This window comes from Mastigoproctus giganteus, chromosome 7 (genome assembly GCF_048544385.1).
Source record: "Mastigoproctus giganteus isolate SK-2022 chromosome 7, ASM4854438v1, whole genome shotgun sequence".
NCBI lineage: Eukaryota > Metazoa > Arthropoda > Arachnida > Uropygi > Thelyphonidae > Mastigoproctus > Mastigoproctus giganteus.
The window spans coordinates 6,046,346-6,118,434 of NC_143581.1; the positions used below are offsets into that span (position 1 = coordinate 6,046,346).

Consider the following 72,089-nt stretch of genomic DNA (forward strand, 5'->3'; position numbering starts at 1 on the left):
AATATCTGTAGTTCTATGCCATTTGTAAATGAAAACTATGCAGATGGAACTGAACTGTACTTTCTGACACTGATACAAGTAGTGCAAATTAAAAAAAAATATATTTGCAGAGAATGATTAAATTCTGTGAGCTACACAGTAGGCACCAAGCTGAATGACAACACCCAGATGAGAATCTGACTTAACCCTTTCCTCGAGTACATTGTACACACATTTTCAAGGTCATTTCAAATAATGTGTTAATTTATGTACAAAATGTGTCCTTAAATCTTACAGTAAGTGCTGCCATTTATAATGTGTATTTCCAAGTAAGTATAGCCATAATTTATAACAGATAATATGAAAATAGCTTTTAAACTTTGGGTATATCATAACTATCAGCAGCACCGTTATCCAACCTTCACCTACAAAAGCTGAAATTCTCAGGAATTCCTATCTAGAAGTTGATGAAATTGAATTGAGCGAGACATAAATGGATGCATATATTACGGCATCAAGAAAAAAAAATTTTTTTTTTTTTTTTTTAATTCTAATTTGATTGTTGATAGCAATTTCATTCTAATTTTAGGTAACAAGGTCAAAATAAGAAAAAAATTAATGTTTTAAAAGCATTTATATACAAATTTTTCATTTTTATAAATTTTGCAAATTATACATAATTTATTCCAAGAGCCAAACAACAGTGAAATAGCCCCAGAGCCTACACACGTTCAATAAACTCACTCCAAAGAGGGTTAAGTTGTGTCAACTGACAACTTGAAATATCAGCTCTATGTGCTAGCAGTAAATACGTGTTGGAATATAATTACTCATAACATAATGCTACAAAAATATCAATGAGGAACAAAAAAAATGCACTATAGTGAGGCCATTATTACTTGGCAGAATGGAAATGAACGTCCCTTTTCATAATAATGTGAACCACAAAGAATATTTAGAATGTTCTAGTAGTTCAATAATAAATGAAACGTAGTACATTTCCATTCCACTTATCCAAAACATCCTAGCTTTCCTATCGGTTTATGCTATATTCATTTATTTAATCTGATGCACAATTTCATCTTTATCACCAAGCAAATAAGAAATTGAGTAATGGGAGTTTGAGATTGATTTTTTTTTTTTTTTTTTTGCAATTTGGCTGAAGATCAGTTAAATATTTGTTTTTACATAACAACTTGTTCACTAGTTTTATAACACAATTTTCTAAGGTGACTCAGAGTCTCAGGTGGTTAGTAAATTAAAAATATATATATGCATAAAATAGCTTCAAATTTATATATATATATATATATGTATGTACAGGTAGATACACATTTTTACATAAAGAGTACATAATTATGAACTAATACTGGGTATAAGTTCATAATTATGTATAAACAAAGAAAAATCACTATTTTTTTCTCCCTGGGGGGAAAAAAAAAAAAAAAAAAAAAACCAGCTTTAAAAACTAAAATTTGTTTGTAATGTCCAATTTGTGACCACTTTCTTGATTTGTTTCAGTAGATTAGATAAAGGCACAGGTTTCTTCTAAACACTATCACACAGAATAAAATAGAGCAAGATATGCATTAAATTACCCTAACCCTTGCAAGGTTTAATAAATTCACAATTATTTCAGCACCATTTCTATTATCCTCTGACTATTAACAAGATCACTAGCATTTATTCCATTATCACATCTTTGTTAAACTTTATAGTTAAACCACATGCTCACTTACTCTGCTAATCTTTTACCTGAGGTGCTGAAATTCTGTTCAATATATTTCACGTAACTGCAGTGATAAAAAGAACACATCTTTTTAATTTAAGCAAACTGCTTTTTATGTGAAGAAATTATGTAATTCAGGACAAAAGTGGTGGCAAACCATCAATTATATTTTCATAAAAATTTATCAATTAACAAAATAAAAAATACATCATGAAATATTTTTGCTATGAAGCATTTTAACATGGTGATAGCACTTAATTCTTAAGAGGATGAACATACTTGAAAGTTAAATTTTATGGATTACAACATTAAAATTTAACTGTTAACTCTAACTGCTACACAAATACTATTTATGTATATCCCCCTTTAAACTCAAATTTACACAGATCAGAAGCAGTGATTAAAAATTACAAAATGCAAATAATGGAAGTCTCAGTTAGCATTGCCAAAGCTATTAACCTCCCATCACTTGCACCCTTGATTTAACAAAGATGCTTGAATGGCATCTGTGAAATATCCCTTTTGGTATTAATATAAAAAAATAAAATTTTAGCTTTTTTTACTGAACTGAAACCAGTGATGTATTAATTATTATTTCCTAAACTCAAAAAAATCAAATGAAAATAAATGAGAGAAATCAATAATAATAATAAAAGTTTTTCTTGTTACACTTTTTCTTGTTTGGCATCTGTTAAACACCAAACAAAAAAATTAAAGTCTAATAATGCACAGTATATATGAAAAGAAAGCAGAAATTACTGTAAAACCAGTGAGAGAATATCAATGGACAAAGTTACAATGGAGAATCTTTATCATTTACAAATTCTGAAGGGGAAATAGCATGGTTTGTAAAGGGAAAACATATTTATCCAATCTGGTTAGCTATCTTGACAGAGACATTCATGAGCTGGGGGTAGGAAGTGATTTCAACATTGTTTACTTGAATTTCAGCAAAGCATTTGACTCATTCCTGCATGACAGTGTAAGATATAAAAATCTTACAAGAAAATTTCTGTATGCATGGGAAACTAATTAAAAGCAAAGATTCTAGTATGACAATATGGGGTGGCAAAACCTTACAACTCACAAATATTGTTAAAGATAGTGGGTGTCCGGATCTAACTTAAGTCTACTATTGGCTCGTCGGTGATGGGAGTTTTGATATACGCTATCATCAAAGAGGTAATAAGAGTAAGTGCTGGCGAAAGTGACCGGCCAATATCAAAAAGAAAAAAATTAAGGAGAAGGGAAAAGGGGGATACTAAGGGAGCAGAGAGATAAATGCAGTTAAAGATAGCCGGTACACTTCTGACAAGAATTAAGTGGCGGGAAATTTAAAGGGAGAGGCAGTTTCGAAAGGAAGGAGGACAGACACTAAAAGGAGTTTGGATCGCGGGAGAAAGAGGGACAGCTTTAAGATTTTAATATTATTGAATAACACAAGGGGAAATTTTAGGTAGTGATAAAGAGTGGCTAGAGTCCCGAGGGAGGGCGGGTCAGCTAAGAGGGGCAGTGTGAAATTTGGAAGAACAAAAGTGAAGAGCATGCGAAGGAGAGGGGAGATGAGACAAATTTTTTCGAAGTGAGGCTGAGAAGAAGTCCCTAGGAGTGATCCATCAGAGAACCAGTTGTGGAACGATGGCTAAGTTCTAGAAAGTTTAAGTAATGTATAGTTAGGCTTCGGTGAAACAAACCTGTCCAGAATGAAGTAGAAAGGTCCGACAGTCGTCACAGAGAAATATGGTTAGGTAGAAGATGGAAAAGATAATGCTAATGGAAGAACACCGTGTCGCCAGAGATCAATAAAGTGAGGGAGAGCAACTCCCACTAATGATCTGGTACGACGAAAGATAAGAAACCCATGCAGAACCGGAGAAGCGAATAGTACTCCTGAGAGCTGACAGCAGTTCCGGAGCCGGAGAAGAGCATTACAAACCAACGGTGAATCCCGATGCTCAGCAGGAAGTCACAGCCCAAACATTGTATTAGTGGAAGGATTAAACTCTCCAGAAGTAAGTGTTTAAACAGTATGTAGCTTTAGATAATTGCAAAGGACTGCAGGGAAAATTAGGCAATTATTAGATGCGATTGTAGGGGCACATACAGTAAACTCAGTGCATGTTCTATAGATAAGCAAAGAAATACTTTAGAAATAGTTTAATGAATAATTGTTCATAGTTATGGTTCATCTACTTTACCTTAGTGAGCGCTAAGAAAGTTTTGGACGGGTTAGCCTATGGAGCAGATAGAGTTGTATGTTATCATGTATAATGTTCCTGGAGTAGAGAAGTGGCACAGTTAGCCGCTAAATGCTGAAATTTACCTGAGAGATCAAAGAAAAAAAGGGATAAAAAAAATAAAAATAAGAAAGCAATATACATTACATTAAAGGGTAGTTTGATTTGTGTTAGGGTGAGACTAGCTTAGAATAATTTGGAAATTTGGACTTTTATGCCAAGAAGAAGAATTGTATTAACGGTGAAGAGGAATGTAAGATTGTGTTGGTTAAGTATAAGAAAAAAAAAAAAAAAAGTCATTTGTAATTAAGGAAGAGTTAAGTTAAACTGACCGCAAGAGAGTGTTAGTGGTCCAGCAGTAGGAGGAAGAAGCTGTATAGGAAGTCCAAGACCTGGAACAAGGTCCATGCCATGTATTAATGTCTAGTGACTAAAGTATTATGATTTTACTAAATTTCTTTCTTTTCTTTCCTTGTAAATATGTATAATAAACTAATTGTATATAGTGTAAAGAAACTGTGTTTGTCATTCTAACACTCAGCCTGAACAAACAAAACCACTGCTATTCCCTAGAGCCAGTTTCTACTGTGAAGCACTGTAGTCAGATGCAAAGTGGGGATAAACTTAAAGGGGAAGTAAAATAGAGAGTTCAAAGGGAATACAAGAATAGAATATAATATGATAAAGATCCAGAGGGAAAAATATATATAATGGTATAGAGTGTAAAGGATAAAAAAATAATAATAAAAAAAAATAAAAAGATTATAACACAAACACGAATACAACCCCCACAACAGATTACTGTACAAGCTGGAATATGTTGGAATCACAGGGAAAAACTTTAGATGAACTGCAGGATGACTGCAAGTCAGGAGGCAGTGGGATAAGACTGATGGTTATTTTTCTGATTAGGCTAATTAAGAAGTGGAGGTACTAGGACCAATGTTTTCTGATTTTCTGAAATAACATCAATGAAAGGGTAGAGTGCATGACACCAAAAATTGCAGACATCATGATTGGTAGAGTAATTAATGATCAGTGCTAAGCAGAGCTTCTTCAGAGTGACTCAGATAGACTTAATGGATGGTTAGAAAAGTGTCAGTTACGTTTTGATGCAGCAAAATGCAAGACATTATACTTGGGTAACAGTAACCCCAAACGCTTGCTGGAATTAAATAAAAACAGATGGGGAAGAAAAGGAAGAGAATATTTATTGCAACAATAATAATAATAAGATGTACAAAATACAGTTTATGTTGCAACCTACCCGTCATGACCACAGGCCGAGATTTGGGAGTTGCAACGAAGTTGGACACAAAGTTCTCTGAACAGTGTAGATATGTGGCAAGGAAGGCCCACGGTGTCCTGTTGATTTATCAAACATTTGCTGGTAGAGATAGAGTGGTTGTAATCATATTATATAAGGCAGTTGTAAGATCACACTTAGAATACTGTGTTCAAGTATGGAGACCATATCTAAAAAAAAAAAAAAAAAAATCACCCAACTAGTTTCTTGAAAGGGTCCAAAGATGGGCAAATGTACCTTATGAGGTACATTGTTTGTATTTCCATCAGATTAATCCAGCAAAATCAAACCCACTATTGCAAGATTAGATATCTTGTCACTGGCATCTCACAGACACCATGTGTGAACAAGAGTTGCCTAGAAGGCAGATTCTTGAGAAATAATATGTTGAAAAAAAAAAATGTTGAGAAATAACAGCATTCCAAAAATTTGTAAATATGGTGCAAAACAAAGTCAATTCACAGCTAAAAGCAAATGCTTACTTTTGGGCTGAGCCGAAACAAACTTCAAAAGCTGGAACAAAACGACTTTATCAAGGTTTGTTCTATGTACATAGAGCAACCTCCATATAAGCAAAAAACAAATAAAAATGTGTACCAAGCTATAAATAAAAACAAATTATTCATGTTAACAGCCTAGAGTCCAATTAATGTGCCAAGAGAATCAAGCAATTCATTTCATGTGCCATTACTTTTACACCACTTGTACATTGACTGCTTAAGAATGCTTGCCTATATGAGTTATGGCACGGCAATTGGTATACAATTCAACACTTATATGCATCAGATAGTGAACATGTTAAATACCAAACAAAAATTTAATAACACATAATTAATAATATATTGAAATAAAAACAGAAAATACTATATAACCAGCTACAGAATATTGTGGGGAAATGTATATGAGAGGATTTTATTTTATTTTATTTTCAGATTTAAAAACATAACATGCCATGTAACAGCAGAAGATTAAAATTTTTGCTTTTAAATTTAGGGGGAAAATTTTTAAAATTACAGGAAAAAAATTAATAAAAACATTTCTTATCACATAAGGCAATGGCAGTAGCATTAATCAGTTTCCTAATATTAAAAAAAAAAAAAATTTAGTAAAGTGTACTTCACACAACATTAGCAAGTTTCAAACCACTTTCGTAAGCCAGCGACTAGATATATTGTCTTATGCTGACGATTTAAAAATACTGACCTCCATTCAAACAAAACGCAGACCCCAATATGATCATGGCAGAAATAAAAAAATGTGCTCCTTGTACCAGCAAGCTGTCTCAAATAATTTGGTCTTAATATTAACCCAGCAAGGTCTGAGTGCATGCTCTACTATTTGAAGAAAGAACCAATAACCATCTCGCCCAAAATTAGTGGAGCTTCCATCCCTGCTGTTCCATATCATTTAAATTTGGGGTTGTTTTTGACACAAAACTGAGATTTAACCATTACATCCACAAACTCAGTCATGCGGCACACCCGAAATGGAGAGTGAAACAGCACCTACATTACACTGCAAATAAGATCACAGCGACAAAATATGTTGGAAAACCATCACGCACAGAAATCTGGCCATCAGCAGCACCTACGAACACAAAACCTATCTGGGCAGTGGAATACTGGCTCTTCAAGTGGGTAACTTACAAACATAGGATACCATCCCAAGTCCATATGACTGAAATAGCTGTGGCCCTGGGAATCCCCAGGCTGCCCTCTCTCAATGATGAAAGAAGGCTGGTAATCATGGTAAAGATGTTGACTGGACTCCTCGCATCTCCTTCATTCTGGGATCTCTGTAGCTGCAGGATTCCACATGCACAGGCTCTGAGCCACCCCAACAATCTATCTGTCACACACACCTCTACTTATCAGATGGCTTCCTACCCTACCAGATGCTCGGACAAATCCAGGACACTGATGCTTACCTTAAGAAATCTGCTGTCAACCGACGCTATAGACATTGGATTCTCAGGCCCACACATCCCATGGCCTCCAACCACTCATTGTAGACCATGGGTTGCTAACTGCATCTACCAATACCTAACCCCTTAACTAAAATATGGACTGGCACCCACCAGAGGCATGGTGGCAACATCATGGGACAAAAGCATCACAAGCAACCGGAAGCAACCCCGGTTGCTTCCAGTAACGAAAAGTCAACATTGATCTGGACAGTGTGCTCATTGCCTTCTCTTCACTGCATCCAAGCCAGCATACCTTTCAATCACCACTTTGATATTCCTGTTAATTAATGAGCATAACGGGGAATGAACTAGGAGTTATGTGCATCAACTGCCACTGTTCATGCTGCTCTTTCCCACGAAGTGGGAGGCCAATAATAAGTACTTTAAACCATATAGGTATCAATGGCCATTATTAAATTTCAATGTTTTAATGTCATGTTAAGCCATTTTACTTAATGTAATTTGTTTAATGTCATTTCATGTCACCTTAATGTTTTATCTAACTAATGTATAAGTTTGTGTTAGAGCATCAGTTCTATATGTAGCCCACTACTAAGTAGTTACAGAAATGGCACCATTTAAGTATATCTCATATTGTGAATACCTTCATGAGTTACCATGATATTGCACTACCTTGAACAAGTAAGGCTTCACCAATGGAGAAGGCTACTGTTACTTATTCTCTGTGGATACCACCGACCAATAGCATAAACTTATACATTAGTTAACTTTTTCGTAACAGAGGCTATTGCCCTAAACAAATTATGTAATATATTTTATGTAACTTAATGTCATTGTAATCATGTACATCACTGTATATCATCATATATCATTTAATGTCATGTTATTTAATTCTTTAATGTCTTATGTCATCTAATCTAATTTTAATTCCTTAATGCATCTAGTTGTAATCCTCTCTGTAAGTGTCAATATAATCAATACACCCCTTATCTGTAAATTCTCTGGCTTTTTGGCCATGAAGGGACACTGCAACACTATTCAATCCTGTAATAAAGATATTCATTCTCTCTCTCTTACTAGATATAATCACTTACCCCAATATTTTGATGCTCAAAAGTGTAACAATTGCAAGTGCTTCATGATCATATTCCTTTCTCCTTCTGATATTCATAATTAAACAAATTTATGAAACATTTTCTCATTAAGCTTAAATGCTGCAATTTAGTTTTGCTTTTTTTCCCAAGGTTAAATTAAATTCCACAGTTCACAAATCTTTAATTCACAAATCTAAAATCTTTTGGCTCAAAAATGTAGCCATAAAAAAAAGAAAAGTAGATTCTGAGTTTACTTAATATCTATTTAAAGAATAATGGAAGGATATTTTTTTTTTTTTTGGAAATTGACAAGGAAAAGATGTATGCTTGATTTGAAAAGAAACAGTAGCCATTATATAGGAGTGCAACCTACAAAGACACCACGTCTTCAACAAGCTCTTAGAGAGCAAAAGAGAACGACATTAAACCAACTTCTTCCTTGTATGGAAGTCTTACCAAATCTCTAATGTGGCTCTTCAACAAAAAAATGACCGAGTAACACTGACCTAAAATAACTCCTGTGTGGTACGTGGATATATTTTTTAATATATATTTGCCATTTGCAACCTTATGCTGGCAAGTGTGGATAAAAACTGTCATGAATTCTGCATTTTGTTTTCATTGTGATATCTAATAATACCTAAAAACAACCATTGTAAAGTTAACTCAAATATATATATTTTGCAGTTAAACAAAAGCACCAGGATGTTTATTACTGGTTTGCTTTTAAAAAATTGAAGGTTTGTGGACCACTTTTGTCAAAAACTACAAAAACTGTCATATTTATTAGAAACTTTAAATAAGATTTTTATCTGGGATAACTTCAAGATCATCTCTACATCGAGGAACAAATAATGTACAGCAAGCATGTTCCCAAATATCTTGAGGATAATGTTCTCCTACTGTCCACACTCCAGTTTCTAGGTTATAGCACTCTACTACACCACTAGCACGATCAAAAGTAGTAGCACTATGAAATCCCCCTACAATGTACAACCACTTTCCAATCACAACAATACCAGCATGGTAGCGAGGAGTAGGCACCCTAGTCACAACTGTCCAACTATCTCGGCTAATATTGTAACAGTCGATAGTATCCACTAATACTCTAGAACCTGTAGCTTCATCTTCATACCAACCTCCACAAACATATAACTTGTCTTTATAGCATACTGTACAATGGTCAGCACGAGGTGCTAGCATTGGAGCTCTAGGCTCCCAGTGATCAGTCTCTGTATTGTACCTCCAAAATGAATTTAGTACAAGATCTTGATCTAGTCCACCAGATATATATAGATAATTCCTCCATGTAGCACCTGCATGCTGTGCCCGTGATCCTGGTAATGGTGCTATAGGCATCCACAGGTCTGCAACAGGGTCATATTTTTCACAGGGTGCAGTATCATCAAGCACATCAGCATCACCAGATTCTCCAGCACCTCCCACAGCAAAGAGATAACGGCCAACCACACCAAGAGAAAATCGACACCGTTCTTTTTGCATAGGTGCCATAGTTGACCAAGAGTTTGTAAGGGGATTATACATGAAGCCAAAAGGATGAACATTTTCTTGTAAACTTTGATTGAAGCAACCTCCAACTATGTAAAGTTCATTATTCAAAACTGCTGTACCAAAGTTACACTGCTCTACATGAGGGATAGATGTAAGATACCTCCATTTACCAACACTTGGCAGGTAATAAGCAATTTCATTTGTAACTCCTGCAATACCAAATCCTCCAACTTTCAAAATAGCAAGTTCCATCCCTCTAGAGTTCACTAAAGATACACCATAATGTTCTGGCCAAGCAGGATGAGTTGGTGGTAAATGCCAGATTCTACCCCATATTGGGCTGGCAGCACGAAGGCACTTTACAACTGGTGACTCTGAGAATACAGTAAGTTCTGGTGAGGGTATTTCAGAAAAATGGATGTTACGTAACAGCTGATGAGCATATTTTAACCTTTCATGGGGAGAATGTTCTACCCACTTTAATACAATTCCTAAAACTTCACTTTCAGGACAGTCTACCGGAAAATCACATTCTAGTACATGCTCAAGTTGCAAAAGAGATAAACGCTGAAATTCTGATGTGCGTGAAAAATGATGCAGGTTCCCACAAATGAACCTATAAACCTCTTTACGTAGCTGCTGAAGAGAATACATTTCTGCAATTGTTGCCACATCAATACAATTATCTAAATCAAGCTGTTCTTGTAAGTACGACGAACAAGCTTCTACAACTGCCAATAACTGAACATGATTAGCAGCCGAAAGCACATCTTGGATGTTTACAAGGCTCAGTGAAAGCCTCGAAGTGTAAGCATACTCAAGCAAGTAACGCATTCCTTCTGCAGTAACACCATTCAAACAGATTTCACTTTGTGTGCTTTCCTTCATGGCATCTGTAAACATGGCACGAAAGTAATCACTGCAGGAGGCCAAGACAACACGGTGAGCTTGGAATGCCTGGCCACCAGCAATGAGAGTAACATCTAGCAAAAGACCTTTACTTCTAAGAGTGTTCAGCCCACTTAATAATGTTCCCATGTGTGATGGTGATTCAAAGTGGACAGTAGGTGACCCTGAATTACCTGAAGTTAAGCTCCTTCTAATCTCTCTCATGATCACTGCCCAGAATGTGCAACCAGATTTATTTTGAAAGGCTGAAAAAATGCAAAAAAAGTTTTATTACCAAAATATTATCATATTTCTACCAAATCATTATATCTTTTTTCCTTTCTAGAAAAATCAGTTAATCAAAATTACTTACCAACAATAAATAAGCAAACTTTGGATTTTAAAATAACCTACCTGATCAAGTTTTGTGCAGAAAAATCATAATACAAAACTTGATCGCAATATTTTTTAATTTTATTATTCAATATAGCACTAGAATTAAAAATAAAATTTTCAGCTCCCCACTTTCAACTATTTCTTGCTGTTTATCTCGAAACACACGACAGTAAAATTCTGTAAACCAATGCACCCCTTCCCCCACCAAAACTGCCATGACCTTTAATAAATATGAAATGAATAAAGCATAATGAATAAAAAATGAATATAAATGAAAGTTAATGAATATGAAAACTACAAAAATAACATTCCAATACTCATTCATGACAAATGCATACAATTGTATGCCTTTTGGAATACTTTCTAAAAGTGACTTCAATAGCTATGGTCACCCTCTTTTTTCCTCATATGCTTGGAGCATTTTTTTTTTTTTTTTTTTTTTTGTAAAACCCCAAACACGAGAGGTATTAGAACCTATAGTACTTAGTAGCATGCATGGGTTTGAGATTGAGAAGACGAAAGAAGATATTTGTTGATATTAGACACTTGAACTTCTGTAGATTATAATTTTCAGGAAATGCATACAAAGGAAGGTTGTTCAGGAAAATGGAAGTTCAATGAATAAATGAGGAAGGAGATAAGTTAGTTCTGTGAGTTTGAATTTGGACAGTAAAAGGATGTCGACTAGTTGTGGCACATGTTCGGACTGCTTTGGAAGGGAGAGCAGGAATTATAGAAGGCAATTCAGAAGAACAGTGCCCATGGAAGTATCTATAGAAAAGGCATGCAGCAGAAACAGAACGTCTATGAGACAGAGAGTGGCGAGACTGTTAGAGATGAGTCATTAATTAACCTAACTTTGAACAGTAGAAGACAGAGAGGTTTTGGGCACCACCCCATATGCGGAAACAATATTCCATGGTAAGGAAGATTTGAGATTTGTAGAGAGTGAACAGCTGTTTGGAAGATAAGTAATGCCGAGAGTGAAAGAGAAAACCCAATTTTTTAGATGCAGAGGAAGCAATATTTGTAATGTGCTTATGCCAAGAGAGATTAGAAGTCAGGGTAATCCCCAATAAAGATATATTGGCTTGCCTAGAAATCAGAGTGTCATCACAGATAAGCATAGGAGCAGAAGAATCCTTTTTGTGAGATGTAAGACAGGATTGAGTTTTAGAAGGACTGAAATCAACTAAGTTATATTTGCTCCACTGGAGATCAGAGTTTAAGGAATTAATAGTTGATATTCAAGAAATTGAAGCTGTTTGAGCAGGGCAAGGTTTTTCAAAATGGAAGGTGCAATGCAATGTGTTATCATCAGCAAAACTATGGATAGGATGTTATTAATATACAAGAAAGAACAGAACCTTGTGGAACACCAGCATTAGTGAAGAAGTTAGAAGACAGAGAGCCATCGATCATCACCTGCAATGAGCAGTCAGAGAAAACTGGATACCCAATTACAAAAAAAAGTTGGCAAACCATAAGATGGAAGCTTATTTAGAAGACCTTTATCCAATGGTTATTTGACATTTAAAATGTTTTTTATACCTATTCACAGATAACATTGTAGTCCTAGAAGAATTAACATGATGAAATTCCACCAGTAAAATAACACTAGAGTTACACAGTTCTGATTTTTATGAGTGGGTATCTAAAAACTAAATACCCACCTAAGTTCACATTCAAATGTCTTTCAATCTTTATCCATCCCAGAGAATGAGGCAAGCAGATTTAAAAAAAGTTCCAGATAAGGAAAAATCTCTAACAAGAAATGCACAAGTACAATCTTTAAATCAGAAGCACAAAGAAAGAGGTAAATAGGACAAATGAAATAAGAGATAACTGAGGAAACAAAGCTATGAGATTGTGTTCGACAATAAGTGAAGCTCAGATGATTCCAGATGGGAATGGACTTCAGTGAGATTAGAATTTAAACTACATATATTTATATGAATTAAGAAGTTTTTGGGAAGCTTGGCCCTTCTCACAGATAGCTGCATTCATTATTCCAGCTATTCAGTGTTCATTACAATACCTGAGATAAATTTTTGGGGTTGGGGAGGGGCATGAAATATGAAATTTTAATTATGTACTGACAAGGTATAATCAACTTCTTCACAGCTCAGCAGTGCACCCCAATGTACCTGCCATTCAGTATGATTCTTTGCAGGAATCAGGAGATGACATACAAAGTAGAGGCAGCAAGGTTATTTCCTAGTAATATCATCAATAAGTTCAGTTTAGCAAAGGCTGTTTTAAAGATGTGCCTTCAAAACTAAGTTATGTTTAGGTTCAAGATTGTTACTGATATGATTAAAAATCATCCTGTGATCCAACTGTTCCCCTTAGGATGAAATGATCACTATTAACAAAATCTACAAGGTTCTGAGCACTGTCAAGGACCATATATCATTTACTGAAATTATTGTCCATATCAATCCTGACAGAAATGAAAAAAAGTTTATATCATCGCATAGCCAATGTCAGAATTCTGAAAAATTAATGTGGAGTTAAAATGGTAAAAAAGTAATACATAAGAATAAGACGATATATACCTAGTAAAAATGTTTATTCATAATAGGTGCACATTTGCTTTTCTTATTTGTTTTATTATTTTTTGCCATTTTTTCACTATTTTATTTTTGAATTTTACTATTTAGCTATTTTTGAACATTCAAACAGCCATAGCTTCATAACTCTTTATATATACTTTTGTTTTCAGGTCCTGAATCAATATTGAAAATACAGCATTGACTCAGGATTGGAGTATATATTTTGCTCCTGCATCACCAATCACACAGCACCACACATCTTAGGCTTATATACAGTGTTCTTTGTATGTTGTACCATTGCTCTATGTTATACCTAAGTCCAAGTGGGGAGAGACTGTTTAAATTATCCTTCCCTTGACTTTATTGTTCCTTTGATCTCAGATGAGAATTGAACTCAAACCTCTCTAAATAAGTCAGGAATGCAATAATGAATGGCTTTGACAAAATCATAAATACCAGTCATCCCAAGTCAATACAGGATACGATTTTTCTAGTATGTGTGTGTGTGTGTGTGTGTGTGTGTGTGTGTGTGTGTGTGTGTGTGTGTGTGTGTGTGTGTGTGTGTGTGTGTGTGTGTGTGCACATCATGCATGTGCACTTTTTTTTAATGTTCATTGATATCATTCTGAATCTTCTTTGTAAAGAAAAGCTGGACTGTTTTTTGATTTCTAATCCAATGATCTGAAGTAAGGTCATTCTCTTCAATAACAAAAGAGGCATATAAGAGTAAATAAAAAGTATTAGATTGTTGAAACAGGGCTGTGGATTAAGTGGACAGGAAATTTCACTTTGTGGCTTGCCAGTAGTGATGGTGAAATGCTTTTCCAGGTTCTAATAAGGATATTATTTGGGACTGAAAGAGATTCCTCTAATGCTGAAATCAGTTATCAGACTGTGCATTTATAGCTGGTATTAAGGATATCTAAAGGCAGATTTAAAGATATTTCTTGATATTAATTGGATAGATCCCATCCACCCCAGGTGCCTCTTTTTATGTTTAAATTCAACAATTTCTCCACCACTTTTCTCTTAGTTATCACAAAATCATTCAGCTCCCTTTTAGAAATTGATAAACTTCTGTTACCCTCACACCTAAAAATTACCTCATGTGTGAAAGTAGATGCAAAATACTTATTCAGTTTGTCTGCAACATGGAAGAATTATCAACAGTTAAATCATTTGCACCTAGTGGACCAATATGATTCATGCCCTTCCTTCTAGTGTTTACATTAAGTAAAGAAGTTTTTGCCACTACTCTTTGCCAGAGAATTCTCATAATCTGCCTTAGCTTACCTAATCTCCTTTGTGACTGATTGCAGACTAGTTTATATCTAAATGTAGGCTTCTGTATCACCTGATAATTTATATGCATTTCATGCATTTTCTTCCCTGCCACAAGTTTCATCAATTAATCTGACATTAATTTAGGCCTAGGCCTGTAACGGTATTTCTTAGTTGCTATGAAAAGCCTAGTAACTTTTATGATTACTTCCCTGAATGCTTCCCAATTTACAATTTTTTTGTTGGTAACATCACTAGACAGTCCCACTGTACAGAATACTGTAGTTGCCTTTATGAAAAAGACCTCCTTTCTTTTGACGGTAGTTACATATTTAAGTAAATCCCACATCAATATAGTGATCACTGCCACTTTGTAGGTCTTTTTATCTTCAGATTCATAATGCATGAATGGTCAACTTCTGATAATCAGATCAAGATTACTGCTTTCTTTCACTGTCTCTCTAATATGCTGGTGAATAAATACAGAAAAGCCTTGCTACCATATGAATGACATGTTAAAAATGGTGCAGAAAGTCCCATTAATCTTTGAAAAGTTAAGTTCCCCCCACATTGTAAGACAATCTGATTTGCTGGTCCACTATGTATCTGTACAGCACTCCTTACATTCATCACAGTCATTAGGCCTATAACACACTCCTATTCTCATTTTTGTTTAGTCAGTACTATATAATGTATAGCTCAGTATAACGAGCTATAATGAAAACAAATAATTATAAAAATTTTAATTATTGCTGAAAGTTTCCATCATCTTCTCAAAATGGCATACACCAAACTGATTCAACATTGCACTGGTCACCCACGTCAACTGAATTTTCAGCCTGTATGATATATCAGAGACATGGTGTCACTTTGATGGATTGACTAGTACTTCGAAATCAAGTTTATTTACAATGTTCCTACCATCAGAGTACACTGAAATATACATGCAACTGTGTTTACTCTTAGTAACCGTAACACAGCCCATGAGGGCCCCTCCATCAGGCCTTGAAATCTATAATGAGCTATAATGAAAACAAGTAATTATTAAAATTTTAATTATTGCTGAAAGTTTCACAAATACACAAAATAATTTGAAGACAACTGAGTTTCAGCCATGTTCAGAGAGAATTTATATCATGATGGCTTTGTTTTTCATTAGCAGTACAGTTACAAAACTACAGTTTAGTTTTGTAACAATTGCATATAATTACTAAAATTAAAGAAATTGTTTTTTATTTTTGTCTGTGCAAATTTTGAATCACCCTCTAGCACATTGTGATGCATATCTGCATTTTTAACTGATGAAATATAATTGAATGTGGCATAGTGCTTTCAGACAAAAATTTCACTGAAACCAATGAATCCTCTATCAAAGTTTTACAAGTTTCAGACAGTTTATAATTTGTACTAGTATTAGTTATAATGTTGCTACTCATTACAAAATTCTTTTAACCAAAAAAAAAAAGTGTGCATGTGTAATACAAACCTTGTATTGCACTCAATCGCTCTTAGAAAGCTTGGAAATCTTAAAAGACATTTCATTTCATCATAAGATGAAATAAAGCAATGATATGATCTTTAACAAAAATTATAAAAATTGGAATCTCATACAAAACTTACTCAGGTTTTTCTATTCTTAACTGAATATTTCTTCCTTTTAAACAGAAAGCTTAAGCCATTCTGCCAAGTCATTATTAAGCACAAAGTCTGTAAAAAAATAAACATATAAAAACAATGAATATACTAATAAGGCATTAAACTGCCTAGATCTTCTGTCATTATTACATAAAAAAAAAAAAAAATAAATAAAAAAAATAAAATAAACAATTTCATTCTGTTTCAAAATGAACTGCACAAGGTGAAATACAATAATAAGTAGTCCAGATACCAAAATCAGGAAAGGCAAGTTTCCGGCACATTTTACTATTACCTCCAAATTCTGTCTGTTATTTTTTTTGCTGAAAATTGCTATACAGTTCTAACCAACTTTAAGATTCACCATGCATTTTCGGTAAACAGACGGTGAGTGTTATTGGAATCAACAATAAAAGCCGAGAATGACATACTGATTGACATGTAGGTGTGACAGATGATAACATCATAGCATTAAGTGATTCACTGATGTTATGATGATATATAAAGAGCCTTTCTTTCCTATTATTTTCTAACCTAACATTTAATGTCAGGTTATGAAATATATCAAAAAATTAAGAACCCTTTTCCTTTTTTCCTAACCCATCCTTTAAGGTTAGGTTGCGAAACCTAACCTTAAAAATGTACAAAGAAATCAGTAATATGGTTTTTAAAAACAACACGAACTCTAATAATCTGCTTTTAATGAGAAAAAAACTAACCATTACATAGTCTGTCATGCCTATGCGTCAATCAGTATATCGTTCTCAAGTTCTACTGCCACTACTAATAACACACAGAGCAACTGCGGTAGCAGCAAACGAGTTTTTCTGGTTAGTTTCCCAAAGTTTGCCGTGGTTCTTGTGTTGGCTTTCTTTACCTTAGCCCAAGAGGGGAGAAATATGCTCTTAGTTAAGGGGCACATAAAATCTATGACAGTGCACCCAGTTGACATGGGTGAGTAATGCAATGCTGAGTCAGTCTTTTCTAACGTAAGCACTGGGAAAACAAAAATGAGTGGGGGGGTACTATAGTCATAATGACTGATGAGTATAATGAAAAACTGTAGAGAGAAATAAAGTAGGCGAGTAAATCTCTGGGAGCCATTGCGGTACAAGTAAACACATGGGTTGTGTTAGGGTAGCTAAGAATAGAAACAGGTGCAGGTATACTTGCGTGTACACCAATGCTAGGAGTTTGGTAAATAAATTTGATGAATTTGAGGTATTGCTCAAAACATCAAAGGCAGATATTGTTGGGATATCAGAGACGTGTCACACAGATATAAGGGATGCAGAACTGGAATTTGGAGAGTACAACGTCTACAGAAAGGATAGACAGGATAGGAAGGGGGGGGGGTTATGCTATTAGTTAAGAAACACATAAAAACCAAGGAAGTGAAGCCAGTCAACATCGCTGGACAGTGCGGTGTTGAGTCAGTTTGGTGTGACATAAGCATTGGGAGATCAAAATTGAGAGTAGGAGTGTGCTATAGGCCTAATGACTCTGATGAGTATAATAAGATATTGTACAGGGAAATAGAGTGGGCCAGTAAATCAGAGAGTCTTATAATGGGAGATTTTAATTTCCCAGATATTGACTGGAATTTGGGGGCTGGTCACTCACACACTAGCAGGGCTTTTGTGGATTTATTGGATGATTGTTTTCTACATCAGCATGTTCGGGAGGCAACTAGAGGGAGTAATACTCTTGATTTGATTATCAGCAGTGATTCTTCATGCATTAAGAATCTGCAGATAAATGAACCACTAGGTGGCAGTGATCACAGTGTGCTGAAGTGGGATTTACTCAAAGAGGTAACTACCATTAGGGGTAAAGGGAAGGGTTATTGCTTCCGTAAAGGCGACTACGATGGACTGAGACAGTATTTAAATTCTATACAGTGGGACCAACTGATGATGTTACCAACAGCAAATTCAAAATGGGAAGCATTCAAAGAACTTATCTTGGAAGCTACTAGGCTTTACATACCAACTAAGAAATATTGTTCAAGGTTTAGGCCAAAATGGATGTCAGATGAACTAATGAGGCATATGGCAGAGAAGAAAAATGCATGGGATACTTACAAATTAACACATGACACAGAAGCCTATGATAGATACAAGTTGATATGCAACCAAGTTACAAAGGAGGTTAGGCAGGCGAAGGCAGATTACAAGAAATCCTTGGCAAGGGATGCAAAGAAAAACAGCAAAGAGTTCTTTACTTATGTAAACTCTAGAAGGAAGGGGATGAATCAGATTGGTCCACTTGATATTGATGGGTCAACTGTTGATGATCCTGCTCAGGTAGCTAACAAACTAAATGAATATTTTGCATCGACATTCACACGAGGAGTTATTCAGCGAGGAGAATGCCAGAAGTGTATTCAACTCTAGCGGTAAGCTACAGAATCTTGAAATAACTGGGAGTAAAGTGGAGGAGAAACTATTGAAGATAAACACAAGAAAGGCACCCGGGGTGGATGGGATCTATCCAGTTATATTAAAGGAGGCAGCAAAGGAAGTAAGCAAACCCTTAGCCATAATTATGAGAGCTTCCTTGGACTCAGGGGAGGTACCCAAAAACTGGAAATGTGCAAATGTGACCCCAATTCACAAAGGAGGATCAAAGGCTGACACAAGTAATTATAGACCTGTGAGCTTAACTTCTGTTCCAGGAAAATTAATGGAGGCACTGGTTAAAGAAGCACTGCAGGATCATTTAGACAAGACTTCAGTTATAGCTCGGACACAGCATGGTTTTGTTAAGGGGAAGTCTTGCCTGACCAATTTCATTGGATACTATGATGCAGTCACAAAAGAACTGGATGCAGGGAATAGTTTTGATATTATATACTTGGATCTTAGAAAGGCTTTTGATACTGTTGCACATGGAAGACTGCTACACAAATTGGAGCAGTGTGATATTGGAGGCAAATTGCTGCTATGGATAAAGGGGTGGTTGAGGGGGAGAAGACAGAGAGTGGTAATCAATGGACACTGCTCATCGTGGACTAATGTTATTAGTGGAGTCCCTCAGGGCTCAGTGTTGGGTCCATTATTGTTTTCTGTATTTATAAATGATATTGATGATGGTATATCAAGCTTAATGTCCAAGTTTGCAGACGATACAAAGGTTGGCAGGGTTGTCAAGGACACTACTGACACTATGCTGCTGCAACAGGATCCGGAAAGGTTGAGCAGATGGGCTGAGAGGTGGCAAATGAAGTTTAACATTGACAAATGTAAAGTATTACACATGGGAAACAGCAACCCCAGAGCAACGTATCAACTCTGTGGTACTACACTGACAGTGGTAGAGAATGAAAGGGACTTGGGGGTGGTTGTGCAGGCAGATATGATGTTCTCTGAGCAGTGCAGACGGGCTGCAAGAGTAGCTCATGGAGTATTGTCAATGATATACAGGAATTTTTCCAGCAGGGATAAGGAGGTGATTATTCCCTTGTATAAGGCAATGGTCAGGCCACACCTAGAGTACTGTATACAGGTCTGGAGGCCTCATTTCAAGAAGGATGTAGAGCTGCTGGAACGAGTACAGAGAAGGGCAACAAGATTAGTGAATGGAACAAAGGGGTTCTCTTACGAAGAAAGGCTTAAGTTTTGCAAATTACAGTGTCTGGAGACTAGGCACCAGCGAGGTGATCTGATTGAGGTGTATAAAGCCTTGAATGGTTTGAGCATGCTTAATGCTGATGGGATTCTTCCTCTAGCTCAGAATAATCACCTGAGAGGGCATAAATTCAAATTGAGGAAAGACAGATGTAGGATAGACGTGCGGAAATTTGCCTTTAGCCAGCGGGTGGTTGGTTGGTGGAACAGACTTCCATCCCTTGTAGTGGAGGTTGATAGCCTAAATACGTTTAAGGCTCAGCTGGACAGGTATTTTGAACGAACAGAGGGGTGAAGTGGAAGCGGTTTTTTTTTTTTTTTTTTGGCTGATGCTGCATAAGCTTGCTTTATTGCATCAAATGCCTCTACTAATGCTAATGCTAAATCAAAATGTCTTTATAATGGGGGGTGACTAACTTTCCAGATATTAACTCAAACCTTTGGGTTGGTCACTCACAAACTAGCAAAACTTTTGTGGATTTACTGGATGACTATTTTCTAAAACAGCATGTTAGAGCAGCAGCAGTAATAGATGTACACTATTCTGGCAAAAACCCAACAAAGAAATGATTGGAGTGGTGTCTATTCAAGAAAAAATGAACTAAAGGCAGATGTTTATCGAGCACAAAGTACTTTAAGTGCATATAACTAACAATACTACATAAATGAGAGCCTACATATGCTCAAATTTTCCTACATTCTATTAATATTTTAGAAATAAATAATTATTCAGTCAGTAGGATTTCTTCTTTACCAATTCTCCTTATGCGAATAAATTACGAAATGATACGTTAAAACAATATTACATAATTTAAAATAATTTGTTCCTCACTACTGACACATGGGCAGTCCAACACCCCAGAATCACAGTGGTGAACCCGACCCCAAAAATATCATACTTTTAATCTCATTTTAATAGTATTTCAAATTCGCGTTTATATGACAAAATGTCTTAATTCATCTGTAATGCTATTAAAAAATGTGTGAAGGAAAACAAAATGTCTTCCTTCAACTAAAGGTTGCATGGGGGAGTTTGATATTGCTGGGGTCAGGTTGGGGTTCACCACTGTGATCCTGGAGGAGGGGGTGCTGAATTGCTCGTGTGTCAATAGTGAGGAACACATTATGAGTTTTAAATTATTTTAAATTATGTAATATCGTTTTAACGTATCATTTCGTAATTTATTCGCATAAGGAGAATTGGTAAAGAAGAAATCCTACTGACTGAATAAAAGGTAACTCCTTGTTTATTTCTAAAAAATAACTAACAATGAATTAAACTGCCATAACAGAACACAGGCACAGATGTACTACATCTGTGTCTGTGTTCTGTTACATCATTTACCACTACATTACATCATTTACTACTACATTACATCATTAATGAGGTCTTACATCATTTACCACTACATTAGTAGTGGTAAATGATGTAAGAAAGCAATATTATACAGCATTAGCCAAAGAAAAAAAAAAAAAAGAATGCCCATTTCACTTATTCATCCCCTCCAATAGTTTGTCTAGCTCTTTCTTGAATTTATTTAAGCTATCAACTTCCACAACAACAAATGGAAGTTTGTTCCAGCAATCAACCACCCACTGGCTAAAGGCAAACTTCCTCACATCTCTTTGGCAATCATCCCTCTTCAATTTGAATTCATGTCCCCTAGTGTGAGTGTGTGTAGTCTGCGCAAGAGAAAGAATCCCATGAGTATTGAGCTTGCTCAATTCATTCAAAGCATTGAACGCCTCACAGGTGCCCAAGTCTCCAGATGCTGCAATCTGAAGAACTGAAGCTTTCTCTTGATAAGAGCACCCCTTATTTCTAAATTATTTCTAAATGAGGACTCCAGATCTGTATGTAGTACTCAAAATGTGGCCTGACTATTGCCCTATACAATGGGATAATCACCTCCTTATCCCTGCTAGCAAAATTCCTGTATATCATTGACAAAACCATTGAACGTGGTAGCCTGCTGCATTGCTCAGAGAACTTCATATCTGACTGCATAATTGCCCTCCAGGTCTTTTTCATTTTCCACTACCCTGAGTATAGTACCACACAGTTGGTACATTACTCTGAGGTTACTGTTACCTATATGCAGTACTTTGCATTTGCTAATGTTACACTTCAATTGTCAGTTCTCAGCCCAACTGCCTAACTTTTCTAGAGCTTACTGAAGTATCAATACCATCTTTCCTGTCATTAAACCCCAGCCAACATTTGTGTCATCTGCAAAATTGGGCAATTACAAATGCAAGGTACTGCACAAGCAGCAACCCCAGTGTAACTGGGGTTTCTGCTACCCATGTGCAGTATGGATGAAGACAATGTAAAAGACCTGGGGTTAACTGTGTATTCAGACATGAAATTTTCTAAGAAGTGCAGACATACTGCTAAGACAGTTCGTGGGGTTTTGTCAATGATACACAGACACTTTGCTAGCAGAGACAAGGAGGTGATTATCCCTTTGTATAAGGCAATGGTTAGACCACACCTTCAGTACTGAGGTCTCCAGGTCTGGAGACCTCACTTTAAGAAGGATGTGAATCTGCTGGAATGGGTGCAGAGAAGGGCAGCCAGATTGGTGAAGGGAGCAAAGGTTCTTTCACCTAGAATTGATTCAATTCTGCAAATTGCAGTGTCTCGAGACTGGGCACTTGTGGGGAAAATCTAACTGAGGTGTTTAAAGCCTTGACTGGATTGAGTAAGCTGAATGTTAATGGTATTCTTCCACTTGATAAGACTACACATGCAAGGGAGCATAAATTCAAGTTAAGGAAGGATGGCTGCCTTCAACCAGCAGGTGGTTGATTGTTGGAACAGGCATCCACCTGTTGCTGTGGAAGTGGATTGGCTGAATAAATTCAAGAGAGAACTAAAATTCTTGGAAGGAACGGATCGGTGAAGTTTTTGTTTTTTTTTTTGGCTGATATTATATATGCTTGATTTTTTGCATCATTTGACATTACTACTGCTACATTAAGTCTGATATACTTCATTAATAAATATAGAAAACAACAATGGGCTCAATACCAAATCCTGGGGGACTCCACTAATAACTATCTATAATGTATTCTATAATAGAAGACTATTTTGATATGTAAAGTTTAATTATAAAAGACAATTATAAATTTAATAAAAAGAAGTTTTTGAATCCAAAAGTATAAAATAAAAATATCATATTCTACTATATATGGGTGTAGGAAATTCTCAGATAACGCAGCTGACGTTGCTGATGATTGAATACGTACTTCACATTGATTTTTACTAATGAAAGACCCTATATGCTGAGAGGCTGCACAAGCGAGGCTGAACCATATCAAATTAGTCATTTAGAAATTACAGGTGACTGCATATCAGAAAAACTTTTTAACCTAATGGCAAATAAAGCTGTTGGATTTGACTGCATATACCCAGTAGGTTTGAGGGAGGTAACGGGAGAGCAACTGAATCAATGATGTTAATTATGAGGGTAGTATTAACATTAGCAGAGGCAGGACTGGTGCTAGTGTTTGTGGTGCCTAAGGAAAAACCTTATAATGGTGCCTAATTCATATCATATCTGAACACACAGATGCAGTAGTGCATCTAGCAGCACCTATTTTAGGTGGCTCCTATGACAACTTGTGCATAGTAGCACCGCTTCTGAGCAGAGGCATATGATGTATGAAATTTGAGTCCACTGTAATTTGAGGGAATGAGGTATGGTGAAAGGGCACCACGACTGAGGCCAGTCCCAAATATATTCTACACAAGCAGATTAGGTGTTGGATATCATGACATTAGATTCCTCCACCAGTACACTAAGAGTTACTGCATGAATGGATAATCCCAAAACCTCCATTTGGTGCACAGCATATGGTATGCATACCATAGGCAGTTTTGTTTACGGATACTTAATTGTATTAACAAACGCCCTGACTTTCTTGTCAATATCCTGTGGATCGACGAGGCAACAAGATGGGATATTCAACATGCACAATCACCATTCATGGCCAGTGGAACATCCTCACACGATTTTGGCAATCTCATTTCCAAGTAGGAATTAGCGACAACATGTGGGCGAACATTGTACAAGATAACTTTATTCATCATGAGTTTCCTGCCTGCCTAAATGCTTATCATTACTTACAGTTTTTGCAGAGGACATTGCCAACACTTCCAGAAGATGTTCCTCTTAAGTGTACATGCCAATATGTGGTTTCAGCACAACAGAGTGCCTCCACATTTTGGGCAACAAATAATAATATTGCTAAATGGGCTTGGCACACCCAGTGTTGTGAGGTGGATATCAGCATGCTTCTCTTTCTTGGTGTTTCTCTTCTTTCTTTTCTCTCTCTCTCTCTCTCTCTCTCAGAATAACTAAGAAATATTTTTTTGGCTGGTGCAGCATAAGCCTCAGGCTTCCTTGCACCATATGGCTAATAATAATAACAATAAATAATTGTTACTGGAATCACTGAATTGGTAATGGAGGTCCCACTTCTTGGTCACCATGCTCTCCTGACCATAATCTATTGGATTTTTATGTGTGGGGTCACATGAAACAAACTGTTTATGCCACAGAGCTTAACAACCGAGATAACTTGTTGAATTGCATCTACAAAACTACCACTCCTATTAAAAACAACACAGTGCTACTCACATGTGGGAGATTCCTTCTCACACTGCGCTGAAGCATCTCCTGACACAAGGCACTCATTTCAACCATTTTGTTGTATTTCTTTTGATCATGCTTCAGTTTGAGTGCAATACTAATAAATAACTTTAGTCCAGATGTACAACATTACTGAGTTTCTGAGTGCTCTTCAATTCAAGGCTAAATCCTTAGTTTATCTTGAATTTAGACAGATATTTTGTTGGTTACTAATTAGTATCCGTATCTTGTACAGTTCGAAACCTGCTGCCAATGCTGTAGTATATTAGACTGATACAAAATATCGTAACATATATCTCAAACTTGATAGCGTATAATGCAAAACTAAATAGCGTAATATGTAGCGCTGTATTAGGAATCTGTTAGCTTAGTAAATCTTTTGTCAATTATCAATTAAATTGTATTTAAACGGAAATCATGCTCCAGACTAGAGCAGCAAAGCAACGAGCAAAGTATTAGCATTAGTAAAGAAAGCAAGCTTATATAGCATCAGCTAAAAAAAAAAAAAAAAAAAAAAACTTATGCTGAAAATATTTGTCTAGTTCTGCCTTGAATTCATTTACGCTATCAACTTCCACAACGACAGATGGAAGTTGGTTCCAGCAATCAACCACCAACTGGACTTGGACTGTCTTTCCTCAATTTGAATTTATGCCCTCTCAGGTGATTATTCTGAGCAAGAGGAAAATCCCATCAGCACTGAGTATGCTCAAACCATTCAAGGCTTTATACACCTCAATCAGATCACCTTGCAGGTGCCTAGTCTCCAGACACTGTAATTTGCAAAACTTAAGTCTTTCTTCATAAGAGCAACCCTTTTTTCCGTTCACTAATCTTGTTGTCCTTCTTCTGTACTCGTTCCAGTAGCTCTACATCCTTCTTAAAATGAGGCCTCCAGTCCTATGCACAGTACTCAAGGTGTGGCCTGACCATTGCCTTATACAAGGGGATAATCACCATTTTTCTTCTCTGCCACATGTCTCATTAGTTCATCTGACATCCATTTAGGTCTAAACCTTGAACAATATTTCTTAATTGGCATGAAAAGCCTAGTAGCTTCCAAGATTAATTCTTTGAATGCTTCCCATTTTGAATTTGCTGTTGGCAACATCAGTTGGTCCCAACCGTATAGAATTTAAATACTGTCTCAGACTACTGTAGTCACCTTTATGAAAGCAAAAACCCTTCCCTTTACTGCTGATGGTAGTTACCTCTTTGAGTAAATCCCACTTCAGCACACTGTGATCACTGCAGCCTAGTGGTTCCTTTATCTGCAGATTCTTAATGCATGAAGAATCACTACTGATAATCAGATCAAGAGTATTACTCCCTCTGGTTCCTTCATGAACATGCTGCTGTATAAAACAATCATCCAATAAATCCACAAAAGCCTTGCTAGTGTGTGTTATCAACCCACAAATTCCAGTCAATATCTGGGAAATTAAAATTCCTCATCATAAGACACACTGTTTTACTGGCCCACTCTATTTCTCTGTACAGTTGCTAATTATACTCATCAGAGTCATTAGGCCTATAACACACTCGCTCTGAATTTTGCTTTCCCATTGCTTATGTCGACGAAATTGACTCGACACTGCACTGCACTGCCCAGCCATGTCGACTGGCTGTACTTCCTAGGATTTTATGTGTTTCTTAACTAATAGCATAAACCAGACTGTCTTCCTATTATCCCTGTACACATTGTACTCCCCAAATTCCATTTCTGCATTCCTTATATCTGTGTGACACAATGTCTCTGATATCTCAACAATATCTGCCTTTGATGTTTTGACCAACACCTCGGATTCATCAAATTTATTTACCAAACTCCTAGCACTGGTTTATATGTAAGTATAGCATTACAATTGGTAAAGGCGCATGATGCAAGAAAGCATGCTTATATAGCATCAGCTAAAAAAAAAAAAAACCTCATTTTACCCATTCACTCGGTCCAAATGTTTGTCTAGTTCTGCCTTTAATCTGTTTAAGCTATCAACTTCTACAACAGATGGAAGTTTGTTCCAGCAATCAACCACCTGCTGGCTAAAGGCAAACTTCCGCACATCTATCCTACAACCGTCTTTCCTCAATTAGAATTTATGCCTTCTCAGGCGATTATTCTAAGCAAGAGGAAGAATTCCATCAGCATTGAGTATGTCAAACCATTCAAAGGCTTTATACACCTCAATCAGATCGCCTCGCAGGTGCCTAGTCTGCAGCATACATGCACCTGTTCCTATTCTTAGCTATCCTAACACAGCCCATATATTTACTTATACCGCAATGACTCCCAGCTGTCTCTGAAACATCCTGCACCTTGTTTTTCCAAGCTGCTGCTCATTCCAATAGAAGCAGAGCAAGAATCACTTTCACCTCTGCCAGTGGCTACTGTTAATCTTTTAGTCTGTGTATCCCTCCGAGCTAGCAGTTTTCCGACCCACCTAACACTGCCTCAATAGCTTGAGCAAATATTCTTGCACCCTTTCTATTTAAGTGTATCCCATCCCTGTAGAAGCAGTAGTGTAAGTGCTGTGGCTCGGGGGAGAACCGAAAGGGGTGATTCTCCAACGCATCACAATGTATGAAATTGAGCAAAATGAGAAATGTTTGAGTACCTTTCTTGAACAGGACATGATCTAGCCAAGAAGGATGTGTTTGTGTGTGCTAGGTGCCAGAGAGTATGAAGAAAGTAGGTGCCAACCCAGCATTCTGATGAGAGTTTGAGGTGTAGGGTAGATGCTCTTGAAGGAATTAAAATGGTGGGGGGCCTCATCAAGCTCTCAGCTGCCAACTCAACTCCAGAGCTCACTTTTGCACATCAGACAACACAGCAACAACCTTTAGGGCAGAAGGCACTGGTCCCACAGGAGCTAGTTATTGTCAGTGACTCACTTGTCAGGGTAACGGGAAATATATTGTGCAAAAAGGATAGGTGGAAATAGACCAGGGTATGTCTGCCAGGGGCAAAAGTTGATGAAGTTGTAGACCAGATATCTTTTAAGGCCACAAAAGGTGATATTGTTGTACCTGTTGGCACTAATAACATTAAGTGTAGGAGATCTGCGTACTTATTTAACAAGTAAAAAGTGTCTGCAATTCTGCCCAGACATAATAGGAGATAGTATATGATGAGAGCCTTATCACTAAATTCGGCCATGGAGAGATTGTGCAAGGCTCATGGGTAAAATTTTTCTCAGCCTGGTTGGTGCTTGTTAATAGGAGTGACTGCTTCTACAGTGATGGGATTCATTTAAATAGAAAGGGTGCAAGAATATTTGCTGATGCTATTGAGGCAGTGTTAGGTGGGTCAGAAAACTTCTAGCTTGGGGGATATACATTAATAGATTAACAGTAGCAGCTGTCAGAGGTTAAAGTGATTCTTGCAATGCTTCTATTGAAATGAGCTGCAGCCTGGAAAACAAGATGCTGGGAGTCATCAGAACAAGTAAACAAATGGACTGTGTTAGGGTAACGAGTAAGAACAGGTGCATATATACTTGAATGTACACCAATGCTAGAAGTTTAGTAAATAAATTTGGTGAATTTGAGGTGCTGGTCAAAACATCAAAGGCAGATACTGTTGGGATATCAGAGACATGGTGTCACACAGATATAAGGAATGCAGAATAGGAATTTGGGGAGGGCAATGTGTACAGAAAGGATAGACATGACAGGAAGGGAACGAGGAGGGGTTATGCTGTTAGTTAAGAAACACGTAAAATATAAGGAAGTGCATCCAATTCACATGGGTGGACAGTGCAATGTTGAGTCAGTTTGGTGTGACATAAGCACTAGGAAAGCAAAACTGAGAGTAGGAGTGTGTTATAGGTCCAGGTGCTCACATCTGGTGAGTATGGGGTTGGCATACCCAGGGTCCTGAGCTGGATATCATCATTCTTCTCTTTCTTGGTGATTCTCTCTCTCTCCCCCTCTCCCCTCCTCCCTCTCGGTAACTCAAATTTTGTTTTGCCTGGTTCACCAAAAGCCTCAGGCTTCCTTGCACCATATGGCTGATAATGATAATGAACAACTGCACAGGGAAATAGAGTGGGCAAGTAAATAAAATTGTATTATAATGGGGGATTTTAACTTCCCAGATATTGACTGGAACTTGTGGGTTGGTTGCTCGCACACTAGAAAGGCATTTTTTTTTGGATTTATTCGACGATTCTTTTCTACATCAGCATGTTCAAGAGGCAACCAGAGGGAGTAATACTCCCTCTGGTTTGATCTGGTTATCAGCTGTGATTCTTCATGCATTAAGAACCTGCAGATAAAGGAACCACAAAGTGGCAGTGATCACAGTATGTTTATGTGGGATTTGCTAAAAGATATAACTACCATCAAGGGTAAAGGGAAGGGTTTTTGCTTTGGTAACAGTGACTACAGTGGTCTCAGACAGTTTTTATACAGTGGGACCAACTGATATGTTACCAACAGCAAATTCTAAACAGGAAGAATTCATGGAGGTAATCTTGGAAGCTACTAGGCTTTTCAAACCAACTAAGAAATACTGTTCAAGGTTTAGGTCTAAATGGATATCAGATGAACTAAACTCGTGGCAGAGAAGAAAAATGCACGAGTTGCATATAAATGATCAGTTGACATAGAAGTCTATGGTAGATATAAGCTGGTAATCAAGTCACAAAGGAGGTTGGCAAGGCAAAGGCAGATTATGAGAAATCCTTGGCAAAAGATGCAAAGAAAAACAGCAAGGAATTCTTTATTTATGTAAACTCTAGTAGAAACAGGATGAATCAGATTGGTCCACTTGATACCGATGGTTCAGCTGTTGATGATCCTGCTCAGGTAGCTAGCAAACTGAATGAGTATTTTGCATCTACATTTTCACGAGGTGTTATTCGGGGAGGGGGAATGCCAAAAGTTTCTCGAACTGTGGCAGTTGAGAGCAAAGTGGAACAGAAACCGAAGATAAACATAAGAATGGCACCTGGGGTGGATGGGATCTATTCAGTGATATTAAATGAGGCAGCAAAAGATGTAAGCAAATCCTTAGCCATAATTATGAGAGCCTCCTTGAACTCGAGAGGTCCCCATGGATTGGTGATGTGAAAATGTGTCCCAAATTCATAAAGGTGGATCAAAGGGTGACAAGAGTAATTACAGACCTGTTAGTTTAACTTCTGTTTTTTTTTGGGGAAATTAATGGAGACACTGGTTAAAGAAGCACTGCAGGATTATGTTCACAAGACTACAGTTATAGTTCAGACACAGCATGGGTTTGTTAAGGGGAAGTCTTATCTGACCAATCTGACTGGATATTATGATGTGGTCACAAGGGAACTGGATGCAAAAAATAATTTTGATATCATATACTTGGATTTTAGGAAAGCTTTTGATACTGTTACAGATTAGCATAGGCACATGATGCAAGAAAGCAAGCTTATATAGCATCAGCCAAAAAAAAAAAAATCCCTTATTTCACCCATCCACTCGCTCCAAATTGTTTGTAACGTTCTGCCTTGAATATATTTAAGCTATCAACTTTTACAACAACAGATGGAAGTTTGTTCCAGCAATCAACCACCCGCTGGCTAAAGGCAAACTTCCGCACATCTATCCTACAACCATCTTTCCTTAATTTGAATTTATGCCCTCTCAGGCGAATTTATTTCCCACAGACATAAGATTAAAAATAGGGGTTACGTTCTCAACAATGAAATTAGTTAGCTAATTAGTTTATGTTTAAACAATGATTGATTTATCTAAAGAAATGAAAATGTAGCCTGTAAAATCAAGCAAATTATAATAATAGAGATTATTTACGACTTACAAATGTTCTTAAAGAATGTTTATTCTTCATCATCATCAACTAAATGCCCACTCGTTGATCACTCATTATTGGTTCAGCACTCGCTGGTTTGTTGCACAAGGAGTTGTATTCTTCAGAAATGTTTCAAGAGGCGTTTGTTTCTAAGATAATCTTCTCTTTTAATTATAAATTTCACGATTGCATGCATAAGCAGTTTTTAACGGCACACAAAAATTGCAACTAACCCGATTCGTGTGGTAACAAGTTTATGAAGCTTAAAAAAAAGGAATGAAGAGAAGATTCTGAAAATTTGTTTTTTTATACGATTGAAGATTTCAGTAAAGGGGTAACACATTTCACCATAATAACGTAAAAAACCACACAATTCTAGCTATTGGTATTTTCGCAAATGCAAGTAGAGCGAGTTTACTACCTGTTTATAATTGCATGCAGTAACAGAAAAGCCCAATAAACTGGAAAGTGCAAATTGTTTTTATCGTTTTATGGTCGTGACCTCCAGAAATGTGCTTTAGAAAAATATCACAAAGGCGTTTAAAATTGATTCTTAAAACGGAACACATGATAACGATGAAAGTATAGTGTATTTTAAATATTTGAAATGGTAACTAATACAATTTACAAACCACGCTCACGACCTTTTATATGGCCTTAAGATCACGCTTGTGACCTTAAAAATTACATTTTAGAGAGATAAATAGCTTAGTTATAGAGCCAAAATTTCAACTTCCCAAGATCTTGAAACAAATTAACAAAACACAATGTGTTATTGGGTTCACATTACGAAATTTTAACGATACAATGGTGTCTCTGGAACTGATTAATATCGTAAAACGGGGTACATTGTATTGTATAGCTATGCACGTGGTTTGGAATGCGGTATTTATGAATGTTTAACATTCATTTTTTGCAATTAATGTTCATATCTTCGATTTTATTGATACTTGGGAGGAAAAAACTCAAAGCGTAAACTCATAAAGCGAGAACTGCTTGTACTGCATATGGGTAGCAGCAACCCTGGCATAGCATATCAACTGTGAACTCACTCAGTATAGTGGAGAATGAAAAAGACCTGGGGATAATTGTGCAGTCAGATATGAAATTTTCTGAGCAGTGTAGACAGTCTGCAAGGCTAGTTCAAGGTGTCTTGATGATGATATACAGGAATTTTTCTAGCACGGATAAGGAGGTGATTATTAGAATTAGCTGAGGCATATGATGCAAGAAGCAAGCTTATACAGCATCAGCCGAAAAAAAAAAAAAAAAAAAAAATGGGAATTTCAACTATCCGGTCACTCCAAATGTTTGTCTAGTTCAGCCTTAAACTTATTTAAACTATCAACTTCCACAACAACAGATCTGAAGTCTGTTCCAGCAATCAACTGCCCGCTGGCAAAAGGCAAACTTCTGCACATCTATTCTACAACTGTCTTTCCTCAATTTGAATCTATGCCCCCCCCAAGGTTCTTAATCTGAGCAAGTGGAAGTATCCCATCAGCACTGAGCCTGCTGAAACCATTCAAGGCCTTATACACCTCGATCAGGTCACCTCGCAGGTGACCTGATCGAGGTGTATAAGGTCTTGAATGGTTTCAGTCTCCTGATGCTGCAACTTGCAGAGCTTAAGCCTTCCTTCGTATGAGCACCCCTTTGTTCCTCTCACCAATCTTGTTGCCCTTCTCTGTACTCGTTCTAGCAACTCTACATCCTTCCTAATTATCCTCTTGTATAAGGCAATGGTCAGGCCACACCTTGAGTACTGTGGAACGAGTACAGAGAAGGGCAACAAGGGTTGCTCTTACTGAGCTGATCTGAAGGGGACATAAATTCAAATTTAGGAGAGACAGTTACAGAATAGGTGGTGTGTGGAAATTTGCCTTTAGCCAGTGGATGGTTGATTGCTGGAAGAAATGTCCATCTGTCATTGTGGAAGTTGACAATTTAAATAAATTCAAGGAGGAATTGGACAAACGTTTAGAGGGAATGGATGTGTGAAATGTTTTTTTTTTTTTTTTTTTGGCTGATGCTGTATAAGCTTGCTTTCTTTCACCCTATGCCTCTACTAATGTTGTTGTTAAATTCTAGTCACTGAACATTCATTGTATTGGATTTAACGATAACCAAGTACAGTACAAATAATATAATGAAAACATTACTAATTAAAATATTTTTTTAAAATAATGATTGTTTTTCATAAATTTCCTATTATATGCAAAATGTTAGAAGAGAATAACATGTCACTAATCCATTTAATTTCTCTGCCATTCTATTTTCAATCATTCCTCTCATCTTCCGCTCTAAAACTCTCTAATTCAGTTTACTCACAAGTGATGTCAGCGTGATGCCTCTATAACTGGTACACTTTTTCCTGTTCCCCTTTGAATAACGGGATGATCAAACCTTTTTTTTCAGTCCTTTGGCACCTGTCTCTCATCCCAGATCTTACGGAACAGTCTGCATGTCCACCCTATCCCTGCCTTGCCTGTAGCCTTCAGCATTTCACTATTTATCTCATCCACACCAGCAGACTTACCTGTCTTGATGTATTTCCATGCCTGCACTACATCATTCCACATCAAGTCTGTCTGCTCTCTCTCTCCGTATCTTTACTTTCATCCCCTCTTTTATTATCAACCTGCCTTTGTCCCTTTTGTTGGCTGTCCTGCATGTTCAACAGATTTTCAAAATACTTCTTCCATGTTCCTCATCTTTGTCCTTGGTTATTAGGTTCTCATTCTCATCCATCAAGTATTTGCTCTGTTTACCATCACTTCTCCTTTTCCTCACCATACCATACAGCGTCTTTTTATTACCATTGATATCTTGTCATAGAATTTCACTCCGTTCTTCCAACCACAGTCTTCTTTCCTCGTTAACTATCCTTTTGGCCCCCTCTCTTCACAGTTTCATCTCTCTCTCTATTCTCGTCATTTCTGTTCTGAAAGAAAAGTCCTGAATGCATTATTCTTAATTTTCACAGCCTCTCTCTCTCTCTCTCTCTCTCTCTCTCTCTCTCGTCCTATCATTGGGGTTGGAAATGGAAAGAAACCACCATGGGGTTTCTTTCCGTCTCCTTCTATTGTTTGTCTTTCCGCAAACTTGCTCTCTCAGTCCTACTTTTTTCTTTTTTTTTATGTAAACTCCAAACAATAGAGGTATATGAACCTATAATACCTTAGTACCATGCTTGGATTGGAGGTTGAAAAGGCGAAAGAAGATATTTGTTGGCATTGGACTTGAACTTCTGTAGACTGTAATTTTCAGAAAATATGTATGAAGGAAGGTTGTTCCAGAAAACGGCAGTTGAATGAATAAACGAGGAAGATGAAAAGTTGGTTCTGTGAGTTTGAGTTGGACAGCAAATGGATGTTGGTTGGTGGCAGCACATGTTCGGACTGTTTTGAAAGAGAGAGAGAGAGAGCAGGAATTATAGAAGCCAATTCAGAAGAACAGTGCCCATGGAAATATCTGTAGAAGAGGCATGCAGCAGAAACAGTACGTCTATGAGACAGCAAGTGGAGAGACTCTGTTAGAGAAGAATCATTAATTAACCTAACTGCCCTCTTCTGAACGGAATCAAGAAGCCTGAGAGAGGTTTTGGGGGCACCACCCCAGATATGGGAACAATATTCCATGGTAGGACGGATTTGCGATTTGTACAGAGTGAACAGCAGTTTGGAAGAAAAGTAAAGGTGAGAGCGAAAGTGAAAACCAAATTTTTTAGATACAGAGGAAGCAATATTTGTAATATGCTTGTGCCAAGAGAGATTAGAAGTCAGGATAATCCCCAAAAGAGTTAAATTATTATTTTGCTAGAAATTGGAGTGTCACCAAAGATAAGCATAGGAGCAGAAGAATCCTTTTTTGTGAAATATAAGACAAGGCTGAGTTTTAGAAGGATTGAAATCAACTAAGTTGTCTTTGCCCCACTGGAGAAATACCTGGAGATCGGCATTTAAGGAATTGATAGCAGATTATCGAGAAGTTGAAGCTGATTGAGCAGAGCAAGGTTTCTCAAAATGGAAAGTGGAATGCAATGTGCTGTCATCAACAAAACAATGGATAGAATTTCCGTCAATGGAAGAAGGTCATTAATATACAAGAGAAAAGAGTGGGTGAAAGAACTGAACCTTGGAGAACACCGGCATTAGTGGAGAAGTTAGAAGACAGAGAGCCATCTACCATCACCCTCAGTGAGCGATCAGAGAGAAAACTGGATAACCAATTACAAAAAACAGTTGGCAAACTATAAGATGGAAGCTTGTTTAGAAGACCTTTATGCCAAACACAATCGAAAGCCTTTGAGATGTCAAGGGCAACTGCATGTGTTTCGTCAAACTTTTCCATTGAATTAGTCCATAAATGGGTAACATAAGCCAGAATATCACCAGTGGATCAATACTGACGGAATCCGTACTGGTGATCGTTGATCAGACTGAAGGTTTCTAGGTAGTTTAAGAGTTGGCAGTTAATTGATTTCTCCATTACTTTAGAAAGAGTAGAAGTAATTGCAATGGGATGATAATTGGATGGGAGGGATTTGTCACCCTTTTTAGGAACTGGCTGGATATGAACAAATTTCCAAGCAGAAGGAAAAACACCTTTGAAATAAGAAAGTGCAAAAAGGCAGCAAAGAACAGGAGTAAGGTCAAGAGCACAGGTTTTGAGAACAAGTGGAGAAATACCATTGGGACCTGGAGGTTTCTTAGCAACAAGATTTGTCAAAATCCTTCTGACATCCTTTTGACAGAAAAACCACAGGAGGCATTGAATGGAGCGTGTTGGGAATGGTGGGAGGTGTTTTACCAAGATCATTAATACAGGATTGGAAGAAAAATGGGATGCTAGCAGGTCAGCTTTATCCTTGGCTGAAGTGACAACAGAACCATCTGGTTTGGACAGAGGTGGGAGCATAGATGGGCAAAAGTTGCAGCCAAAGCTTTGGCAAGAGACCAGAATGCTCGGCTACCATTAGGGCAAGAAGCAAGTTTTCTACTCTTAGCCTGTTCAAACTATAGTTTGGACTGATTAATAACTGCTTTACAATTGTTGCGAGCTTTGGTTTAGGCAGAAAATGAAACTGAAGAATCAGAAACAAGCCAATTAAGATATGCAACGTTCTTCCCTTGAACAGCCTTAGCACATTTATTGGAAAGCCATGGTTTAGATGAAGGACGAGATTTTAAAGTGGAGTGTGGGATAAAGGATTCCATTTCTGCAAGAATAATTTCACTGACACGATCTGAGCAAACGTTGACATCAGAAGTTTTGAAACAGTAATCTGACAAAGGAAAAGAAAAGAAATCTCGCAGGTCATCCCATTTTGCATTCTTGTAATGCCAAACAATATGAGGTTAGGAATAGCCACGAGATAAAGGCTCCATTGGAGAAGAGACAATCACCAAGTTGAGATCTGAAGTGCCTAAAGGAACTCTCATTTCGACCGTGTACTTAGAAGGGTTGTTTGTGAGAAAAAGATCAAGCATGTTGGCTGTATGGTTAGGATTGTCCGGTATGCTTGTAGGTAAATGAACAATCTGTGCAAGGTCATTAGTAATTGCAAAAGCCTTAGCATCTCGACCAACTGGGTCGGTGTGACTAGAAAACGGAAGCCAGCTGGAGTTGTGAACATTAAAATCACCAAGAAAAATTACCTCACTGTTAGGAAAGTTGGACTGGAGAAAGTCAAGAGAACGGTAGAGACAACAGATGAATTTGACACAATGTGGTAGAGATTTTAAGCCAGAGAAGATCGAAAAGAGGAGATTCCAAATTACCAAGTCTTTGACAGGGAATATCGGAATGGACATATGCATAAGTACTGCCTTTGAGGTGAAAGGAATCATACAGCGAATAATTTGGGCAACTGAGATGAGCAGTAGTTGAATCGACTGATAACTGAGATTCTGTCAGAAAAAGTACATGGAGTTTGGCAGACTGCAAGTGGAAATGGACATCGTTGAGATTAGAATTGAGACCACGTATATTTGTGAAATGAATTAGGAAGTGTTTGGGAGGTTTAGATCTTTTTGCAGATAAGTTTACTCTATTAGTCTGACAATTCATGGTGTATTCAATAGTAAGAAAAAGTGGGTGGGACATGCTGTATGAAGTAATGAAATTTTTGGATATGGCATACACATGGTAAGAATATAACCAGATCCTTGACATAATATTGCCTTGACAATGCCCCCCCCCCCCCGCATACACACTACTTGGACTCCCTCCAATCACTATCTGGCAGAGTAGAGGTAGCAAGATTATACACTAGCTGATCTGGAGCCTCCTAGAGAGTTACCAATAGGCTCTCTCTCTCTCTCTCTCTCTCTCTCTCTCTCTCTCTCTCTCTCTCTCTCAGAGTAATTCACAAAATTTTTTTTGGCTGGTGCAGCATAAGCCTCAGGCTTCCTTGCGTTGTATGGCTAATAATAATAATAAAACTTAGCTTTTCTCGAAGTTGCAAAGGAAATAGAGCTGCATTTCCTAGGATTAAACTCCAGACCATTCGAAGCAAACCAATTAGTGAAAGTTCAGAGTAATCCCATGTTTTACCATGAAGGTTAACTGCATCATCTTGACTGTTGATACATGAATATAGCATTAGAAGATGCATACGATGCAAAAAAGCAAGCTTATGCAGCATCAGCAAAAAAAAAAAAAAAAAAAACCACCTCCCATTTCACCCCTCCATTCGTTCCAAATGCCTCTCCAGCTCAGCCTTAAATTTATTTAGGCTATCACCTTCCACAACAAAAGGCAAATTTCCACACATCTATTATACAACTGTCTTTCTTCAATTTCAATCTGTGCCCCCTCAGGTTCTTAATCTGAGCAAGAGGAAGAATCCCATCATGATTCAGCTTGCTCAACCCATTCAAGGCCTTATACACCTCAATCAGATCACCTCGCAGGTGCCTACTCTCTAGGTGCTGCAATTTGCAAAACTTAAGCCTTTGTTCCCCTCACCAATCTTGTTGCCTTTCTTTGTACTCGTTCTAGCAACTCTACATCCTTCCTAAAATGAGGCCTCCAGACCTGTACACTACTCTAGGTGTGGCCTGCCCATTGCCTTGTATAATGGGATAACCATCTCCCTGTAACGGGATATAGTTTCACATCGTCAGCAAACATTAAGATCTTAATATTATTTCTCTCAACAAATTGCAGTAAGTCATTGATAAAGATGGCAAATAAAAGAGCCCCAAGAGATGATCCCTGCGGTACTTCTCTCGATGGAAAAAAATTCCTTTAAGATTTCCTGTCTGATGTTTTCGATATGAAATATATTCATCAACAAGGATAGTAGAGGGTCAACTATTCCATAGTGCTTAGTTTTTTGGCAAGTAGATTGTGCAAGACACTGTCAAAAGCCTTAGTAAGGTCTGTGTAGATCATATCAACCTGTCCTCCGAGATCTACGGTGTATATAACCTGCTGCCAGATAGTGAGAAGATTAGTGGTAGTTGACCAGCCCCTGGTGAGCCATGTAGGCTGTCTTAGATGAAGTGCCGAACATATTCCATTAATCAGTTGTGAATGATAGTGTCCAGAATTTTTGCCAAAGATTACAGAAGGCAGATGGGATAGTAATTCTCTAGTGAATGGATTGCATTGCTCTTTGGGATAGGAATAACATTGACTTTTTTGAAGTGAGTGGGGAAATACCAGTCTTAATGGAAAGATTGAATATATGCAATATTATATATTTAAGTTGTGAAAAGCATTTCTTCCACAAGATAAGTGGAATCTTATCTGGGCCGGCTGAAAAATCTTTTGTAAGTTTTCGAAGCACTTGAATGATAATGACAGTGGGAGTAATCTACAGGCCAGGTGATTGTGGAGATTATGATAAGAGCCTCTACATGCAAATGGAATGGACAAGTAAGTGTGAATGTCTTATTATGGGCAATTTACTTGCTAATATAATCTTGCTACCTCTACTCTGCCAGATATTGACTGGAGGGAGTCCGAGTAGTGTGTATGCGGGGAGCATTGTCGAGGCCACGTTATGTCAAGGAGCTGGGTATATTCTTACCACATGTATGCCATATCCAAAAATTTCATTACTTCATACAGCATGTCCCACCTACTTTTTCTCACTATTGAATACACCATGAATTGTCAAACTAATAGAGCAAGCTTATCTGTGAAAAGATCTAAACCTCCCAAGGACTTCCTAATTCATTTCACAAATATACGTGGTCTCAATTCTAATCTCAACGATGTCCATTTCCACTTGCAGTCTGCCAAACCCCATGTACTTTTTCTGACAGAATCCCAGTTATCGGTTGATTCATCTACTGCTCATCTCAGATGCCCAAATTATTCGCTGTATGATTCCTTTCGCCTCAAAGGTGGCACTTGTGCATATGTCCATTCTGATATTCCCTGTCAGAGACATGGCAATTTGGAATCTCCTCTCTTTGATCTTCTCTGGCTTAAAATCTCTCTACCTCATTGTGTCAAATTCATCTGTTGTTTCTACCCTTCTCCCAACTCCACTATTCACTTGGAGCTCTTTGACTTCCTCTCTTTGCAACTTGACTTTCTCCAGTCCAACTTTCCTAACAGTGAAGTAATTTTCCTTGGTGATTTTAATGTTCACAACTCCAGCTGGGTTCCATTTTCTAGTCACACTGACCCAGCAGGTCGTGATGCCGAGGCTTTTGCAATTACTAATGACCTAGCACAGATTGTTCATTTACCTACAAGAATACCGGACAATCCTAATCATACAGCCAATACGCTTAATCTTTTTCTCACAAACAACCCTTCTAAGTACACGGTCAAAGTGAGAGGTCCTTTAGGCACTTCAGATCACAACTTGGTGATTGTCTCTTCTCCAATGGAACCTTTATCTCATGGCTATTCCCAACCTCGTGTTGTTTGGCATTACAAGAATGCAAAATGGAATGACCTGCGAGACTTCTTTTCTTCTTTTCCTTGGTCGGATTACTGTTTCAAAACTTCTGATGTCAACGTTTGCTCAGATCGCGTCAGTGAAATTATTCTTGCAGGAATGGAATCCCTTATCCCACACTCCGCTTTAAAATCTCGTCCTTTATCTAAACCTTGGTTTTCCAATAAATGTGCTAAGGCTGTCCAAGAGAAGAATGTTGCATATCGTAATTGGCTTGTTTCTAATTCTTCAATTTCATTTTCTGCCTACACCAAAGCTCGCAACAGTTGTAAAGCAGTTATTAATCAGTCCAAACTAGAGTTTGAACAGGCTAAGAGTAGAAAACTTGCTTCTTGCTCTAATGGTAGCGGAGCATTCTGGTCTCTTGCCAAAGCTATTGGCCGCAACTTTTGCCCATCTTTGCTCCCACCTCTGTCCAAACCAGATGGTTCTGTTGTCACTTCAGCCAAGGATAAAGCTGACCTGCTAGCATCCCATTTTCCTTCCAGCTCATGTATTAATGATCTTGGTAAAACACCTCCCACCATTCCCAACACGCTCCATTCAATGCCTCCTGTGGTCTTCCGTCAAAAGGATATCAGAAGGATTTTGATGAATCTTGATGTTAAGAAAGCTCCAGGTCCTGATGGTATTTCTCCACTTGTTCTCAAAACCTGTGCTCCTGAACTTACTCCTATTCTTTGCAGACTTTTTTCACTTTCTTATTCCAAAGGTGTTTTTCTTTCTGCTTGGAAATTTGCTCATATCCAGCCAGTTCCTAAAAAGGGTGACAAATCCCTCCCATCCAATTATCGTCCCATTGCAATTACTTCTACTCTTTCTTAAGTAATGGAGAAATCAATTAACCGCCACTCAAACTACCTAGAAACCTTCAGTCTGATCAATGATCACCAGTATGGATTCCGTCAGTGTCGATCCAATGGAGATATTCTGGCTTCGGTGAAAGGTTCGGTGAAACACAAGTAGTTGCTCTTGACATCTCAAAGGCTTTTGATCGTGTTTGGCATAAACGTCTTCTAAACAAGCTTCCATCTTATGGTTTGCCAACTATTTTTAGTAATTGGTTATCCAGTTTTCTCTCTGATCGCTCACTGAGGGTGATGGTAGATGGCTCTCTGTCCTCTAACTTCTCCACTAATGCCGGTGTTCCCCAAGGTTCAGTTCTTTCCCCCACTCTTTTCCTCTTGTATATCAATGACCTTCCGTTGACTGGAAATCCTATCCATAGTTTTGCCGATGATAGCACATTGCATTCAACTTTCCATTTTGAGAAACCTTGTCCTGCTCAATCAGCTTCAACTTCTCGAAAATCTGCTACCAATTCCTTAAATGCCGATCTTCAGGTAATTCTCCAGTGGGGCAAAGACAACTTAGTTGATTTCAACCCTTCTAAAATTCAGTCTTGTCTTATATCTCGCAAAAAGGATTCTTCTGCTCCTATGCTTATCTTTAGTGACACTCCGATTTCTAGGCAAAATGATATATCTCTTTTGGGGAATACCCTGACTTCTAATCTGTCTTGGCACAAGCACATTACAAATACTGCTTCTAAAAAACTTGGTTTTCTCTTTTGCTCTCGTCGTTACTTTTCTTCCAAACAGCTGGTCACTCTGTATAAATCGCAAATCCGCCCTGCCATGGAATATTGTTCCCACATCTGGGGTGGTGCCCCCAAAACCTCTCTAAGGCTTCTTGATTCCATTCAGAAGAGGGCAGTTAGGTTAATTAATGATTCATCTCTAACAGAGTCTCTCCACTCGCTTTCTCATAGATGCACTGTTTCTGCTGCATGCCTCTTCTACAGATACTTCCATGGGCACTGTTCTTCTGAATTGGCTTCTATAATTCCTGCTCTGTCTTTCAAAACAGTCCGAACACGTGCCGCCATCCATTTACTGTCCAACTTCAAACCCACAGAACCAACTTTTCATCTTCCTCATTTATTCATTCAACTGCCGTTTTTCTGGAACTATCTTCCTTCATACGTATTTCCTGAAAATTACAATCTACAGAAGTTCAAGTCCAATGTCAACAAATATCTTCTTTCGTCTTCTTAACCTCAACCCCAAGCACGGTACTAAGTACTATAGGTTCTAATACCTCTCGTGTTTGGGGATCACATAAAAAAAAAAAAAAAAAGAATTTTAATTTGCCTCTAATTTACTGGAGCAAATGGGAGGGAAACTCCACATGGGGGACAAAATTTTTAAATCAACTAGATGATTGCTATTTGTATCAACATGTCAGGGAAAGTACTAGGGAAAACAATACTCTAGACCTTATCATCACCCATGAATCAGATGATATAATAGGGCTGACAGTACAAGAACCAGTAGCAGGAAATGATTATGGAGTTCTGTTGTTGTTATTTGGTTTTTAGGAGCATTAGCAACTAAGGCCATATTGCTCCAGGGATATGCGGTGGTCATTCCCTCACCTTTCCGCATCCTCCATATTTGGTGGCTCACGGGCTTGAACCCCAGTCTAATCAAGAAGCATCTGCTACTCACTGCTGCTCCTGCCCACGGAGGCACCTATGGAGTTCTACGGTGGACGATGAAGAGAGAGGTAACAATAGTTAAAGGCAAAGGAATGGGTTATAACTTCAGGAAAGGAAATTACAATGGCATAAGTTGCTACATGGCCTCTATTAACTGGGTAGATATCTCACAGAGAGCGAACACAATTGAACTAAGGTATACCTTTAAAACATTAATCACAGAAGCCTTGAATGCATATATACCATTAAAAATATACTCTATGAGGAGGATTCCAAGTTGGATGAATAATGAAGTTACCAGATTACTTGAGCAGAAAAAGACAGCATGGAAAAGTTACTGAGCAATAAAAAGTAACGAAGCATATAACAGCTACAAATTGATCTGTAATAGTGCTACTGAAAAGGTTAGGCTGGCAAAGGCAGATTATGAGAAATCGCTGGCAAAGAGGAGGGATAAGGAATTCTTCACATTAGCATTAGTAGAGGCATATGATGCAATTAAGCAAGCTTATGCAGCATCAGCCAAAAAAAAAAAAAAAAAAAACACCACTCCCATTTCACCCCTCTGTTCATTCAAAATACCTGTCCAGCTGAGCCTTAAATTTAATGAGGCTATCAACTTCCACAACAAGGGATGGAAGTCTGTTCCACCAACCGACTACCTGCTGGTTGAAGGCAAATTTCCGCACATCTATCCTACATCTATCTTTTCTCAATTTGAATTTATGCCCTCTCAGGTGATTATTCTGAGCAAAAGGAAAAACCCCATTGGCATTGAGCATGCTCAAACCATTCAAGGCTTTATACACCTCTATCAGCTCACCTCGCTGGTGCCTAGTCTCCAGACAGTGTAATTTGCAAAACTTGCCTTTCTTCGTAAGAGCAACCCTTTGTTCCATTCACTAATCTTGTTGCCCTTCTCTGTACTCATTCCAGCAGCTCTACAACCTTCTTGAAATGAGGACACATATATAAATGCAAAGAAGAGAAGAACAAACCAGATTGGATCCTTATGTAATGGACGTGGGATAGTATTAGATACCTCAGCTGAAGTTGCAGTGGACTCCAACAGTTACTTTGCATCGACATTTACAGAAAAAAAAAAACCCTTTACATCAATGAGAAATTATGGGAGTGAAGTTGAAAAAAATGTAATTCATGATGTTGAAATTTCACATGTTTATTTAATAAAAAAACTTTCAAGCCTACAGGCCAGTAAGGCTCCTGGGATTGATGGCATATACCCTATAATCTTAAGGGAGGCGGCAAGTGAGTGCATTGAACCATTGAGACTAATTATGCGAGCATCACTGGACTCGGGAGTAATTCCGTTGGTTTGGAAAAGTGCCACTGTATCTCCAATACATAAGGGCGGTTCTAAGAGTGAAGTGGGAAATTACAGCCAGTTAGTCCAACTTCAGTAGTAGGGAAAATCATGGAGACTGATCAAAGTTTGAATTCAGGATCATTTAGATAGAAATGGAATTCTGAAGCATACTCAGCATGATTTTGTAAAGGGAAAATCATGTTTAACTAATCTGGTAAGCTATTTTGACAGGGTCACTCAAGAGCTGGACTTTGGGAATAATTTCGACATTATTTGGATTTCAGCAAAGCATTTGACTCAGTCCCACCTTATAACCGCTCACTTGGCAGAGTTGAACTAAAGATGGTAGTGGAGGAAAGGGACTTGGGTGTTACGATACTGTCAGACTTGAAGTTCTCTGAGCATTGTAGACAGGTTGCAGGGAAGGCCCATGGTGTCCTATCGATGATTTATCGAACAATTGCTAGTAGAGATAAGGATGTCATAATCCCATTGTATAAGGCTATTGGTAGACCACACTTGGAATACTGTGGTCTACCAATAGCCTTATAGGTAGACCACACTTGGAATACTGTGTTCAGGTATGGAGACCACACCTCAAGAAAGACAGTGCTTCTTGAAAGGGTAACTTGCCTGGTGAGATCTGCAAAAGGGCATCCATAAGGACGAAATTTTCAAGGTTATAAATGATTCTAGAACTAGGGGGCATTGAGGTGGTAGATGACTTTCATCAACCGGTGAAATACCAGCACTTTGCTTATTGGAGGCTTGAAGTGGTGAAACCCATGTTTAGTCTCTAGAGCAAAGTTTCCGGCATCCCCCCTCCTCCCCCATACTTCTCCTCTAACCCATGCACGGTACTAAGTACTATAGGTTTTGATACCTTTCGTGTTTGGGGTTTTCATAAAAAAAAAAAAAAAAAATTCAAGTTATGGGGGGATGTTTAGACTGGATTAAAGGAAGTTTTATTTGAGCCTTTTTTTTTTTTTTTTTTTTTTTTTTTTTATGAGAACCCCAAACACGAGAGGTATTAAACCTATAGTACTTAGTACCGTGCTTGGGTTGGAGGTTGAGAAGACGAAAGAAGATATTTGTTGATATTGGACTTGAACTTCTGTAGATTGTAATTTTCAGGAAATACGTATGAAGGAAGGTTGTTCCAGAAAACGGCAGTTGAATGAATAAATGAGGAAGATGAAAAGTTGGTTCTGTGGGTTTGAAGTTGGACAGTAAATGGATGTTGGCTGGTGGCGGCACGTGTTCGAACTGTTTTGAAAGAGAGAGCGGGAATTACAGAAGCCAATTCAGAAGAACAGTGCCCATGGAAGTATCTGTAGAAGAGGCATGCAGCAGAAACAGTGCATCTATGAGACAGCGAGTGGAGAGACTCTGTTAGAGATGAATCATTAATTAACCGAACTGCCCTCTTCTGAATGGAATCAAGAAGCCTGAGAGAGGTTTTGGGGGCACCACCCCAGATGTGGGAACAATATTCCATGGCAGGGCGGATTTGCGATTTATACAGAGTGAGCAGCTGTTTGGGAGAAAAGTAACGCCGAGAGCGAAAGAGAAAACCAAGTTTTTTAGATGCAGAGGAAGCAATATTTGTAATGTGCTTGTGCCAAGAGAGATTAGAAGTCAGGGAAATCCCCAAAAGAGATATATCATTTTGCCTAGAAATCGGAGTGTCACTAAAGATAAGCATAGGAGCAGAAGAATCCTTTTTGCGAGATATAAGACAAGATTGAGTTTTAGAAGGGTTGAAATCAACTAAGTTGTCTTTGCCCCACTGGAGAATTACCTGAAGATCGGCATTTAAGGAATTGGCAGCAGATTTTCGAGAACTTAAAGCTGACTGAGCTGGACAAGGTTTCTCAAAATGGAAAGTTGAATGCAATATGCTATCATCGGCAAAACTATGGATAGGATTTCCAGTCAATGGAAGAAGGTCATTGATATACAAGAGGAAAAGAGTGGGGGAAAGAACTGAACCTTGGGGGACACCGGCATTAGTGGAGAAGTTAGAAGACAGAGAGCCATCTACCATCACCCTCAGTGAGCGATCAGAGAGAAAACTGGATAACCAATTACTAAAAACAGTTGGCAAACCATAAGATGGAAGCTTGTTTAGAAGACCTTTATGCCAAACACGATCAAAAGCCTTTGAGATGTCAAGAGCAACTACTTGTGTTTCACCGAACCTTTCCATTGAATTAGTCCATAAATGGGTAACATAAGCCAGAATATCACCAGTGGATCGACACTGACGGAATCCATACTGGCGATCGTTGATCAGACGGAAAGTTTCTAGGTAGTTTAAGAGTTGGCGGTTAATTGATTTCTCCATTACTTTAGAAAGAGTAGAAGTAATTGCAATGGGACGATAATTGGATGGGAGGGATTTGTCACCCTTTTTAGGAACTGGCTGGATATGAGCAAATTTCCAAGCAGAAGGAAAAACACCTTTGGAATAAGAAAGTGAAAAAAGGCGGCAAAGAATAGGAGTAAGTTCAGGAGCACAGGTTTTGAGAACAAGTGGAGAAATACCATCAGGACCTGGAGCTTTCTTAGCATCAAGATTCATCAAAATCCTTCTGATATCCTTTTGACGGAAGACCACAGGAGGCATTGAATGGAGCGTGTTAGGAATGGTGGGAGGTGTTTTACCAAGATCATTAATACATGAGCTCAAAGAAAAATGGGATGCTAGCAGGTCAGCTTTATCCTTGGCTGAAGTGACAACAGAACCATCTGGTTTGGACAGAGGTGGGAGCAGAGATGGGCAAAAGTTGCGGCCAATAGCTTTGGCAAGAGACCAGAATGCTCGGCTACCATTAGGGCAAGAAGCAAGTTTTCTACTCTTAGCCTGTTCAAACTCTAGTTTGGACTGATTAATAACTGCTTTACAATTGTTGCGAGCTTTGGTGTAGGCAGAAAATGAAACTGAAGAATTAGAAACAAGCCAATTACGATATGCAACGTTCTTCTCTTGGACAGCCTTAGCACATTTATTGGAAAACCAAGGTTTAGATAAAGGACGAGATTTTAAAGTGGAGTGTGGGATAAAGGATTCCATTCCTGCAAGAATAATTTCACTGACACGATCTGGGCAAACGTTGACATCAGAAGTTTTGAAACAGTAATCAGACCAAGGAAAAGAAGAAAAGAAGTCTCGCAGGTCATCCCATTTTGCATTCTTGTAATGCCAAACAATACGAGGTTGGGAATAGCCATGAGATAAAGGTTCCATTGGAGAAGAGGCAATCACCAAGTTGTGATCTGAAGTGCCTAAAGGACCTCTCACTTCAACCTTGTACTTAGAAGGGTTGTTTGTGAGAAAAAGATCAAGCGTATTGGCTGTATGATTAGGATTGTCCGGTATTCTTGTAGGTAAATGAACAATATGTGCTAGGTCATTAGTAATTGCAAAAGCCTCAGCATCTCGACCTGCTGGGTCGGTGTGACTAGAAAACGGAAGCCAGCTGGAGTTGTGAACGTTAAAATCACCAAGGAAAATTACCTCACTGTTAGGAAAGTTGGACTGGAGAAAGTCAAGTTGCAAAGAGAGGAAGTCAAAGAGCTCCAAGTGATTAGTGGAGTTGGGAGAACGGTAGAGACAACAGATGAATTTTACACAATGAGGTAGAGAGATTTTAAGCCAGAGAAGATCAGAGAGAGGAGATTCCAAATTGCCATGTCTCTGACAGGGAATATCAGAACGGACATATGCACAAGTACCACCTTTGAGGCGAAAGGAATCATACAGCAAATAATTTGGACATCTGAGATGAGCAGTAGTTGAATCAACTGATAACTGAGATTCAGTCAGAAAAAGTACATGGGGTTTGGAAGACTGCAAGTGGAAATGGACATCGTTGAGATTAGAATTGAGACCACGTATATTTGTGAAATGAATTAGGAAGTCCTTGGGAGGTTTAGATCTTTTCGCAGATAAGCTTGCTCTATTATTTTGACAATTCATGGTGTATTCAATAGTAAGAAAAAGTGGGTGGGACATGCTGTATGAAGTAATGAAATTTTTGGATATGGCGTACATGTGGTAAGAATATACCCAGATCCTTGACATAACGTGGCCTCGACAATGCTCCCCGCATACACACTACTCGGACTCCCTCCAGTCACTATCTGGCAGAGTAGAGGTAGCAAGATTATACACTAGCTGATCCGGAAGCTTCCTAGAGAGTTACCAATAGGTTCAGTCCGGTGTACTAACTAGCGGCCGGCCTGTGAACACCGTTTTAGAGCTGTACACTCGAAATGTAAGGAATATTGGATCTCGCCACGACATTCATCATAACCTCAAAAATCATCAATCATACTGCATGGTGGAAGAGATAGGGAAGGGTTGGCCGGAACTTAGCTCTAGAGACTAAACATGGGTTCCACCACTTCAAGCCTCCAATAAGCAAAGTGGTGGTATTTCACCGGTTGATGAGAGTCATCTACCACCTAGTACTGCCTGGTAACATAGAGGGGCGGCGTTCCTCCATGTGGTGTGGGCGCCACACCTCGACCCCTGCTTACGTTGGTTCACACCTGGGTGGTCACCCACCATGTACTTGTGCATGAGGGTTATACCCAGGATTACTAACAGTCCCACCATCGTGAAGGTGCAAGCAGAGGATTTGGCTGTCATAGACCGTCCGGACTTCGCCGAAATTGGGTCCACTTTGACTTGAGTGTCACCCGAATATCAGTTCCATCAGCGTTTTAGACTCACAGGTAGCAAGAACAGCTTGTCTGGCATATCTGAGAGAATGTCTGTGACAGCCTCAAGGACCAAAGTTATAAGGCCTGCGAGTTATAAACTACTGGAATAAGTTACCTACAGGAGGAGGGAAACGCTTAGGTTGCCCATTTCCTTTTCTCTTGTTTATTAATTATTATTTTTTTTCCTTATTATTATTTTATTATTATTGTTATTTATTTTTTATTATTATTATTTTTTTTTTTGGCTGGTGTACCATAAGCCATAGGCTTCCTTGCACCATGTGGGCATTGCTCATACTAATATTAATATTGGCTGTGTCCACTGAGACATTATTGAGTGTATCATCCTTAATGACTTGAAATTGATAAGTTGAAGCAGCCATTAGTTGCAGTTTTCTTGGAAAAAGAGGAGAAAAATGTCACAAAAAGATCTTTAGATTTGTCTCATGTTGTAGGATTGCCATCGGAATCGATGATCCTGTTGAACATTTATTAGAATTTTTAAGCATGTTCCAAAATGGCTCCAGGTCAGCATTCACAGTGAAACTGCATTGAATTGACTGAATATAATGAGAGTACTGATTTCTGATGATCCTTTTAATGTTGCTTCTATGTTCCTTGAACAGTGACATATATGCTTCGTCATGTGTCGCCCTGAAGTGTTTTCTGCACTGCTGTTTGGCGCTGATAATTGCAATCATGTCTGTCGTGAACCAATGAGAGAATCTGTACCTGTAATTTTTACTAAGATGTACAAAGCCTTGAATGATAGAGCAGATTGTGCTAATAAGATGATCGGTGACTGCGTCAAGATCATTAATCTGTGCAAACCCATCAATGCAATCAAGTTCACGTCCTAATAATTGCCAGTCTGCTCTCCTGAAGTTCAGCTTGGCTTGGACAAGCAGTGCATCTACTTTTCTGTTATATGTTTATTTGACAGCTTAAAGTCTTGTGATCAGAAGGCAGAAATGAAACTGCTTCTAAAATAATGTTCGGCTTGGATGCAAAAATGGGAACCAGCAACACCTTGCCTCTAGTACAAATATTGTTATACTGCATGAGGCCCAGTTCAGACATGATGTCATATAGCTGCCTAGTTGTAGCAGATGACTCCTCAATGCCTAGTGGGGAGTGTTGAATACTGAAGTCTCCAAACAAGTAAACCTCATCTGACTGGTGAAAAAACATTTCAAACTTACAAAATGCTTGCGACAGCCTCTCCATAACAAGATCAACCGGGAGCAGAAGGTAGAAGGTGAGAACAGTTTTGTTATGAACCTTCAGATGACAAAAGATTCCTTCAATATTGTAGAAAGTCCTGTGCATTGTTACTGCAAATTGGTTTGAGATAATGATTGTGACACCCACCCCTAGATCCCCTGTCTCTTCTGACGACAGTATGAGGACACTGCCACCACTTCTGAATCCATAATCCCATCATCCCAGAATGCCATATATGAATAAGGAGACAATTTGTTGAATTCTGCAGGAAGGTCAAATGGAAAATAAATATTTGTGATACACAGAAGCAACACTGTGATCATGTGAAGGCTTGACTTGTCAAGACAATCCTAATTTGACGTTGCTCTTTGACTTTGTAGAGCGGATATCATCTTTTAAGGGCACAAAAGGTGATATAGTTGTACACGTTGGCACTAATGACATAAAGAGTAGGAGACCGGCGGAATTACTTAGCAAGTACAGGTCACTGTTGAAAAAAAGCCGTGAATTAGGGTTGAATTTGAAAGTGTCTGCAATTTTGCCCAGACACGATAGGAGGGAGTATATGATGAGAGCCTTGTCGATCAATTCGGCCCTAGAGGGATTGTGCAAGGCTCAAGGGGTAGAATTTTTTTCAGCCTGGACTGTACTTGTTAACAGCAGAGATTGCTTCTACAGGGATGGGATACACTTAAATAGAAAGGGTGCAAGAATTTTTGCTGATGCTCTAGAGGCAGTGTTAGGTGGGTCGGAAAACTGCTAGTTGGGGGGGATACAAGGACTAATAGATTAACAGTAGCCACTGGCAGAGGTGGAAGTGATTCTTGCACTGCTTCTATTGAAATGAGCAGAAGCCTGAAAAACAAGATGCAGGATATTTCAGAGACTGCTGGGAGTCATTGTGGTACAACTAAACACATGGGTTGTGTTAGGGTAGCTAAGAATAGAAACAGGTGAATGTATACCTGCGTGTACACCAATGCTAGGAGTTTGGTAAATAAATTTGATGAATTTGAGGTATTGCTCAAAACATCAAAGGCAGATATTGTTGGGATATCAGAGACGTGGTGTCACACAGATATAAGTAATGCGGAACTGGAATTTGGGGAATACAATGTGTATAGAAAGGATAGACAGGACAGGAGGGGAGGAGGGGTTATGCTATTAGTTAAGAAACACATAAAGTCCAAGGAAGTGAAGCCAGTCGACATCGATGGACAGGGCAGTGTCGAGTCAGTTTGGTGTGACATAAGCATAGGGAAATCAAAATTGAGAGTAGGAGTGTGCTATAGGCCTAATGACTCTGATGAGTATAATAAGATATTGTACAGGGAAATAGAGTGGGCCAGTAAATCAGAGAGTCTTATAATGGGGGATTTTAATTTCCCAGATATTGACTGGAATTTGTGGGTTGGTCACTCGCACACTAGCAAGGCTTTTGTGGATTTATTGGATGATTGTTTTCTACATCAGCATGTTCGTGAGGCAACAAGAGGGAGCAATACTCCTGATCTGATTATCAGTAGTGATTCTTCATGCATTAAGAATCTGCAGATAAATGAACCACTAGGTGGCAGTGATCACAGTGTGTTGAAGTGGGATTTACTCAAGGAGGTAACTACCATCAGAGGTAAAGGGAAGGGTTTTTGTTTTCGTAAAGGCGACTATGATGGTCTGAGACAGTATTTAAATTCTATACAGTGGGACCAACTGATGATGTTACCAACAGCAAACTCAAAATGGGAAGCATTCAAGGAACTAATCTTGGAGGCTACCAGGCTTTACACACCAACTAAGAAATATTGTTCAAGGTTTAGGCCTAAATGGTTGTCAGATGAACTAATGAGACATGTGGCAGAGAAGAAAAATGCATGGGATACATATATATTAATGGGTGACATGGAAGCCTATGATAGATATAAGTTGGTCTGTAACCAAGTCACAAAGGAGATTAGGCAGGCAAAGGCAGACTACGAAAAATCCTTGGCAAAGGATGCAAAGAAAAACAGAAAAGAGTTCTTTACATATTTAAACTCAAGAAGGAAAGGGATGAATCAGATTGGTCCACTGGATATTGATGGTTCAACAGTTGAGGATCCTGCTCAGGTGGCTAACAATCTAAACGAGTATTTTGCATCTACATTCACGCATGAGGAGTTATTCAGGAAGGAGAATGATGTAGGTAAAGTAAACATTGGCAGTGAGCTGGATGATTTTGTAATAACTGAGAGGAAAGTGGAGGAGAGATTGTTGAGGATAAACATAAAAAAGGCACCTGGGGTGGATGGGATCTATCCAGTTATATTAAAGGAGGCAGCAAAGGAAGTAAGCAAACCCCTAGCCATAATTATGAGAGCTTCTTTGGACTCGGGGGAGGTACCCATAGACTGGAGATGTGCAAATGTAACCCCAATTCACAAAGGAGGATCAAAGGCTGACACAAGTAATTATAGACCTGTTAGTTTAACTTCTGTTCCAGGTAAATTAATGGAGGCACTGGTTAAAGAAGCACTGCAGGATCATCTAGACAAGAATTCAGTTATAGCTCAGACGCAGCATGGTTTTGTTAAGGGCAGGTCTTGCCTGACCAATTTGATTGGATACTATGATGTAGTCACAAAAGAACTGGATGAAGGGAATAACTTTGATATTATATATTTGGATCTTAGAAAGGCTTTTGATACTGTTGCACATGGAAGACTGCTGCACAAATTGGAGCAGTGTGGCATTGGAGGCAAATTGCTGCTATGGATAAGGGGATGGTTGAGTGGCAGAAGACAGAGAGTGGTAATCAATGGACACTGCTCATTGTGGACTAATGTTATTAGTGGAGTTCCTCAGGGTTCAGTGTTGGGTCCGTTGTTGTTTTCGGTGTTTATGAATGATATTGATGATGGGATATCAAGTTTAATGTCCAAGTTTGCAGATGATACAAAGGTTGGCAGGGTTGTTAAGGACACTACTGACGCTATGCTGCTGCAACATGATCTGGAAAGGTTGAACAGATGGGCTGAGAGGTGGCAAATGAAGTTTAACATTGACAAATGTAAAGTACTACATATGGGAAACAGTAACCCCAGAGCAACGTATCAACTCTGCGGTACTACACTGACAGTGGTGGAGAATGAAAAGGACCTGGGGGTAATTGTGCAGGCAGATATGAAGTTCTCTGAGCAGTGCAGATGAGCTGCAAGAGTAGCTCATGGTGTCTTGTCAATGATATATAGGAATTTTTCTAGCAGGGATAAGGAGCTGATTATTCCCTTGTATAAGGCAATGGTTAGGCCACATCTTGAGTACTGTATACAGGTCTGGAGGCCTCATTTCAAGAAGGATGTAGAGCTGCTGGAACGGGTACAGAGAAGGGCAACAAGATTAGTGAATGGAACAAAGGGTTGCTCTTACGAAGAAAGGCTTAAGTTTTGCAAATTACAGAGTCTTGAGACTAGGCACCGGCGAGGTGATCTGATAGAAGTGTATAAGGCTTTGAATGGTTTGAGCATGCTCAATGCCAATGGGATTCTTCATCCTTGCTCAGAATAATCACCTCAGAGGGCATAAATTCAAATTGAGGAAGGACGGATGTCGGATAGATGTGTGGAAATTTGCCTTTGGCCAGCGGGTGGTTGGTTGGTGGAACCGACTTCCATCACTTGTTGTTGAAGTGGATAGCCTAAACAAATTTAAAGCTCAACTGGACAGGTATTTCGAACGAACGGAGGGTTGAAATGGGAGTGGTGTGTTTTTTTTTTTTTTTTTTTTTGGCTGATGCTGAATAAGCTTGCTTTCTTGCATCATATGCCTCTACTAATGCTAATGCTAATTTCCTCAACTGTATTATTGAGGGCATTTCACTATGACCCAGAGATGAAGCATCAGAACAAACAGTGGACTTCAAAATCATCACCTAGGCCCCAAAAAAGTTTTGTTAACAGATGTCCAGGATCAAGATGATGCTGATCATGTTTTTTGAGAAACAGGGTGCGATTCACAGAGATTTGTACCTGTAAAGGTAGAGAGTCAATGCTGCAATCTAGGTACAGGTACTTCAAAACTATTGAATGCATTTCCTGGGTGAGGCTATTTTGTTATTTGTTATTTGGTTTTTTTTTTTTTTTAGGAGCATTAGCAACTAAGGCCATATTGCTCCGTGAATATGCGGTGGTCATTTCTGACCTTTCCGCATCCTCCGTATTTGGTGGTGACGGGCTCGAACCCCGGTCTAATCAAGAAGCGTGTGCTATGCACTGCTGCTCCTTCCCACCTGGCTACGGAGGCGCCTCCTGGGTGAGGCTGCAATTTTGAGAAGAAGGCAGCTGGATCTTGCTACATTACAATGTCCCCCCATTCCACACTTGTTATGAAGACATGGTATTGTACCAATGAAACATAGTATTGTACAGATCAACCATCCACCCAACTGTTTTAATCTAGCACAAGGGGCCTCTTCCCCAAGGTGAAAATTGCTGTCAAAGGAAAAGACTTCAGGATGTTGAAGACAAAGTAAAACATAACTTGCTGACACTGTATAAGCTTGCTTCCTTGCATCATTTGCCACTGCTATTACTACTATTAATAATAATAACAAAATTATATGGTTAAAATATGGTTAACAATTCTTGTCAAATGACTAATAGTGAACTCTTTTGATCTATATGATTGTCCCAGAATAGAAGAGAACATTCAATTTAAATTTAATATACAAAAAATGTACATGAGATCACATTATATATTAATTAATGCCCCAACATGTTTTATTCCAATTTAACATGAAAGATTCATAGAAGCAGTGAGTTCATGTTCCTCAGATGTACTCGCTGCTTCTATGTTTATCTGTTCGTTTATCTGAACAGAACATGTTTATCTGTTTGTTAAACCAGTAACAACTGCAAAAAATAATTGAAAATTAAAATGGCTATCAGAAGTTATGCTAATACAAATTTTAAAATTTCTTCAGTATATTTTTGACTTTTGGTCTGTACCCCTGATATTGCTGGAATCTGAGAAGTATGTCTGTAAAAAATAAATAAATAAATAAAAAATAAAATAAAAAGGACACCATGAGCTTGTAATAAAAATGAACAGATCAGAGAAATTACTTTTAGAGGGACATGGATGTCTAACATCATTTTTTAGTTTTGATTTCTTATACAGTAATACCCCGAAGTTACGCGATAGGTGGGTCCGACGAAAATCGCTTAAGTCGAATTCATGTAAGTCGGGGTACAACTTTGCATATAAATACATATAAATTTTGTTTAATTGGGACCAAGGACTAACAAAAACACTAGTTTAAAAGAAAAATATTTAATAAAATTACAGTTATTTGTACATATTAATACAAATTATGTATTAAAAAAATAAACGAGTTATGTAAAAAAAGTTATTTCGATGTCGATGGCTTCATAAAATCTAACAAATTCGTCTGACGACACAGCGCCTTCTTTTTTTCACGCAGTCTTCATAGCAAGCTAATAATTTTTTATTTCTTGCTTTGTAGCTATAACGCGTTCTTCGTTGGAGTCTATGTTTTCTAAAATTTTTAAGCCCTTTTCAATTGAGCTGAGACCTTCTGTCAAGCTTGCAATTGTCATGTGCTTTTCTGGTGGAACTGGGTCTGCAGTGTCGGATAATTCAGTGACGTTTTGCTCATACATCTCTATCAGCTCATTCATTTGTTTAAAAGAAAAATATTTAATAAAATTGCAGTTATTTATACAGTTGGTTATACAATTGCAGTTGGATTCACTATGTGAATCCAACAGCTCGTTGACACAATTGCAGTTGGATTCACTATGTGAATCCAACAGCTCGTTGACATCATCACCATTGACTTCCAAATCTAATTGCATGGCAAGATTAACAACTTCTATCATATGAGTGACATGATCAGTTTCTGGTATTGTTTTCGTCTCGTTTTTGAAAAAAAATGGACAAAGTTTCTTCCAGACACCATTCAATGTTTTTGTGAATTTCATCCCAAGATTCTTCAATGATTCTTACGGCATCTAAAACATTGAATTGTTTCCAAAAGCCTTTAACAGATATCTCACTATTTTGTCTCATAGCTTCATTCAGACGTGCAAACGAACGCCTCGTGTAGTAGGCCTTGAATGTTTTGATGACTCCCTGGTCCATCGGTTGAAGCAAGCTGGTTGTGTTTGGAGGCAAAAACACAACTTTCACACGTCGGTCGAAATTAATTAGGGTGGCAGGAGGGTGACCGGGTGCATTGTTAATAAGAAGGATCAATTTAAATGGAATCTGTTTAGACTTGCAATAACGTTCGACTTCGGGTATGAAGTGGTGACCAAACCAGTCCTCAAAAACGGAAGCTGTCACCCAAGCTTTATGATTTGACTTACAAATCACTGGTAAGCTAATTTTAGATATATTTTTTTAAAAAACTCTTGGGTTTTCGGAGCGATAAATTAAGAGAGGTTTTAACTTGCAGTCTCCAGCTGCATTCCCGTCGACCATCATTGTCAATCGGTCTTTGGAAACCTTAAAGCCTGGAAAGTTTTTTTTATTCGTCAAAACGATGTAATTTCCGACCAAAGTTGAGCACGAATTCGAACGCACACATATAAATATGACTATAAATAAATAAATATAAATACGAATGCAAATTCTTGTATATGTGTGTGCAGCTCATGGGGCAGCAAAGTTGAATTTTGTTCATCTTTCGCTCTCTCTCCGCTGTCGCACCGTATATCGATAGCATATGAAAAATGACCTTGAAGATAGTGGGCGGCAGTGTTGCCAAATGAAAAAAATCAAGAATCGCGTAACTCTGAGTTCGCGTAAGTCAGGGTATTACTGTATGTCACTGTTCCAGTTTAAAGTGTATTAGGTAGATCTAATTTTTTTATGGTAAAGTGTAAAGTGTGTTTAGGGTCAAGAGGCACCAGGGGTTTCCCCCATCCCCGCGTAGTTTACATTGTGGATGAACCAGTTGACTGGAAAAGCCAGAGATTCAAAAGTGTATGGACTTTGTATATGTGTGATGCCTTGTACCGTTGTTCATCTGGTCATTTAGCCGCCAGACCCCTACTGAGGACCGACGTTGTCCCACTTTCGCCCCGTGGAGGCAGACCAGGTACTCACTAGTATATAGTTCACTCTGGCAGGTCCTGCCACCTAATTTCCTGAGATTTCGGTGGCTAGGACCTTAAAAAAAAAAAAAAAAAAAAAATATATCGTCTACGCGTCGCGGGGAGCGCTAGAAGTCCAAAATGTTGGGCAAAATTAATTTAGATTGGTGATTTTAGATTGTCTGGGGCATGTTCACGTTGCTGTCAGATAGAGTGGGGTGAAGGCTGAAGACTGGGGGGCAGATAGACAGAAATATGGAGCCGAAAGGAAGGCAACTCCAGTTTACAGTGGGGCATGCCCATGCCCCACCAGAGGGAAGAAATAGGGTGGCAGGGGGAAGGGGACAGCAACTGTCCCCTCCCCACTCTGCCAGGAACAGGTAAGACAGTGAGCCAAACAAGGGAGCTGGCTCAGGTTGCCAATGTGGCCTGTGTGCATGAGTGGGAGCAAACCAAACTGTAGGGTCAGGTCCACACCATCCAGAAAAACTTGAGGCCCAGCAGTTTTTTATGGTAGACAACATAACTCAGATTACAAGTTTTTGGTCTTATTTGGCCAACTGTTGTTTTCCTGTTCTTAGTGGACTTTACATTCTGCACAGCTGACCATGTAAGTGGAATTCTTATTTTAATTTTTGTAAGTCTTCATGCCATTTTTTCAGTTTGAAGTGTATTATTTAGGTAGATTATTTCTTGCCCTTCTGGTTGGAGTACTTCTTAGCCAGCGTAGATCTCAGGGCCAGAGGGTCACACAAGCTCCACCACCAGCGACCTTGTCACTGGTGGTGGAGCTTGTGTCCTGTACTCCCAAAGTGGAGCAAGAAAGAAAATTACAAGTAGGACAAAAAGCAATGGAAAGAAGCATGATGGGCCTGTCATGCAAAAATAGAGTTAGAAATGATGAATTACGTAAAAGAACTGGTATAAAGGATGTTATAGTGGAAGCAAAACATCTAAATGGAAATGGGCAGGTTATATTATGAGAAAAGAAGATAATAGATAGAGTAAAGCTGCAACTGAATGGATACCATTGGAAGGACATAGAAACAGAGGTAGACAAAAAAAGGAGATGGTGCGACGAGTTGAAGGAGTTTGTAGGAGGAAATTAGCCAACCACAATACAGAAAAAGATGGAAGATTTTGAGAGAGGCCTTTGCCCAGCAGTGGGACAGTAATGGCTAAGAAGAAAAAGGTAGATAATTTTTTTTATGGTGAAAAACATAATTCAGATTACAAGTTTTTGGTCTTTTTTGGCCAACTGTTGTTTTACTGTTCTTGGTGGACTCTACATTCTGCACAGCTGATCATGTAAGTGGAATTCTTATTTTAATTTTTGTAAGTTAATTCACAATTGCAGCAGAAGCCTTGGGATTTGGGTACGAGGTTATTACCATGTTGAGCAAGATTTTTGTAGCTCCGGGGAACGCTAAGTTTTCATTTATATTTAGTTGTTTTATTGATTTAATTGTTATACTAAATTATTTTCTATAAGTAGCTTTATAGTTCTAGCCAAGCTCTGTGGTTTATTTTTAAATTTAGATGGAGATTTTGAAATTTAATACTTAAGTGTCCATAGATTTTACATTCGTAACTTACCGCCATTGTTATACAATACGAAATAGCGTAAGGTTTAATGTAAAACTAGATAGCAAAAAACATAGCACTGTATTAGAAATCTGTTAGATTAGTATAGTATTATCAATTAATCAGTAAAATTTATTAATCTTATTAAAGTTCATTGTTAATTAAATTATACTTAATGGAATCATGACCCAGACTATAGCAGCAAAGCAACGTTCACAGAACAGCCAGAGTGCTGTGGCTTGCGGGAGAACCGAAGGGGGCAATTCTCCAACACATCACAGTCTAAAACAATGCGTGAAATATGAAATGTCTGCAGACCTGTCTGGAACAGGAAATGATCTAGCCAAAGAGGATGTCTTAGTGTGTGCTAGGTGCAGAGACTGTGAAGAAATTTGGCGCCAACTCAGCGTTCTGATGGGTGTCTATGAGAGGATGAGGGGTAGGGTAATGCCCTCAAAGAAATTAATGAGGGCCCATCAAGCTCTCAGCTGCCCAACTCAACACCAGAGTTGAGTTGGGCAGTTCAGACTGCATCAGGCAACACAGCAGCAATCTCCAAGGCAGAATGCGTTGGTCTAACAGGAACTATTTATTGTCGGTGACTATGGTCAGGGAGACTGGGAATATATCATGCAAAAAGGATAGGTGGAACAGGACCAGGGTATGTCTGCCAGGGGCAAAAGTTGATGATGTTGTAGGGCAGATATTATCTTTACTTTATAAAAGGTGATATTGTTGTACACGTTGGCACTAACGATCTTAAGAGTAAGAGATTAGCAAATTTACTTAACAAGTACAGGTAAATGCTGGAAACAAGTAGTGAGTTAGGATTAAATTTGAAAGTGTCTTCAATTCTGCCCAGACACGATAGGAGAGAGTATATGATGAGAGCCTTATCAATTAATTTGGCTCGGGAGAGATTGTGCAAAGCTCATGGGGGGTAGAATTTTTTTTCAGCGTGGTATAACCATTAGTAGAGGCATATGATGCAAGAAAGCAGCTTATATAGCATCATCCAAATAAATAATAATAATAAAAATATAAGAAAAAATCAAAAACCTTCCCATTTCACCCATCCATCAATTCACTCCAAAAGTCTATCCAGTTCTTCCTTTTATCCATTTAAGCTATCAACTTCCACAACAATAGATGGAATTTTGTTCCAGCAATCAACCATCCACTGGCTAACGGCAAACTTCCGCACATCCATGCTACAACCGTCCTTCCTCAACTTGAGTTTATGTCCCCCTCAGGTTCGTAATTGTCTGTGCTTGCTAAGAGAAGAGACTGCTTCTACAGGAATGGGATACACTTAAATAGAAAGGGTGCAAGAATATTTGCTGATGCTATCGAGGCAGTGTTAGGTGAATTGGAAAATTGCTAGATTGGGGGTATTCACAGACTAAAAGATTAACGGTAGCCGCAGGCATAGGCAAAAGTGATTCTTGCACTGCTTCTATTGTAATGAGCAGCAGCCTAGAGAGCAAGTTGCTGGGGACTTCAAGAGCTGCTGGGAGTCATCATGGAACATGTAAATACATGGGCTGTGTTAGGGAAACTAAGAGTAAGAACAAGCGCATGTATACTTGCATGTACACTAATGCTAGAAGTATAGTAAATAAAATTGATGAATCTGAAGTGCTGATCAAGACATCAAAGGCAGATACTGTTGGGACATTAGAGACATGGTATAACACAGATATGAGCAGAGCAGAATTGGAATTTGGGGAGTACAATGTGTACAGAAAGAACAGACAGGGTAGGAAGGGAGGAGGAGTTATGCTGTTAGTTAAGAAACAAAATCTAAGGAAGTACATCCAGTTGACACGGGTAGACAGTACAATGTTGAGTCTATTTGGTGTGACATAAACACTGGGAAAGGGAAAATGAGAGTAGGAGTATGTTATAGTCCTAATGATTCTGATGAGCACAATGAACAGTTGTGCAGAGAAATAGAATGGGGCAGTAAATCAGAATGTCTTGTAATGGGGGATTTTAACTTTCCAGATATTGACTGGAACATGTGGGTTGGTCACTCGCATGATAGCAAAACTATTGTGGATTTATTGGAGGATTTTTTCCTACAGCAACATGTTCGAGGGGCAACCAGAAGGAGTAATACTCTTGATCTGATGGTCAGCAGAGATTATTCATACATTAAGAATTTGCAGATAAATGAACCATTAGGTGACAGTGATCACAGTGTACTGATGTTGGATTTACTTAAAGATGTAACTACCATCAAGGGTAAAGGAAAGGGTTTTTGTTTTCATAAAGGTGACTACAGTGGTCTCAGACAGTTTTTAAATTCTATACAGTGGGATCAACTGATGATGTTACCAATGGCGAATTCTAAATGGGAAGCCTTCAGGAACTTAATCTTGGAGGCTATTTGGCTTATCATACCAACCAAGAAATACCATTCAAGGTAACTTATGTAAACCCTAAAAGGTTTGTTTGTTTGTTATTTGGTTTTTAGGAGCATTAGCAACTAAGGCCATATTGCTCCGGGATATGCGGTGGTCACTGCCCGACCTTTCCGCATCCTCCGTATTTGGTGGTGACGGGCTCGAACCGCGGTCTAATCAAGAAGCGTGTGCTATGCGCTGCTGCTCCTTCCCACCTGGCTACGGAGGCACCTAACTCTAGAAGGAAAGGGATGAATCAGATTGATCCACTTAATATAGATGGTTCGACTATCAATGATCCTGTTCAAGTAGCTGATAAACAATGGGTATTTTCCATCTACATTCACACATGAAGAGTTATTCAAGGAGGGGAATGCCAGACGTTTATCAAACTCTAACAGGGAGTTAAGTGATTTTATAATAACTGAGAGCAAAGTGGAGGAGAAATTGTTGAAGTTAAACATAAAAAAGGCACCTGGGGAAGATGAAATCTATCCAGTTATAATGAAGGAGACAACAAGAAAAGTAAGCAAACGTTTAGCCATAATTATGAGAGCATAATTGGAGTCAGGGGAGGTTGCCACGGACTGGAGATGTGCAAATATATCCCCAATTCACAAAGGGGGTTCAAAGGGTGAAAAATAATTCTAGAACTGTTAGTTTAACTTCTGTTCCGGAGAAACTAATGGAGTCACTGGTTAAAGAGTTGATACAGGATCACCTAGACAAGACAGCAGTAACAGCTCAGACACTGCATGGGTTTGTTAAGGGGAAGTCTTGTTTAACCAATTTGATTGGATACTAAGATGTGGTCACAATGGAACTGGATGCAAAAAATAATTTTGATATCATATACTTGGATTTCAGGAAAGCTTTTGATACTGTTGCACATGGAAGACTGCTGTACAAATTGGAGCAGTATGGCATTAAGGCCAAGTTACTGCGATGGATAAAGGGATGGTTGAGAGGGAGACAGCAGAGAGTGGTAATAAATGGACACTGCTCTACATGGACTAAAGTTATTAGCGGAGCAATCCAGGGTTCGGTGCTGGGCCTATTGTTGTTTGATGTATTTATCAATGATATTGATGAAGATATATCAGACAATGTCCAAGTTTGCAGATGATACAAAGGTCGTCAGGGTTGTTAATGACACTAAAGACAGTATACTGCAACAGGATCTAGAAACGTTAGGCAGATGGGCCGAGAAGTGGCAACTGAAGTTTAACATTGACAAATGTAAAGTATTCCATATGGGTAGCAGTAAACCAAGAGAAACGTACCAACTGTGTGGTACTACACTCAGGGAGGTGGAGAATGAAAAATATTTGGGGGTAATTGTGCAGTCAGTTATGAAGTTCTCTGAGCAGTGCAGATGGGCTTCCAGAGCAGGTCATGGAGCTTTGTCAATGATATATAGGAATTTTGCTAACAGAGACAAGGAGGTGATTATCCCTTTGTATAAGGCAATGATCAGGCCACACCTTCAGTACTGTATACAGGTCAGGAGGCCTCATTTTAAAAAGGATGTAGAGTTCCTAGAATGAGTACAGAGAAGGACAACAAAGGGGAGAGGAACAAAGGGTATGCTTATGAAGAAAAGCTTAAGTTCTGCAAGTTGCAGCATCTGGAGACTAGGCACTTGGTGCGAGGTGATCTGATCAAGATGTATAAGGCCTTGAACGGTTTGAACAGGTTCAATGGTGACACGATACTTCCGCTTGACTCAGATTAAGAACCTGAGGGGGCATAGATTCAAATTGAGGAAACAGTTGTAGAATAGATGTGCAGAAGTTTGCCTTTAGCCAGCGGGTAATTGATTGCTGGAACAGACTTCCATCTGTTGTTGTGGAAGTTGATAGCTTAAATAAATTTAAGATAGCATACCAAATACAGCAGTCACTAATGGTTACTGATATGTCACAATTTATGAACATGCTGGCACTTCAATTAAACATGTGGAATTATCCACAACACTAAAAAATAAAATAGCAAAGCTTTATATTTACAAACAAAATCTTTAATGTACGTTAACATACATTAGTGATTTCTGGCTTTCAAATTCTGTAATTATTTTTTTTTTAAAATACCTTAAATGATATTACATTTAAATTTTACAAGTGTATCATAAAAACTTATTAAATACCTTATTTTACAGCTTTTTTTTTCTTAAAGTTTTATTTTAAAACTTTAAAAATATATATTTTTGCCATATACTTGAAAGATATTCTGCAAGGCTATCTCTATGTGCATTTATATGTTTATGAACATATTTTCTAGTTGTGTTGCGATGATTTTTAATCCTGACTGAATGCTAACTTATAAAAAAAAAAAAAAATCAAAATAATAATTTAAAAATTATATATTATTTTTTCTTATATTTGCTATATTGTCAAATATATTAAGAAATACCCAATTTTAAATTATTAATCCTTTATTCTCATATTTCCTTGGTATCATGGGGCATGGATTGAACAAGATGCTTAAAATGTTGTGCAGGAATGGAGTACCGTGCAGACATGAGTGAGTGCGTCACGCAGTTCCTTGAGATTCAACGGAGGTGTAGGCCTGCGGCGAACAGCCCTTTACAGGTCATCCCAAAGATGTTTAATAGGATTGAGATCCGTGGACTGAGTGAGCCACTGCACAAAGAAAAGTCATTGTTATGTTCCTGAAACCATTCCATAGTGATTTGGACACCAATCAATTTTTTAAAAATATTTAAGGTCATTGATCTCCCAGATTGAACCAGACACTCACATGGCATCTGGCAGACAACACGAACATTTGTATTTTTGTCAGCAGTTCATACTATCTGACAAAATCAAATTTCTATAATAAGTTCAGACCCTTGTTGATGGCATCCCACAGATGCCATGTGGACAAATGGAAAATGCCTAGAACAAAGACACCTGTTCTTCTGGCATCTGTTAAATGCCACACAGTCTTGTAATATGTAATATATTAAAATGAAAACAGAAAACACTATACAACCAATCAGAGAATATTGGTGGGCAAAGATACATGGGAGGATCTGGTGTCATTTAGGGTAAAAAAAAAAAAAAAAAAAAAAAAATGGCACCTATCAGATGCCGTACTAGCAACAGAAAGTTAAAAGGAGTATTTAAACAGTTTGTTAGAGTGAGGTAGAACTGACTCATATTGGCTGTCTCACGTCAGAAAGTTCTTTCAATAACACATGGCGAGAATAGATTACTAATAACCTTCATTATTCAAGTATTCTGTTGAACCCATGTTATTTTTAAATTAAATACAAAAAAAAAAAAAAAACACACACAAAATACATAAACTTGTTTTCTGCATCATTAAAAACATTAATAAAAATAGACTCAGAGAACAGAAAATTTTAACAATCATTAAATATTAAATTGATTAAAATAAGTTTAGCAAATTTAGTTTTTGAATATATGTCAATATTTAACACTTTGCACAATATGTAAAATGTATTCATCTGAAATCCTTACTTTAATATGCAGTAACTTTTACTTTACTTTAAAGGAATATCAGCAGGTTTAACTTCTGATATTCCATTTTTTGACTAAGTGGGGTGAATATACCAAGAAATCCGAATGTATATGAATTTCTATACCCAGGATCTCAGCTGCAATATGGCTTAAGTAATTTCAAAGGCAACCAGCAATGTAAAAGTCAACTGGCATTAGACCATTAAAATTTTAGCATGGGCCCTTTACCCCCCACAGCAGAGCAATGAGTAAATATTTCTGCCTACTCAGCAAATCGAATGTCTCATTTGCTTAAGCCTTACTGTATGCCATTTCTAGAATAATTTATTTTCCATCAATCAATATATATATATATATCATCAAAAACTCGTATGTATTAATTGCATAAAAATAGCATAAAATAAATTCGTATCCAATTATTTCTTATATGTTACATATACACTACTCATGGGTCCTCCTGAGCTGTGTTGAACTCATGCCACCTAATTATAACTATGGAAAACTGAATGTTGTGGAGCAACACTATATTATAAGAGAATTTATAGGCCTAGGCCTCATGTGCAAAGGGCATCCACAAAAAAAAGAAAAACGTTACTAGCAGTTATATAGTCTATGAGCCTTAGCAACTATCAAGGCTAATAATAAAAGAAGCACAAATTCAACTGTTTCACTTAATTTCATTTTTTTTAATTTCAATCTTTATTTATAAATAAAGGTTGCTTGCAAATATCTTCATTTAGTGAGGTATTTTCCGTTAATCATAATGGGGGAGGGGGTATTCGCACAACATCATAATATGCTATATTACGTAACTTACTTTGCAATATAACATAACTGTAAACATTTGTGTGCAGATGTGCAATTTTAGCGGTAAGAGGTGTAAAATATGACATAAAATTCTACAAGCACTCATTAAATTTTGAAAAATGGTTTCACATGAAACTACTTTGTCAATTCCTGAATTTAAGTTTATGATTCTTTTAATGAGCCTTTTGATTTTATTTTAGCACACAGGATTCTCGGTTAAACCAAGTGCAGTGTATATTGTTCAAAATATACTACATTATACATTTACTTTCTTATATATAATTTTTTCTCTCTCAAATTTAATGAATATTTAAAATGGAGGCAAAATTTCATTCTTACTTTTAAGCGACGAAACATTTTAGAGATATTTTACTGTCACTTTCACTAGCGCAAAAAGCTTGGCTGGTATTTTTCATAGTTTTGTCCAGAAAGTAGAACTATTAGCAGAAAATGTCTAAACTCAGTGTTGATTAAAAAGATGCTTTATTTACATCTCGCTGAACTCCATCTTTTACTAAAATGCCGTTAAGCGAACTTCGCATCTTCACTCCGCACATCACCAAAATAGAATTTCCAGCGTCCTTTGATTGTCATCACAAATTTAAATATATTAATATAATTCATTTAGCAATGGAGAAGGCATCGCTTACTTCACGTGCACAATAATAACATTCTGTTTGTCATTAAAGTATGCTGCAAGCAGACATTACAAGTCGGGGATGCTCAAAACACGTAATAACAATTACCAATTGCATAAAATGTAAACTCAAACGTTCATAATTATTCCAGATTTCAACTGCCATGTTCATACTCTCGAACTCGGTGTACATACTTGTTCATAACAATATTTTCTTATCTAAATTACTAACGATTTCAATAGGTGGCCATTTCAGAGCAATTCGTATAAATTTAAAATATTGTATTTATTCTCATATTTTTATTGGGAAAATGTGTGAAAATCAAGAAATAGAAAATTACTTAATATTCGTATATATTAAAACAGTTGCGGAATGATGGAATTTGTAGCAAATGAACTGCAGGAGGAGGTGGGCACTTAAATTCAGGCCAATTCAATTTTATATTATTATTAATATCATTTTATTTCCACATCCGTGGGCATCCCTGGAACAGCTTGGTTCCGCTAGAAGGATGTACATGATGCAAATTCCAGTTGAGTACATTCATTAGAATTGCAAGAGATCAAACCAGATTGAAAATACACAACAAAGTACAAATCAATACATAAAATAATAAACAATAAAATAAAACAACAAAACCCCATGACATAAACACGAGCAATAAGCGCGATGTGAAAAGGAATTCCCTACAATGGTGAATCCAGGAAAGCCTTTGCAAGGAATTCTTTTCACATAGCGCTTATTGCTCGTGTTTGTCATGGGGTTTTGTCAATGATATACAGGAATTTTGATAGCAGGGAAGAGGAGTTGATTGTCCCTCTGTATAAGGCAATGGTCAGACCACACCTTGAGTACTGCGTACAGGTCTGAATTTTAACACGCCTCATTTTAAGAAGAATGTAGATTTGCTTGAGCGTACACAAAGAAGGGCAACAAGATTGGTCAGGGGATTGAAGGGATCGTCTTACCAAGAGAGGTTTAAGTTCTGCAAATTGCAGCGGCTGGAGACTAGGCACCTGCGAGGTGATCTGATTGAGGTGTATAAGGCCTTAAATGGGTTGAGCACGCTGAATTCTGATGAGATTCTTCCACTTGTTCAGATTACGAATGGAAGGGGGCATAAATTCAAATTAAGGAAATTAATTTGAATTTATGCCCCCCTTGTGGAAATTTTGTGGAAAAAATTGTGGAAATTTGCCTTTAGCCAGTGGGTGGTTAATTGCTGGAACAAACTTCCATCTGTCGTTGTGGAAGTCGATAGGTTAAATAAATTTAAATTTAACTGGACAAACATTGTGTGAGTTTTTTTTTTTTTTTTGCCTGGTGCTGCATAAGCTCATATACGCTTGCTTTCTTACATCTCATGCCACGATTACTATTACTACTATTATTATTCATAGAGTTCTTTCACTATGTCCTGTCTTTAGCTCTTTGAGCTGCAGAAAGATGAGGTGTAGATCCCCAGGGAGTTATATATAACAAACATATTTGCCGGGAACACTGACCTAAGGTTTTGCACATTTTGCAGACAAGATTGTAGACAAGGTGTTGAACTGCACCGGGTTCGTTGGGAGATTCCTTGTGTCCCACGTCCCCCACTTTATTATCTTAGTAATTTATTATTAGTTTCCCTGTTGCTCCAGGAAGGGAGATGTGATCGTTCCATACTACGTATAAAAAAATTCTTAAAAATTCTTTAAAAATTAAAAATTCTTAAAAAATTCTTAAAAATTCTTTAAAAATTAAAAATTCTTAAAAAATTCTTAAAAATTCTTTCTATCCGGGCACGAATCGTGCCCAGATAGAAAGAATTTTTAAGGACAATTTTAACACTGTGGTTAAACTAGTCGGTTTCAAGCGAGAGGACTGCATGGTTTTCACTCGAGGAAAGTTTTTTTTTTTTTTTTTTTGTCCAGAACACAGGGAAACCGACCGAAGAATACCCACAGTTTCAAACACCAACAATTCTTGGCCTCAGCCGCCTTAATATTTATTACAAAAAATAAATAAATAATCTCACCTCTGTCCGTTATTGGGTGTCCCTTTGCAGAATAAAGTTCGATATATACTAATGAACAAAAAATGTCCAAACACATTGGTTTCACATTGAGAGCCATACTTCAACAGCATGATGGTGCGCTTTGGTCACTACAACACATTCTAACTCCTAGGCATGCTTTTCATTATATGATATACCACTAATGATAGGCTGCACCAAATTATGTTCCTTCATTCCTATAAGACAGTATGTGAGTTAAGGATGTTCCGCTTGTATATATAAATAAAGTTATGAGGATGTTAATGTATTGTGTTTGTAATTGTGTTATTCTTCGGTTTGCTGTTTTTCTGGAAGGAAGCCCTCTTTTCTTGTAGAAAACCATGCAATACTATCCTATGAGCAACTAAGTTAGCCACATTGTGAAAGAAGTCCATAAAAATTCTTCCTGTGTTTGAGGGAGAATCTAGCTCAGTATTTTCCACTCTCTGTGAGAAAGGTTGATTATAACCACAGATACCGACGAGAGCCAGAGGACAGTGACCAGTAAAGCTTCCGAAGTTTTTGTGTTTGTCTGACCCTCATCTGACGATCCAATCAATCCCATAAGTCTTCAATAACATTTGAATTCGGCACTCAGCGCCGGCTATTCCAACATTTGTTGAACCTCAACCGCACATTTTGTATATTTTCGAATAGCACTAGAAACGATTTTCGCAATACATCCACCTGAAACGTTCTCAAATGGATGTATTGTTTGCGGTTTTTTTTGTAAGTTTACACTTATAATAATTCGTCAATAAGGAATTGCTTGATTCTGAATGAATAATTCAGCGGGCTTGTATTTTATTTTGCTAATTTTGCTCTTTTCGGAAACCTTGCACGATAGCATTTGGGAGTATATAACACTGTTGTATAGGACATCTCTCGAAAAACAGAACTGAAATTTAGTATTTGATATTAGTATTAGTAACGGCCGCATGGTGCAAGAAAGCCTATGGCTTATGCTGCACCAACCAAAATAAATAAATAAATAAATAAATAAATAAATAAAAATAATAAAAATAAAAAAAATCCGAACAAAACAATGATAAAAACAAAAAATAAATAAATAAATAAAATAAATAAATAAATAAAATAAATAACTAAATAATAATAATTAATAAATAAATAAATAATAATAATAAATAAAAAAAAAGGAAATTAAACCTATCATCCAATGCGCTTCCCTTACCCGAAAGTACTATCCAGATGACCTTTGAATTTCCCCAAACTGTCGGCCTCTACCACCCATGAAGGCAACTTATTCCAGTAATTTATAACTCGCTGGCTAAAATAAAACTTCCTGCAGTCCAATCTAAACATTTCCCCCCGTAACTTGAATTTATGTCCCCTAGTTCTAGCATCAATTATAATCTTGAAAATTTCGTCCTCATTCATTTTACTGATGCCTCTCAGAGCCTTAAACACCTCAATCAAATCTCCTCTAAGGTGTCTAGTTTCCAAACTCTGCAACCCACACATTCGAAGTCTTTCTTCATAAGGACGCCCTTTTGCCGATCTCACCAGGCGAGTTACCCGTCTTTGCACCCTTTCAAGAAGCTCGATGTCTTTCTTTAGGTGCGGTCTCCATACTTGAACACAGTGTTCCAAGTGTGGCCTAACATAAGCCTTATATAATGGGATTATCACGTCCCTATCTCTACTTGCAAAAGTTCGATAGATCATCGATAGGACACCATGGACCTTCCTTACAACCTGTTTACAATGCTCAGAGAATTTCATGTCTGACCGTATCGTAACACCCAAGTCCCTTTCCTCCACTACTGGGTTTAGTCGAACTCCACCATGTGAATAAGTTATTTTGGGATTTCTGTTTCCCAGGTGTAATACCTTACACTTTGTTGGATTCAAGCACAGCTGCCATTTTTCTGACCATTCCTGAAGTCTATCTAGGTCTCTCTGAAGAAGCGCAGCTTGACAGTGATCATTAACTATTCTACCCATTTTAACATAATCTTCAAATTAGACTTCACGCCCTCTATCCCTTCATCGATGTCGTTTATGAAAATTAAAAACAACAGTGGTCCTAATACTGATCCTTGGGGAACCCCACTTCCTACATCAATCCAATCTGAGGAATATCCATTTATCACAACCCTCTGCCTCCTGCCCTGAAGCCATCCTTCTATCCCTCTAAGGATTTTCCCAGTGATTCCAACCTGTTCCAGCTTATAAAGCAACCGCTCATGTGGGACTGAGTCAAAAGCTTTGCTGAATTCTAAATAAACAATGTCGAAATTATCCCCTAAATCCAGCTCGTGAGTGACCCTTTCGAAATAGCGAACCAGATTTGTTACACATGATTTTCCCTTTACAAAACCATGCTGAGTATCCTTGAGAATTTCAATTCGATCCAAATGATCCTGAATTCTACCCTTGATCATTGCCTCCATGATTTTCCCTACTACTGAAGTCAGACTGACAGGTCGATAATTACCAACTTCACTTTTAGAGCCACCCTTATGTATGGGAGATACATTTGCACTTTTCCAATCCAAGGGAATCTCCCCAGAGTCTAGTGATGCTCGCATAATTAGCCTCAATGGTTCAATGTACTCGCTTGCCGCCTCTCTTAAGATTATAGGGTATATTCCATCAACTCCAGGAGCCTTACTAGTCTGTAGGCTTGAAAGTTTTTTCATTAAATAATCTTGCGAAATTTCAATATCATTAATTACATATTTTTTAACTTCGTTCCCACAATTTCCCATTGCCACAAAACGTTTTTCATTTGTAAATATCGATGCAAAATAACTGTTGAGTTCATCTGCAACGGCAGCTGGTGTATTTATTACTATCCCCTTTCCCTTACATAAAGGTCCGATCTGGTTTGTCCTGCTCTTCTTGGCATTTATATATGTGAAGAATTCTTTATCCCCCCTCTTTGCTCTGTTTGCTATACCTATAACAAATACCATACAGTTATAACAAACACCCGATGAGTATAACGAACAATTATATTGTCAAATAGAGAACTTTCTAGTAAATTATTATACGTTATCGTTAGTGTGGGTGGGTGGTGTCCTTACTGTATATTGGAACTCGTGTTTTGAAACTTTGAATTTTGGCATTCGTGGGTTTTGGCACTTTCTCAGTTGCAAAACATTTCATTATTTGTTGGATGACTGCTCTCTAGACCATAAGGTTAGAAAGCAAAAAAGAGAAAGCAATAATTCTTGACTACTTACCAGTAGCGATTTACCTTGTATTAAGAATTTCTAGTAAAAGGAACTTGATAATATAACCCCAGGGACTTACATATGGTGATTATGGGCTTGGCACACCCAGGGTGCTGAGCTGAATATCATCATTCTTCTTTTTTGATGATTCCCTTTTATTTCTGACTCTTGTTTTCTCTCTCTCTCTCTCTCTCTCTCTCTCTCTCTCTCTCTCTCTCTCTCTCTCTCTCTCTCTCTCTCTCTCTCTCTCTCTCTCTCTCTCTCTCTCTCAGGGTAATTCAGAATTTTTTTTTTTTTTTTTTTTGGCTAGTGCAGCATAAGCCTCGGGCTTCCCTGCACCATATATTTCAGAAGAAGATAGAAGAATTAAGAGTCAAGATAGGTCAGTTGACCCAGTACCAACAGGGTAATAGAAATAAATTGATTGGAAAGGTGAAGAGCATCCTCGAGAGAGACAGCGTCCACAACAAACATGAGACCAGAAATCAGAGAATAGGAGAATACTTGGACACAGTGAAGCAGAACCTCCTCGCACTCAGCAAGAGACTACATCAATACAAAGAGAGCTCCCAGAAGAAAATAAACAACCTAATTTTTAATGTGGACCAAAGAACCTTCTACAGGAAACTGGGTGAAGACGAGAAATCAGGAAACGGACCACCCGAGAAGAAGACGATAGAAGAATTCTGGGGAAATATCTGGAGCAGTGAAGTAAGACATAACAGCAGAGCACCCTGGATAGAAGTAGAACGGAAGAAAACGAAGGACATACAAGGGATGAGAGAGTGGGAGATTCGAGAAGAAAAAGTAAAACAGTCGATCAGGAACACCTAGAACTGGCGAACCCCGGAATCGATAACATCCACAACTACTGGTACAAGAAGCTCACCTGCACACACAAGCACCTAGCAGAGCAGTTCACTCGAATAATAAGGCACCCGGAGACAATCCCGAAGTTTCTCAGTGAAGGAACCACATATCTGAAGCCAAAAGATGAAGATACAAGAAACATGGCGAAATACAGGCCAATCACATGCCTCCCAACGATGTAAAAGATCCTGACCAGCTGCATAACTAAGAAGATATCAGACCACTTAGAGAGGCAGAACATAATGGCAGAACAGCAGAAAGGATGCAAGCGGAGGAGCAAAGGATACACGGAGCAATTAACCTAGATGCGGCAGTTATGGAGCAAGCCTTCAAAAAAGCACCCAACCTATACACGGCCTACATCGATTACCGCAAGGCCTTCGACTTCGTACCTCATAGATGGCTAATAGAGACACTAAAGATCTACAAGGTCAATCCAATAGTGACAAACTTCCTAGAAGCAACAATGGCGAAATGAAGTACCACCATTAAGGTCGAGAACATCACAACCAGGCTAATCCCCATTAGAAGAGGAATCTCTCAGGGAGATGCTCTGAGCCCACTATGGTTCTGTCGAGCACTCAACCCGCTATCCACAATGCTGAAAGGCAGCAAGTATGGATATAACCTCAAAGAAGGAAGAAAG

At 38.0% G+C, this 72,089-nt stretch overlaps 1 protein-coding gene across 1 annotated transcript; it reads right to left on the reverse strand.

Moving 5' to 3' along the window:
* Window positions 1-9,067: 9,067 nt before the first annotated feature.
* On the reverse strand, window positions 9,068-49,424 carry LOC150082455 (kelch-like protein 26). The gene is made up of 2 exons (XM_090377766.1): window positions 49,130-49,424; window positions 9,068-10,938 (listed from the first exon to the last, which is right to left on the reverse strand). Exons 1-2 carry the CDS (start codon window positions 49,422-49,424, stop codon window positions 9,068-9,070), a joined length of 2,166 nt encoding a protein of 721 aa, XP_090233892.1.
* Window positions 49,425-72,089: the final 22,665 nt, after the last annotated feature.

Coding starts and splice junctions, on each gene's coding strand:
- LOC150082455 (XM_090377766.1), bottom strand. CDS start 49,424: ATGCACAGGACTTTCTACAATATTGAAGGAATCTTTTGTCATCTGAAG. Junction 10,939..49,129: donor TAACAATATTTGTACTAGAG/GCAAGGTGTTGC, acceptor GCATTTTTTCAG/CCTTTCAAAATAAATCTGGT.